Here is a 72,089-nt window from a genome sequence, read left to right as displayed (position 1 = left end):
AGAATCTGCCTGCAATTCAGGAGACACAGGAGATGTGCGTTCAATCCCTGGGTCAGGAAGATCCCCTGGAGAAGGAAATGGCAACTCACTCCAGTATTCTTGCCTGAAAAATATCATGGATAGAGGAGCCTGGCAGGCTACAGTCCATGGGGTTGCAAAGAGTCTGACGTGACGGAGAGACAACAATTTCACTTCACTATGTGCAGACCAGCTGATAAGAAATGAGTTCGAACTGGGATGGTGGGGGGTAAGAGGTGCGGGTGGTGTCACTTGCCAAAATCTTCTGAGCTGGCTTAGACCTACCAACAGGAGAGAGGCTATCCTTCATTAAGCACTTTTTTTTTACCTCATTCAAGAGTAATATAGCCATAACCCCCCACCTCAGCACACCCTTAGATCTCCAGAGCTAGACACATTTCTCAACTGATTCTCAGAGGCAGCACCAATAGCCTAATTTCGCCCCTTCAATGAAGTGCTCTGCTATATCACACACTATCTATACCATATAAATTATCTAGGACCCATCTGCTCCCAAATGCTTTGACCTCAAATTATTTGAATACTTCATGTCAAAATGTGGTTTGGATCTGAATTACCTAAATAATTAAGTTGTGCTTGGTTTTCAGAGCATGTGTCTGTAATAAAAAGAGCCTGTTTCTTTAAGCAGCTTTTACAAAGGCTTTCTAAAGCCCTCTCCTGTTTTGTTGATTTATTTTTTTAAAGAGAGAAAGACATGTTGATGAATGAGCTGGACTTCTGCAGGATCCCAGGGGAGGACAGGAGGAGGAGGGGAGGGGCTGGGGGAGAGTGAGAGGTGGGCGGCTTTTTCTTCTGCTTTGCAAAAGCTCCAGGGCCCCCAGTCTTCTCTGATTACTCTCCAAGATGCTACACTCACTGTCTGGATTGACTGGATGCCAAGAAAACCCTCCTTTCAGGCCTTGGAGAGTTCCATGCTGTGGAATTAAAAAGTAAATGAGAATAGAAAGGGATCAAGGATAGAGAGTGAAAGGAAAAGAAAGCTGAGGAAATGAGTCTATTTGCAAGCTGGGAAATTTCTGTATCTCCTGGCTTGCTAGGCTCCAGTGATCCTTAGAAACAAAGGGACAGCACTAATATAAAAATGCTCCAATGTAGAAAGGATTAGGCTTTTGCACAAGAGGTGTCCAAGGAGTCTCTCTGCCTCTGGTCTGGAAATGGCAGGCCCTCTATAAGAGAACAAGTGCATGAATTTGTTCTGAAAATCAGCTGGAGACTATAGCACTCACAAGTTGCTTCATAGGGACTTGTGGGTCTCATAGAAGCCTTTCTCATGACAGAACAATCAAAATTGTTCATTCATGTGAGTAGCAAGGACAAATAACCTACTCTATGTCACCAATGGGTGTCCCTGGTGGCTCAGTGGTAAAGAATGCACCTGTTAATGTAGGAGATGCGGGTTCAATCCCTGGGTCAGGAAGATCCCCTGGAGAAGGAAATGACAACCCACTCTAGTATCCTTGCCTGGAAAATTCCATGAACAGAGGAGCCTGGCAGACTATAGTCGATAGGGTCACAAAAGTGCTGGACATGATTTAGCAACTAAGCAACAACAAACATAACCCAACAACAGGTTAGAGGGAGCATCAAGGTACCAGACAGGAACATACCAAAAAAAAAAAAAGCTTCTGACAGAATGTAATATATTTGCCACTTAAAAAAAATAATCAGATTTGGACACTAGAATAGTTTCTTATATTTATGTAACAGTTTCATGGACTTCACATGTCAGCCATTGCTACATCTGACGAGCCATCCATAACTCAGTGAGTTAAAACATCAGTGATGGATAAGTCAGCACGGCACTGTCTCCCCTAGGCTGCGCTCAGCTAGTCAGGCAGGTCAGCCTCAGGCCAGAGTGGCTGGCACAGCTCTGCTTCTCAGAGTAGGGTCGGGAAAGCTGGGTGGCTCTGCTGGACTTGTCTCTCCTCTTCCGTGCACCACCAGGCTAGCTCGGACATGTTCTCCTCTTGGCACTGACAGGAGCACGGGAGGGGGCAGTCCCAGCCTGCTCGAATCTTGCCTACTAACATCTCATTAGACAAATGAAGTCCAAGAGCCAAGCCCAAATTCAAGGGATAGGAAAGCACGCACTGCTTCTTGAGAGAGACTCTATAAAGTTATGTGGGAAAGGGTATTGATATAGGGAAAGGTGATGTGTCGGGGCCAGTGGTTCCACCTATCCTGAAGAACCATTATCTCTTCAGTTTTAGGGCCTCTAAAGATCTTCTCTAAGCATCACTGGTTCTTCCCAAGTTAGTAGCTAGTGTTGGGGATCTTTTAGGACTCAGTTTCCTGATCCATAAAATAAAGATAATATTTTCTCTGCCTATCTCACAGGGCTGGTGTTGAGGCCAAATAAGATGGATGTAAAAGTTCTTAGAAAGCTCTAAGGTGTTACACACAACTGTTACCACAATTATATACTACCAGAACACAATACCCTTTGTACGTATTGGGCTTATAGACCATAGGTTCTCTGTGAAACTGTTCATCTCTGTCATTTAGCATGAAGGCAGCTAGGGACAATACGCAAATAATGAGTATGGCTCTGTCGCAATAAACTTTATATACAAAAAAGGCAGCTGATCGAGGGTAATCATATGCTGGCCATGGTATATATTCATAAACTTTAGGAACAGATGTTAAGATCAATTTCATTTGTCTGACATGCTTGCGCAAGGACTCCTTCAAAAGACTCCCTCCCTCTGTCATTAACTCATCTTAGGGTTAACAACAATGCATCATATATATGTATATAAATAACTGATTCACTTTGCTGTACAGCTGTAAATCAACTATATGCCAATAAAAATTAATTTTTAAAATGATACATCATAATATGTCGATTATACCCCAATAAAAATAATTTTTTTAAAAGATGCATCATATTAGTGAAGCTCCTCCTTTTGCACTTTAAACCAATGTTATTTAGTTCTGTATGGAGGTGGAGTCTATTTGTTATAGACCAGGTACTTTGTACACTCTAGGCATTCCATAAAGTCAAGTTATTTGGGGATTTTTGAAATTTGAGAAAATACGGAAAACATTTTCCATTTCCTCTGAAACATGAGAAGATTCCAGGCTTCCTCTTTCCCCACCATGAGCTCCCGTGTGATCCTCTCTTGCAGAAACAGGAGGCAGAGTGTAAGCATGGATCTTGGGACCTATTTGCCAGTCTCTGTTAAGGGGACAGTCCCTTCATTTCCGCTGAAGAAATAACTGCTGCCACTAAGAACTCTCTACAACCACTTTGTTGTTTTCAGAAACGTCTTTGCATTTTCCCTCCCTGTCAGCCGGAGGGGTGATACTCCATTACAATCAGGTACAAGCCTAGCTCCAGCCAGCACCCTTGGGAGATGAGTGAAGAGAGAAGACTTCTCTCTTCTAAGCTCTGGAAAGTCAGTTGGCCTACTTTAAAGGATTTGAAAATAAACAGAAAAACAAGCTGGAGGAAATCAAGAAGAGTCACACAACCCCATGGTTTCTTACCTGAACTCTTCATTAGGCATTCTGAATGATCCACTTTGGAAGCGAAAACAGCTGGTGCAAAGACTACAAAGGCTGGTGCGGGGGACTTGCTTTTATGAGAAGGCAAACAACCCAGAACTTTCCACAGGAGGCAGGTTGCATCAGGTGCTCCAAAGGAGCCCACTGCAAAATATTTCATTGTCCTGGAATGATCTTCTGTACCTGAAATGAGGGTTTCAACAATAAGTAAATTACCTGACACTGCCTAGAGTGAGTGCCGGTAATGAGGACATTTGGGGTCACGAAGCTTGTATCTCCCCATTTGGTACACAGTTTAGAAAGCAGGCAGGATCCCATACTGATTTCATGCCATCCCATCCACGGAGCTGGAGAGGCTCTCAGGGTACATTAAACTCAGTGCAGGCATCACAGGGATAACCTCTGCAGGAACCTGGAGCTTTTTAAGGTCTGAGCTCCATTTACGGTTGGCAGATACCCAGTTTTCCCAGGCTGCTCTGAGAATCAATACCTTGTAGCACAGATCAGGCTCAAAGAACTCCTGTTCAAAGGGAAGATTCCCTTTCTTTGTGCTCATCTGAGAGTGGAGATGTGCTAAGGGCGTACCTCCCAGGGAGCTGGAGCCCTGGGTGAGGCATTCTTTCTGCATGGGTTAAAACCAAGTCTGGCTGCCATTCGTGGCACACAGATTGCATGTCTAACCAGCCTGGCTCACTAATGCTCTGGCTTTGTATCCTTCTCTCTGTTTTCCTTCCAATCATGACTTTCAACTAAATGCTGCCTCCATGCTGCCAGCCTCTCCTTTCCTACAAACCTACCTCATGTCCTAGCCCTCTCCTTAACTTTTCTATATCTTCACTTTATTTAGTCACAGTCCTGTTTCTCTAAACATATATTCTTTACTTGTGAGGCTGCGCCATGACAGGCAGCCTAGATTAGGAGTAGGCCTGGTTTTCCAGGGTAACATGATTATCAGGCCACCTGGAGCCAGCCAATCAATATGCGCCCAGTAAGGAAAAGGGAACCTATCAGGGGAAAGCTGAAAAGCTCGTGAAAGCCCAAGTTTGAAAAAAGCCCGCGAAGGTTTGAGCCAATAAGATTACTTTGCAAACATGTAACCAATTCACTTAAGCCAGCTACCAACTGCTTATGCACGCCTTATAAATTGGGTAACAGCTCGGGCTCAGCGCTTTCTGACCCTGCACCGCTGCGTTGGTTGCGGCAGTAAGCCCTGACTCGAGCCAGCAATAAACTTCCCTTTTTTTTTTTGCTAGTTGCATTGTCTTGGAAGCCTTCTCTCTTCCCGCTCGGGGATTCAGACATCGGGCATAACATACTGACCCATCTGTTTCAGCAAACAAGATTATTCATCGTTCCCCAAACTCATCTTGCTTTCTGCCATCATCTTCTTGCCTCACACCATCTTCTCAGCCTGGAATGTTCTACCCCATTTCTACCCATGCAAATCCTCCAAACCCTAATTTATACTGTTTCTCCTAGAAAATAAATCAAAAGTGACATGATTAAGAGACTCTGGTTCTATTCCTGGGTCACGAAGATCCTCTGGAGAAGGAAATGACAACCCACTTCAGTATTCTTGCCTGGGAAATTCCATGGACAAAGGAGCCTGGCGGGCTACAGTCCATGCAGTTGCAAGAGTCAGACACAACTTAGCGACTAAACCACCACCACAAAGTCCCTTAAACTCTGGACTTAAGTTGAATTTATCTTATGATGTTAATTATGTTCTCGCTCATATTATAATGAAATCTTTCAGATTGCTTAGTTAACACTTGTCAACAAATCTGTCAACTGCAAAACTAACAGCTTGAAAGATTTCGTTTGTCTTCTTAAGTACTTAAAGAATAACCAGGAAATGTTACCCCTATTGTGTATATAACTTGTTCTGTCCCTTGAAGAAGTAGAAAAGGCATTTTACAGGAGTTTTACTAGGGTGTTTACCAAGTTGCTTACTGAATCATATTCTCTAAACCTAAGAGAAATAAGTTAAATCTTATTTTTCCCATAAGAGCAATCTTATAAAATTGGTTTCTGTTCTTATCCAAGACCTGGTGCCCAACTTCTTCATATGAATGGTCACAAGCAGGATATTTAATCAATTTTAAAATGTTACACCTGTTACACTACAGTGCATAAAGCTTTCTACAGTGTATATAAATCAATTAAACAAGGCTACACAGCAGCCTATAAAATAAAATTTTACATTAAGTAAAATATAGGTCATAAAGGTCCACTGTACAAAGTTTTCATCCTCTTTAAAATCCCTTTTAAAATAAATCAGCCAGTGAAGATACTCCATGGATAGGGTCATGGTTTCAGAAAGATTTCTTTGAGGAAATTTTGTAAAGCCTCTTAGGAAAACTGTGTAAGGGATTAAAAACAGCAGTGACTTTTGGAGAAATGAATACAGGAATGTAGGTTTGGCTGCCCCTATTTCTCCCTGATAACTTCCCTACAGTGAGTATAGATATTAGCCAGTGAGTATAGATAAAGCTAGAATTTCAATATAGAGGCAGAAAGTTCACTGCCTTTTATGTAGTCTTCTCATCAGCACTAGCTAATTTTCCCTGCTACATGACAACATACTCAGCCAAGAAATCTGCCCTGACATTAAAATGAATGCATTCATTTACTCCCACATAATGATGGTCTTATTTTTTTCATCTGATAAAAAAACTCTACCTAGATTCCTTCCAGTTTGACAGACTAAACATCTACAAAGCTCACAGCCATCTCCACATTGCATTACCACAGTAAGAAGTCTCCAGGCTGCCTTTCACAACTAATGGTTGTATGACTCCACATGATCAATCTACCTCTGATTTATGAGAACAATACCAGGACTTTCTCCATGGTTATCAAATCTAAGCCAAAGGTGCGTAACCCTGACTACACATTAACATATCATTGCTATTTACTCAGAGGAGTTGAAAATCTATGTCCACACGAAAACCTACACAAAGATGTTTACAGCAGCCCAAACATAACTGTCCAAACATGAAAGCAACCAAGATGACTTTCAGTAGACAAATGGATTTAAAAAACTTTGGTGCTTCTAAAAAATGGGATATTATACAGTGCTAAAAAGAATCAGACTATCAAGTCATGAAAAGACATAGAGAAAGCTTAAATACATATTACTCAGTGAAATAAGACAATCTGAAAAGTTTACATGCTATATGAGTCCCATTATGTGGCATTCTCAAAAAGGCAAAACTACACACAATGAAAAGATCGATGATCGTCATGATTAGCAGGGAGGGAAGAATGAATAAGTATAGCACAAGATTGTTATGACAATGAAACTACTTTGATATGATAATGGTGTATACATGTCAATATACATTTGTCCACATGTAAATTGTACAACACCAAGGGTGAACACTAATGTAAAGTATAGACTTTGGGTACTAATGATGTGTCAATGTAGGTTCATTAATTGTATCAAATGTACCACTCTGTTGCAGGATTTGACAATGGAGAAGGCTGTGCATGAGTGGGGTCAGAAGGTATATGGGAAATCTCTACCTTCTCAATTTTTCTGTGAGCCTAAAACTGCTCTTAAAAATAAAGGCTATTTTTTAAAGTTTTACAATACATAAAAGTCCTCTCCCACCAAAATATTTACACACACACATACACACACACAAACACACATACACACACACACACACACATATGTCTGGGTGCTCTTCTCAGACCCAAAGCCAATTAAATCAGAAAATAGGAATCTCTGTGAGTGAAAACCAAGTTTCAGTATTTTTTAAAGCTCCCTAGGTGATTTCAATGTGCCAGCAAAGTGAGAATCACTGACCCATACAAATAAAAACCAGCCTGCTCACTCATTTGAAACTTAAAGCAAATAACCACCTAAGAGAATTCTTGGGTTCTAGACTCAATGTGAAAATAATATTCAGATGCATAACTTTGAATAGATTATAATCCCCTCTCAAAGTCTTAATTCCCTCAAGTATAGTATGAGCAGAGTGTCCCCCATACTAAAACAGTCCAATTCCTCAACAGACACTAGCAAATAAAATTCAATAGTACATTGAAAGGATTATACAATACAACTAGTAAAATTTATTCCTGCAATGCAAGGATGGTCCAATATACAAAAGTCATTCTCTATAATATACCAGATAGATAGAAGGAAGGAAAATAACCACATGATCGTTTCAATTGATGCAGAAAGGCATTTCCACAAAATTTAACACATCTTCATGATAAATTAGGAATATGTCAGACAATTTAGGAATAGAAGGAAACTGTATGCATGCATGCTAAATCACTTCAGTCATGTCCAACTCTTTGCAACCTATGGACCATAGTCCACCAGGCTTCTCTGTTCATGGAATTCTCCAGGCAAGAATACTGCAGGGGGTTGCCATGCCCTCCTCCAGCAAAGAAGGAAATTACCTCAACATAATAAAACCCATACATGAAAAGCCCACAGAAAACATATTCAACAAGGAAAGACTGATAATCTGCACTAGAGTTCTACATTTGTTACAAGCAATGAACCAACAATGACACCTTATTATCACCCAAAGTCTATAGTTTACATCAGGGTTCACTCTTGTACATTCTGTGAGTTTTGACAAATTGTATAATGATGTGAATCCACCATTATAGTAACATACAAAGTATTTTTGTTGCTCTAAAAATCCTCTGTGTTCCACCTATTCATATCAACCTTTTCAGATTGACTTCTCTCACTTAGTAATATACATTTATGTTTTCTCCATGTCTTTTCATGGCTTGATTTCTTATGAGAAATCACTGTACTTGCTGCTTAATTTTGCAGTAAACCTAAAACTGCTCTAAAAAAAGGTATTTTTTAAAGAAATGAAATGTTGTTATTCATATTTAAAAAAACAGGGTGAATTAAAAGAAAGTAGAAGAGACAAAGATTTATGCAGTACCTATTATCTGCCATTATTCTACTGGGTGCTGAGATACAGTGATGAGCAAAACAGACATGGTTCCCATCATCTTAGACCTTTCCATGTAATACAGGAATCTGATTCAAGCAAATCACACAAATATAAAAGTATAATGTTCAGTGACAGCATATTCAGGCATACCTCATTTTATTATGCTTTATTGTGTTTTGCAAGCACTGCACCTCTCCTTTTGAAACAAACTGAAGGTTTGTGACAGCTCTGCATTGAGCATATCTGTTGGTGCCATTTTCCAATAGCATTTGCTCACTTCATGTCTCTGGGTCACATTTTGGTAATTCTCAAAATATTTCAAAATTTTTCATTATCATTATATTTATTACAGTGATCTGTGATCAGTGATCTTTGATATTACTACTGTAAATGCTTAACAATTAGTATTTTTATCAATAAAGACATTCTTAATTTTAAAAAAGATGAAAGACTGAAAGCTTTTCTTCCGAGATCAGAAACAAGTCAAGGATACTCACTTTCATCACCTCTATTCAACATAATACTGGAAGTCCTATTTACAGAAATTAGGTAAGAAAAATAAATAAAAGTCATCCAAATTAGAAAGGAAGAAATCAAATCATCTCTGTTCACAGATGACATAATCTTAGGTGGAAAAAATCCTAAAGATTTCATTAAAAACTTAGAATTATTAAATAAATTCAGTAAAACTTTAGGATACAAAATCAGCATGCAAAAATCAGTTGTGGTTCTACACACTAATAATGAACAACACAAAAAGGATTTTTTTAATATATTTATAAAATCATCAAAAAATAAAGTATTTAGGGATAAATTTAAACAAGGAGGAAAAAACCATATACACTGAAAATTTCAAAATATTAATGAAAGAAGTTCAATATACAGATAAATAAAAGACATTTATGTTCATAGATTAGAATATTTAATATTGTGAAAGTACCAAAACTATTCAAAGTGATCTGTAAATTCAACACAATCCCTATTAAAATACCAATAATATTTTTACAGAAATATAAAACTTCATTCACATGGAATTTCAGGGGACACCAAACAACCAAAATATGCTGAAAAAGAAAAACAAAGTTGGGGGTCTCACATTTCCCAATTTCAAAACTTACTGAAAAGTCACAATAATCAAAACAGAACAGTACTGAAAGGCACACATACATAGACCAACAGAATAGAACAGGGAGGCTAAATAAATCCTAGTACATAACGGCTAAATGATTGTTGGCAAGTGTACTAAGACCATTCTATGAGGAAAGGACAGTCATAACAAATGGTGTTGGGAGAACTGGATACCTACACACATAAGAATAAAGTTGAATCTTTACCTTACACTGTATACAAAACTCAATTTAAAAGGCATCAAACATCTAAATGTAACAGCTAAATCTATAAAACTCTGAAATAGAAACAGAGGAGAAAATCTTCATGACTTTAGATTTAATAATGATTTCTTGGACATGACATCAAAAACATAGGCAGCAAAAGAACTGAAAGCAAGAACTCAGAGAGATTTACCTACTAGTGTAAATTATTATTTCCAGTATCCAAAAAGTAGAAGGAATGCACTTATCCATTGAAAATTGGATGGATGAACAAAATGTGGTATATGCATACAATAAAATATTATTCAGCCTTAAAAAGGACAGAAACTCTGACACATGCTACAACATGGATAAATGTGTCAAGGGCCCAGATTCAATCTTGGTCAGGAACTAAAATCCCACAAGCTGTGTGGTCAAAAAAAGAAAAAACAAAAAACAAATAGTGGTGATGGTAGCACAAAATATGAATGCACTTAAATGCCACCAAATTGTACCTTAAGAATAGTTAAGATGGTAAATTTTATGTTATGTGTATTTTACAATTTAAAAAAAAGTATGATGGATGAATTCTATTCAAAGGCAACAGTTATTCAATAGTTAGTGAACACATGGGTAACTACTATGGACAGCTGTTTTAATACAACCACCTCCATTCTGATGATAATGAACCAGCAAAGTAAGATTGTATAGTTGACTGATGTTAGGGAAGACAAAAGTTACCTTGCTGAATTTCAAGCCAATTATTTTATGTATCATTGAAATACAACCATTAGCTGAGATTTCTGTCTGCTGGTTCTTGCAGACAGAAGAAGAGTTTCTTGCAGAACCCTCTGTGATCTCACATGAAGATGCTAATGCATGAGTGGTTTATATATACTAAAAATGTGCATGCATGTTCATCCTTTTGAGGGTGGAATAAAGCTTTTTTTAAACTGCATTTGACATATAGAATCTTCTAAATTGATGATATTAACCTAAAATAAATATTATATTAATATTTTTTATTTAAAATGACACACTATTACTTCACCACAAAAGAGGAAATTTCTGTCTTTTGAATGTACATAGCTGAGCAATATTTAGACCTAATCAGACACTAAATATGAATATAATCAACTTGAACTCTTCCCCACAGCCACTCCTGCCACGATCTAGTTGGTAACCACAGTAATAAAGTGGCACATTATAAACAACATTTTTAGTCACTCAGTCGTGTCTCTTTTGTGACCCCCCCAGACTATAGCCTGCCAGGCTCCTCTATCCATGGGATTTCCCAGGCAAGAATTACAGTGAGTTGCCACTTCCCTCCAAGAGATCTTCCCTATCCAGAGATCAAAGCAGCGTCTCCTGCATTGGCAGGCAGATTCTTTACCAGAGTCACCTGGGAAGTCCATGAACAACATAGGACAGTTAAAAGTTAATTCTTACAGTTATTAAATATTATATCTTTAAAAATAGATTATATCTATTTCAAACATCTCTACAAATTGGCACACACAAAACAATAGTAGAAAATTCCAAATCAAATCCCACACATACATATAATGTTGGCATCTGGGCATCACAAGGATGAGACTCTGTTTTGCTCTCTTCAGTACCTCCTGTGTCTAGAATAGCACAAAGTGGGAACACAATAAGTACTCACTGAATGAGAAAATAATGTGTATAGTTTCACTGAGGTCTCTGGTCAGACGCCCTGAGCAGCACATGGGTGGGGTCACGCCAGTGGATCAGATGAGCCAAAAGGAGGGAAACAGACCCAACTCTTTCTTCCAGACCTGAGGAAAATATCCCCTGTAAAGCATGTTTCCAGACTGCAGCAATTTCCTGTCAGAGCTGAAGCAGCAGACAATAGGCCCCAATATGAGGGGTATAGAGATTCCAATATAAAATGGGAAGGACATGATAAGGAATTTAGGGTGGGCTATGTGAAGAAGCCCAGACAGGAAAGTGACCACTAAAATGTAGGAGAATCCCAGTCACTGGATTCTTGGAAGAAAGTCTCATCCCAGGAAGGCATTTCAGAAATCAAGGTCAAAGCTCCAATTCAGGGAGCTGGGAAGATGGAGAACTAGGTTAAAATCAACAAGCCAGAAATTTCCATTCCCTAAATGGAGGCAAATCACAAGGGTTAGATTAGCAAGATGGTTAGCACCTCATACTTAGTCCTAATGTGTGGGGCTGAGGACACGGACACATCTCCTAGAACTGGGCTAAGTAAGCCTAGTGTGTTTACGTAAACTGGTTACAGAGAAGAAAGGAATTCAGAAATCCCTCAGCACCACAAGTCACCTGGGTACTGCCACCTTGGAATTTACAGGATAGCTCTTCAGCTCAATCCCTGATTCAGGAAATAATGCTGGGAGGAAAGGAAGAAGAGAGGAGACCAGGCATCCACAGACAGAATACGCAATGAGAAGGCTTTCCACTACAAAGAGAATTACACTGAAAGGACGCTGGGAAGACATGAACTGGATGCACAGAAATATTCCTGCCATGAAAAGGAGTCTACAAATTCTTTTCCCCTTACTTATGGCAGTAATGTGATTTCTCTAGTCTGTGATAAACAGCCTCACTGTTCATTCTCAATTGGCACTTTCTCTGACTCCATCTAATTAATGTGTTGTAAGAGACTCCACTCCTTGTCAAGTATAGATGGAAGGTAATAATAACATTGTTTGTAGTATCATTATTTTATAAGTATGCTATGTATTGTAAAGCTGTGTTAACATCTGTAAGAAAGGATATGAATCTTTTAAAAGAGGTCATACTAGATCAGAGATCATGCTCAGAAACTATAAGTTTGTCAAAGGAGGTCAACTGTATGGTTGAAACCAGTCCTAGCAGCTGGATAACAAAACATAAGGGAGTTTTTGAGAACTTACTCTTTCAACTGTCACATGACCTTATAGTGTAAATATTCTCATTTTATTGATGGCCAAACTGAGGCAGAGAGGCAAAAAGTAATCTGTCCAAGGTCACATCCCTAGTAATCAGGGATTCAGATAATTCAAACACACTTCCTGTCCAGATAGCCCTTGCTATAAACCACTCGGTACACCAAGATATTCTCACTGACCCCCTCTGATAAACCTGTAGTTTAAGAGCACAATCTCTGATCTAGCATGACCTCTTTTAAAAGACTCATATCCTTTCTTACAGATGTTAACTCAATGGAGCTTTACTTAGCACACTTAGGAAACAATGATCGAACCTGATCTATGCATCCGTGCAGCCATAGTAGAGGGTGATGGTTTCCTGTCATTTCATTCAAAACCCTCTCTCTGTGTGAAGAAAAGCACTTTTCAATCATTTTCAGAGAAAACTCTTTAGGGGTTGGACAAATAACCAGCTAGCTAGACATCTTTCAGGGCCTTTGAATACCAAGCTTTCTTCAAGACCCGAAGCACACAGACATCGTGTAACCTGTGCCAGTTCAGGGAGATTTCCTTCTAATTAACGTGCCCTGGAAAAAATTAGAATTAGATTATGCAGGGATTCATTACATATGCAGTGTCCTGAGAGATACTGCACCGTATCTAAATATTAGATGTTCTTTAAATCGTACTCTGAATTTATGTACCCCGATTAACACACTACATTTGTTTTTATAAATTATTTGTTTGTATTTAATTCGTTACCTTCATCTATCAGTAGTGGGAGAGAGCAAATCAGCAAAGGCATCAGACTACATGGTTGAAATCAGTTCTAACAGCTGGGTAAGAACTGAGAAGGAGAAATACAGTAATCCTAAAGCAGAAAGGAACTGAAAGAGCGAGAAGTACATTTTATAATGAATCAAAGACCAGAAGTGAAAAATGGGCCCTTCAAGAAGTAGGCCTTCCTATTAGGGAGTTCATCAACCAATAAGCATATATACAAGTGCATTCTCCACCTTAGGGGCTCAGGGTTACAGAGACGACTGCCCACTCCTTGCTCTTGAAGAATTTTACATCTAGAACTGAAATATCCAATAGAACTTCCTGCAATGATGAAAATATTCTCTATATGTGCTATCCAATATAGCACAAATAACAAAAACTACATGAGGCTATTTAAATTTAAATAAGTTGAAAACTCAGTTCTTTAGTCACACGAGCCATATTTCAACTGCTAAATAGCCAAACATGGCTACTTAAATTTAAATTAATATTTTGAAAAATTCATAATTTAGTTTATCAGAAATAAAGGTCACATGTCAAGAGCTTAGTAGCCATTCATGGCTTGTGGCTACTGTGCTGGACAATGCAAACATGGAGCATTTCTTTCATCACAGGAAGTTCTACTGGACAGAAATGCTTTCAAAAATGTCAGAAGAGGAGGAAAATACAATGCCCTTATTTTTAAGAAGCATTAATTGTACAGTCTTCTTTAAATGAAATCAATCATAAGATAATTCCAAGGAGAACTTGTGCACAAAAGGCTCACAGGTTCCTGACACAAAAGCTTCTCTGTGTCCCCTATTTCTCTTTTTTCTTCCTATGACATAATTTTTTAAATTTATTTATTTTTTATTTGAAGGATAATTGCTTTACATAATATTGTCATTTTCTGCCAATTACCAACATGAATCAGCCACAGGTATACCCCATTTCTTGAATACAGGAAACAGGCTTCATTCAGCCTCCTAGAACTTCCCTGAGTTCCAAGCGTAAGTTCAAACAGATGCTAATTAGAGAAGGGAGGAAATGCAGAGATAATGGAAGAACAGTCAAGAGAAACAGTAGTGAAGTCTTGGGGGCAAGGTCTTGGATCCCCCTCAAGTGATACGCATAACAATATCTTTGAACTGTTTGCAGATACAGAAATGCCCACCAGGTCTGAGGAAAAATTAATGATATGCTGCCCACAAGTACGAAGACCCCAGACTGGTTGGAACCCAAAGGTTGATGATGCTGACTCTCACTTACCTCACCACCAACCAGTCAGAAGAATGTCCACGAGCTGATCACGCCCTCTTTGAACCATTACTATAAAACTTTTCACTAACCCCTCTAGGTTGGGACACACAGTTTTGAGGGCATTAGCTCTCTGTGCACCCCGCTGCCTGACAAAGCAATAAAGCTATTCTTTTCTACTTCATTGAAAACTATTTTCAAGAATTAATTCAGTGTCAGAGCACAAAGGCCAGAGTCAGTTTCAAAGGCATGATGCAAAGTAAAAATAATGGACAAGACTCTAAGAAATCTTATCAACTGAAGGCAACCTATCTTAAATTGGCTTTGAATTCACACATGATCCTAACACTGCTAAGGAATGTCCTTAACAATTGAGGGTAAAGCGTTTGGCACAAAAAGTTTCCACTTGAGAAGTTTTCTATGAAAAAAGTTAAATCCATTCAAGTCTTAACTGTGTAGTCAAAGATGATCAATGTGTGTTGATGTAGCTATCAGGCAAAGAACAAAATTTAGGATAACAGAGATACCATTGAGGTGAATTATTTTGCTCCAGCAAACCTCATGCTGAGATTTATTTCTTCTCCTTGGTAATGCATAACAAAGAAAGTCAAGTGTGGGCTTGTGTCAGTGGGACTATTTAAGCTGATGCATTACAAGACTAGTAGTAGCTTTCACCTCATTCAAGCTATGGGCCTATCGATGTTCTCATTAAGAACTAATATTCTCAATGACTTGAAACTTATCATAAATATTTAAGTGGAGTTGCTTCTAAAATGGGGGCTTCCCAGGTGGCTCAGCAATAAAGAATCCACCTGCCAATGCAAAAGACAGAGGTTTGATCCTTGGGTCAGGAAGATCCCCTGAAGAAGGAGATGGCAACCCACTGCAGTATTCTTGCCTGGGAAGTCCCATAGACAGAGGAGTCTGGCAGGCTACAGTCCACGGGGCCACTGAAGAGTCAGACACGATTTGGCTACTGAACAACAAGAGCAGCTTCTAAAATGAGAGCTTCCTCCCTGACCTTCATTCATGAAAGGGCCCCAACCCATTCGTGACTGTGTTTCCAAGGAGGAGCATAAGAGGTGTGCCCACAGTGACAGGCCCTCCATAGTCATGCAGACTCTGACACTCATGCCTTGAAAATGGAACCCAGTAGTTAAGCAGAGTAGAGTACATGGGTCTTTCATCATCTTGTTTACGTACCTGGATCTTGGGGTGGCCTTTTCATTACCATCTTCAGAACTCTGGTCTTCGATGAATTTGGCATAGAAAATATCCCATAAGACAATTTGATTTCTGAAAATCGGCTTGTTCACACATGAAACAATTTAATTTAAATAACAATAATAGTAATCTTGTTCATTCAAGGAAGGAAATTCACTGAGTGAAGCCACATTAATGCCTAGCATCATTTAATCTGTTTAGGATCTCTGAATTTAGCAGGCCGAGCCCTGCCCACCTTCAGGAAAAAGATCTCTGCCCTTGTCCTGGAGGTTAGCCAACAACACCTGGTGACAAGCAGGTTGCCGTCCCTTTCCCACTTTCTGCATTCCAAACTTTCATTTTTCCCTGGTGTGGTTCTATCCCTTTTTCGTTTTTAAATAAAAAAATTATATAACTTAAAGCAGTCCTTTTAAAAATAGACTTTTATGCTTTCCTCCATTCGGTGATCCATAGAAACCTTCAGAATAAACCCCCAAACCCAAGCTCCAGTAATAATCTAACCATGATCATTGTTGTTATTACAGCCATCAGGCATTCATCCACTCCTGCTTTTATCCTTACTGTTCTCACTATACTGGTTAAATAAAACTCTCCCACCAGCATGGAAGCTCTGGGGTACCACCTTACCACCTCCTCTGGGAAATGACTGCTGTGAAACACTCCCACATACTTGCTCCTTTTAGTTGTGCCTGACTGGATTAAGAAGGGACATCTGAATTAAGAGGAACTTGTCAAATTGTTTCTTCCTAAAAAATTAGAATTAAGATTTTAATCAGTCTGACCTGGTTTTTGCAATTGCAAACTTGAGAGATCTGATTTGGCTACATTCTGCCTTGCATATAGCAAAGGAAAGCGGGGGAGGAGCCAATTTACAGGGGGGAAAAAAAATAAACTTCTGGCAGCTTTTCAAGTTCCTATCTCCCCAGCCCCAACTCTTCACATCCCTCACGGATATACACAAATAACCACAATCCTCCTTCAAAGAAGATTACTGCCTCTCTGACATAATCATCTCTATCACTTCTCCTTTTTACTTTTAAATGACTGTGTTCATATACCCTCTTCTTCCTTCCTATGTCAAGTACAGAGATTCCCTTCTCCTTTTTAAGACTGACCCTCCATCTTGCCTTGGCCCTATTCTTTTCCATCTCCCAAGTAACCCTCAACAGCTATTCTTCAATTATCTGATTTTGCATCTACCTTGTTATCTCCCATTTCTCTTTCTCCAGGAATTCTCTTTAACCTTCAGGCATGCTTCTGTTTTCCTTCACTTTGTCACCAAACTCCTTAAGAAAGAGATGTGTACTTTCTAAACAAGTACTGAGCTCTGGCTATCCCAAAGTACCAATAACCCCAGAGCTCTGCCTACTGTGCGTCTGCTTCCACCTCCTGTCTACCCTCACGCTGCATCAAGCCCAGCAAACTGTCTTCTGCCATCCTCACTCCATGGAAGCACTTATCCCAAAGGGCACCTCAGACTTCCAATCACCAAGTCCTAAGTTCTCTTCTTATTTTTCTATTTGGCTTTTGCATCACATAAAAGAAACAGTTTATTCTTGGTGATGGACAGAATAATGTGCTGTGTGCTTAGTCACTCAGTCGTATCCAACTCTTTGCAACGCTATCAACTGTGGCCTACCAAGCTCTTCTGTCCATAGGGATTTTTCAGGCAAGAATACTAGAATGGGTTTCCATGCCATCCTCCAAGGGGTCTTTCCAACCCAGGGATTGAACTCAGGTCTCCCCCATTGCAGATAGATTCTTTACTGTCTGAGCCACCAGGGAAGACAAGACAGAATAATGATCCCCCCAAAATGCCCAATCCCTGGATCCTGTGAATATGTTGCATTATATGGCAAAGGGGAACTGGCAATGTGATCAAGGTTACCAACCTGGAGATAGGGAGAGATTCATAGATTATTCATGTGGGAAAAATCTAATCATATAAGCCAAGAGTCAGTCAGAGAAATGTGGTGAAAAAAGCAATAGGAGAGCTTTGAAGCATGAGATAGACTTAATCACTATTGCTGAAAATGGAGGAAGACAGCCTCCAGCATCTGGGGAGGTCCTCAGGCAACACCCAGCAAGGAAATGGGACCTCAGTCCTACAACCATTAGAAAGTGAATTATGCCAACAATCATAAGGATCAGGTAAACAGATTAACCCTTAAAACCTCCAGGAAAAAATGTAGTCCTGTGACATCTTCATTTTAGACAGGTGAGAACCTTGCCGGGATGGTGATTTACAGAACTGAAGATAATTTTCTTTAGCCACTAAGACATTCAGTTTGTGGTAATTGTTATAGCAGCTATAGAGAACTAAAATCCCCCCTTCTTTCTGAAATTTTCTCCTTGGTTTCCATAGCAATGCCTTTTGTGGTTCTGTCCCCTCTCCTGGAGCCCTTCTTGTGCTCTTCTTTCCTCCCATTCTCCCCATACACAGGTAATCACATTTTTGTTTTCATTCCTATTCTCTTCCTAGCCATATTATAAAATTTCATAATCTCAACAACCACTTCCACTCATATGGCACCAAAAGCTAAACTCCTGCCTCTGACCTTTCCTCCAACTGCCTGCTGGTCATTATCATCTAAATAACCCACCACTCAAACATTTAGTATGTCCCAAACTGAATTCATCATCTTTTTTCCCAAGGGTTGCTTCCCCTCATTATTGTTCTATTTTTTTACTCACATTACCATTCTCAGTTACCCTAATTCAGAAACCCCAAGTGACTGTGGAAATCTATTGACATTCTAAAATACCCACTTCTACAATTCTTTTCAAAATCCTATGTATCATCTTTCTATGTGTTTCCCTTTCTCTACTCCCACTGGCCTGCTGTATCAGCCAGGATTGGACCACAAAGATATGTGCTATGCTGTGCTAAGTCACTCAGCTGTGTCCAACTACTCGAGACCCTGTGGACTACAGCCTGCTGTTATCCTATGTCCATGGGATTCTCCAGGCAAGAATACTAGAGTGGGTTCCCATGGCCTTTCCAGGGGATCTTCCTGATCCTGGGATCAAACCTGTGTCTCTTATGTCTCCTGCATTGGCAGGCATGTTCTTTACCACTAGTGCCACCTGGGAAGGCCCATGAAGGTATAAAACTACACTAATTATTTTAAATATACTTAATACAGAATTTTAGTTCTACAGGTGCTAGAAACAATAAGAAGCTAAACAAGGGATAATAAAGCAATCCAGAAATGAGCACAATGGTAAATTGCTACTCTCTCTACCTTGGAGAGGCAAAAATGGAAGACAGAATTACCAAAGCTAAAGCCACTGCTGCCAGAGAAGTTACCACTGCTGTCAAAGTGCCACCTGAAACAGACAAGAATCTGGAAACAGAAGAGAGATCTACTCCTCTTTCCCTCCGTTCTCCCACCAGAGTGCCTCATTTGCCAAACCAGTAGGAAGCCAGCTGACACCTAGTGTGAAGTCTGGGAAACACAGGCTGTAGGAGTCAGCTCCCTTGCAATCAGAAAGTGAAGGTGTTCCTCATTCAGTCATGTCCTACTGTGCAACCCCATGGATTGTAGCCCGCCAGGCTCCTCTGTCCATGGAATTCTCCAGGTAAGAATACTGAAGTGGGTTGCCATTCCCTGCTCCAGGGGATCTTCCTGACCCAGGGATCCAACTCACATCTCCTGCATTGCAGGCAGATTCTTTATCATCTGAGCCACCAAACAGAGGAAATGAGACATTTAGATCTGAAAGCATATAAGAAGTTTTCTGATATATATGCTAGCTCTACCCCTTGTTTCCTCTCACCTTGACCATTTATAAAAGTCTGTTAATTGGACTTCCTACCTCATGTGCCTGTACCTCATTGTCAGACTCATCTTTCTAAAACAATAATCTCATTGTGGTACTTTCCTCTGCAAATTTTTCAATAGCTCCCTCTTACCCACTGAAAAAATTCCTAATCCCTTTGCCTGGTGCAGCAGATGGTTACTCTGAAGGCCCTAATGAAGTACACCTCTCAGTACCCTTGCCTTTGTGTTTCTTCTCCTACATGGACTCTAGGCTTGAGACCAATGGGCCACTTGCAAGCATGAGGCTTAATATGCATTTCAATACTGAGGCATATCCTACTGGAGTATGAGTTCTTAGGATCCAGCCACTATGTAAAGCATCCAAACTAGCCACATGGAAAGGCTATGTGGAGAGAGAGATGAGTCACAGGCTCTCAGCCATCCCTGCTAAACACCAGACACAGTAGTAAAGCCATCTTGAACATTCCTACCTAGCCCCATAAGAGATCCCAATGAGAACAGCAAGAAGCCACTCAGCTGAGCCACAGGGAACCTACAGAATCATAAGCAGGTAACATGACTGTTTTTTTAGACCACTAAGTTTTGCAGTGATTTATTATATAATCAAAGAGTAGACAGACCTTTGTTGACAAAGTAATGTCCCTGCTTTTTAATAAGCTGTCTAGGTTGGTCATAACTTTCCTTCCAAAGAGTAAGTGTCTTTTAATTTCATGCCTGCAATCACTATCTGCAGTGATTTTGGAGTCCAGAAAAATAGTCAGCTACTGTTTCCACTGTTTCCCCATCTATTTGCCATGAAGTGATGGGACCGGATGCCATGATCTTAGTTTTCTGAATGTTGAGCGTTAAGCCAACTTTTTCACTCTCTTCTTTCACTTTCATCAAGAGGCTCTTTAGTTCTTCTTCACTTTCTGCCATAACGGTGGTGTCATCTGCATATCTGAGATTATTGATATTTCTCCCGGCAGTCTTGATTCCAGTGCTTCATCCAGTCCAGTGTTTCTCATGATATACTCAGCATATAAGTTAAATAAGCAGGGTGACAATATACAGCCTTGACATACTCCTTTTCCTATTTGGAACCAGTCTGTTGTTCCATGTCCAGTTCTAACTGTTGCTTCCTGACCTGTATACAGATTTCTCAAGAGGCAGGTCAGGTAGTCTGGTATTCCCATCTCTTGAAGAATTGTCCACAATTTGTTGTGATCCACACAGTCAACGGCTTTGTCATAGTCAATAAAGCAGAAATAGATATTTTTCTGGAGCTCTCTTGCTTTTTCAATGATCCAGCAAATGTTGGCAATTTGATCTCTGGTTCCTCTGCCTTTTCTAAAACCAGCTTGAACATCTGGAAGTTCACAGTTCCTGTATTGCTGAAGCCTGGCTTGGAGAATTTTGCCTATAACTTTACCAGCGTGTGAGATGAGTGCAATTGCGCGGTAGTTTGAGCATTCTTTGGCATTGCCTTTCTTTGGAATTGGAATGAAAACTGACCTTTTCCAGTACTGTGGCCACTGCTGAGTTTTCCAAATTTGCTGACATATTGAGTGTAGCAGTTTCACAGCATCATCTTTCAGGATTTGAAATAGCTCAACTGGAATTCCATCACCTCCACTAGCTTTGTTCATAGTGATGCTTCCTAAGGCCCACTTGACTTCGCATTCCAGGATGCCTGGATCTAGGTGAGTGATCACACCATCGTGGTTATCTGGGTCGTGAAGATCTTTTTTGTACAGCTCTTCTGTGTATCCTTGCCACCTCTTCTTAATATCTTCTGATTCTGTTAGGTCCATACCATTTCTGTCCTTTATTGAGCCCATTTTTGCATGAAATGTTCCCTTGGTATCTCTACTTTTCTTGGTATCTCTAGTCTTTCCCATTCTATTGTTTTCCTCTGTTTCTTTGCATTGATCACTGAGGAAGGCTTTCTTATCTCTCCTTGCTATTCTTTGGAACTCTGCATTCAAATAGGTATATCTTTTCTTTTCTCCTTTGCTTTTGGCTTCTCTTCTTTTCACAGCTATTTGTAAGGCCTCCTTAGACAGCCATTTTGTTTTTTTGCATTTTTTTTCCCCTTGGGGATCATCTTGACTCCTGTCTCCTGTACAATGTCACGTACCTCTGTCCATAGTTCATCAGGCACTCTGTCTATCAGATCTAGTCCCTTAAATCTGTTTCTCACTTTCACTGTATAGTCATAAGGGATTTGATTTAAGTCATACTGGAATGGTCTAGTGGTTTTCCCCACTTTCTTCAAATATTTGTAATAATTTTGCTTCTCTGAGCAAATCCTGATGGCTATATCTAGCATTGAAAGCTCTCTGCAATCTATCCCCTGCCAGTCTTCCCTCATTCACCTCTGACTACTGTTTTCAATCACCTTTATTCCAGCCAGTCATATCATAGGTTCTTATGTGTGGCCTCTACTCTCTAGTTCCATATCCTTCTCATCCAAAATGCAGCCTCCTGCTAGTATCCACAGAAGTAAACACCAGTTTAATATCACCGCCTGCAGGAAGCATTAGCACATCTCCACAAATAATCATCTCTCTCTCCTCTGTAACACTCATATGTTATGTTGGTAAAGGTACCTCCCTTACATTAGTGCTATTCAGTCCCTGTGCAGCGCTGGTAGCTCTCAGAGGACAGTTAAAATCCTTAGCGCGTCTTTTTCTCTCATCAGCACCCAGAATAGTATCTTATCCATAGGGTATGCTCCTTAAATGTTTGTGGACTAACTGACTGACTCAATTAAATACCAGTTAATCTTGGGTGACCAGCAAGTTAAAGAAAATAAGTGATGCATGGCTACTGCTAGAATGAAAACCGCTGGACACTGACAAGAGACGCAGAAAACACTTGTAAGTGGAATACATACTCATGTGATACGTTATATGAACCTTCTATTTCAGGGTCATCTTCGTTAAATACTGTGTAGTTCCCAATATGTTTGAAACATTTAAAGTTACAATTACAATCTCCCCTTCTTTTCCTACAACTCATTTTCTCCTTCATCTTTTTGTATTACTTTCTCTCCCCAGGCCATACGTCCTTCTCTTACCCAAGGGCAGGGAGCCTTTTTTCAGGCAGGCTGCGTGCTGCCCAAAACCCCATGCCTAGGTCCACGGAGAGGCAGGGGTCACCACAATTATATTACTCTGACCTCTTTCTTTCCGAGTAGATTTATTTCCTGTGCTTGGAACCAACAAAATGGTATGTTTTCAGAGCCCTAATCCTTTGAGGGTAAATTTTAATTTTATCATTTTAAAATGATAAGAACAACCAAGTCCTTGGTTAGCACAAAACATCTAGGGGATTGTTGCAAATATTTGGTAATATTCACTAAAGAGGGAGGGAAGCATGTTAAACCAAATTGGTTATAAAAGCAAAGCAATTTTCATGGAAAATTAAAAACTAGAGCCTGAAAATGAACTGGTACCCCATAACATGCTAATTTCTAGGAGTGTCATTTAAAAGAATCTACCTACTAGTATGCCTTCTTTTCTCTTTTTCTTTTTTTTTTTAAGAATAAAAATGGGGCTTGTGCAAAATCCTAAATTATAAACCAGATTCATACTTCACATAACAAAATGAAAAGAGTAAGGGCTTTGAATCAAGACATGATCTGAGTCCCAGTTCTGCACAGCATTTGCTGGGCACTTTACTTCAACTCTATCGCCCTCCAAGCTTCCCTGACTGCAAAACAGGGATAACAATCCTTACCCCACAGAGCTGCCATGAGAGCAATTTGTATGAGCACAGGAAAAACACCCTACCTGGCACGCTGCAGGTGCTCGATGCTCAAGAACTGGCCAAGTTTGGGACGCTTAATGAATCTTTTTCTCCCACCTGCACTTAGACAGGATCTTGTACATAGCGTGTATCCTACACCCAGCCCCTCTCCAGAGGAGATGGAGGCCATTTCCATGTTCACTTTCTTTCACTAAACCCTTTATGCAGTATTTTCTTACTCGTGTGTATGTTTAGCCGCTCAGTCATGTCCGACTCTTACTTACAGAACAATGAGACATAGGCCTTAAAATTTGAGGATCATTAGTCCCTTTCAGACTCAGCAAGCCCTCACAGCAATGCAAGCTCAGATTGGCAGGCTGGTGGCAAGCCCCTTCCAAGTTCTTCCCTGTCCTTGGAACTCTGAGGAATACACGAGACCCAGGGTTCCCAATGACTAGGAATTTACCATCTGCGGACACAGCACACACACCTATGAAACAACAACAAATCCACAACACGTTTTATAGCATATTTATAATATTTTGTGTTCTTTCCTAGGAAATGCTCCATTCAGTCTTCTCTAAAGCTCCAGGTGCTTCTGAAGTAGGCAGGACAGGTATCATTAGCATTCCAACCATGGGTCAGATGAACCCGACACTCAGAAAGGCTGAGCAAGGTGACAGGGCCACATAGGTGCTCAGTAGCAGAACCCACACAAGCCCTGGGTCCCCAGATACCCTGCCCAGTGGTCTTCCCAGGAGACACTCCTTTTTCTGGGCTTCCCTCCCTTGCCCTCTGAGTTGTGTGTGACTTTACCCAAAAGAAAGAGATTTTCAGATCTCTTATTCTTTCAAAGGCATTTCCTGAACTCCTTCTTTGTGTAAGACTCTGTGCTGGATGTATTATGAGATACACAGATTACAAGAGCCACAAGACCTTGAGAGAGAGGCAGCATCACAGGAGAGGAAGTGGAGAGTGTGTCCATTCATGAGAGCCCAGGAAGCATTCCAAAGGACAGGGCTCTCGGTTCCCCCGTGAAGACTGGACATAACAGCAGATAAGTCAGCTGAGGCCACTGAAATGCAGCTTCATTTCTCCTGTGAGCTTTCTCTGCGCAAAGAGGCAGTAGCCTGTTTTCTGTAAGTTAGTATAATGTTCCATTCAAGGTATGATGGCTACATTTACATGGCAGCTTGACAGGGCCATGGAGTGCCCAGATATTCAGTTAAACATTTGCCCAGTTATTCAGCTAAACATTATTCTGAGTGTGTCTGGAAGGATGTTTCTGGGTGGGATTAACATTTGAATCAGTGTACTGAATAAAGCAGATAGACCTCGCCAATGTGGGTGGACTGCATCCATTCTGTTTAAGGTCTGAACTGAATGAAAGGCTGAATAAGAAAGAATTCCATCTCTCTGCCTGACTGTCTTTGAGCAGGGACATCAGTCTGCTTCAGACTCAAACTGCAACTTCCACCATCAGTTCTCCCAGGTGTCAGAACTTGGCCTCTGCCATCGACTCCCCTGGGTCTCTAGCCTGCCTCCTGCAGAATGTGGACAATGAGTCTCCAGACTTGTGTGGAGGTCCTCATAGTTAATCTCCTCTAAACATAAAAATATCTTATCTGCTCGGTTTCTCTGGAGAAACCCACCTAAGACACAGGGTCTTCTCTCACCCCTCACTGACAGTCCCAATAAATGCTTCTTGCCTTCTGCCCCACCTATTTTGCAGTTTTCCAAAAGGACACTATCTGCTTCATGAAGTGTTGAAGTTTGAATCACCTAATTTGTTTTATTTATCATTTTTAACACTAACTAGCCAGCATCAGTACTCAGATGAAGACCCAGGGGCTGACATGAGTCAGGTGAGAGGCAGAGAGAAGCCTGGTCTGGTCCATTTGGCAGAGGAAGAGTCAGGACATTCCCCCAGGGGAGGGAGGTTAATGTAGCAGGGTACACAGAGCAATACAGGGCTTCTCAGATGGTGCAGTTGGTAAAGAATCCACCTGCCAATCCAGGAGAAGCAAAAGATACAGGTTCGAGCCCTGGGTTGGGAAGATCCCCTGGACTAGGAAATGGCAATCCACTCCAGGATACTTGTCTAGAAAATTACACGAACAGAGGAACCTGGCAGGCTACAGTCCATGGGGTCCCGAAGAGTTGGACTGAGCACGCACACACGTGATTTTGAGCAATACATGATTTTGAGAGAAAGGCCATTCACAGAGGCATCTCTGGATGGTACCTGGGAGAGGGCAAGCAGGGTCCTAGGGAAGACGCAGCCTCCAACAGGAACCAGGCAAGTCTGGGGTACCAGGCCAGGTGGGATGTGTGGAAGCCAGTACTATCTTAGATCCACCCTGGCATATGATAGAGCTATGCATGGCAACCTACAAGCCTGCCCACGGTTGGTGCCTCAAACAGAAAGCAGGTCTGACTAGTAGTCTGCCTCAATCTCAGACACCACTGGTTCAAGAAGAGGGGCAGTCCTGGGCTTGGGGCTCTGAGGAACTGGAATACTCTATGAGAAGAGTTGCATAGCATGGAGGCAGGAGAGTACAACAGGCAGGAGTCAAATTCCACAGGAATGTGAGCTGTATGAGGGCAGTACCTTCTTTTTCTATTTAGTTCACAGCTATATCCTATGCATTTAAAGCAGTTCCTGGCACATCGTGTGCCCTCATTAAATGTCTGTGGAAAGAATGTATGAAATCACAGTTCTGCCTTTTGCCAGATGTGTAAGCCTATTCAAGATATTTAGTTTTAGTTCTTAGATTCAGGTTTTTTTAGAAAACATGCATCGTCATAGGCAGAATTTTGACCCCATAACCTTCACCTCCAGGTGTTGCCATGAATCTGTTACGTGATACAGCACAAAGACTGTCTATAGATGGAGTTAACGTTACTAATCAGTTGATCTTAAGATAGGAAAATTATCCTGGAATGTGAGTATACATAATCTAATCATGCAAACTCTTAAAAGCAGAGATCTTTCTCCAGCTGGTAGCAGAGAGAGAATTTAAAGATCCATGGCATAATAAGAATTTGATATGCCATTACTGTAGTGAAGATTAAGGGGGCCACATGTCAAGGAAATGGGAATCTCAGTCTTATCACAAAGAAATGAATTCCATAAGCAACTTGAATGAGCTTGGAAGTATTACCTTCCCCAAAGCCCACCCAACCCCCTGACTTCTGCCTTGCAAATCTGAGCAGAAGAACTTCTGACATGCAGAACTACAGGATAATAAATAGTTGTGTTTTAAGCCACCACATGTGTGGAAATTTGCTATGGCATGAGTAAAAAATTCATATATATAAATATGTTTATAAACTATTTTTCAAATTGAAATATGATTAATTTACAATGTTGTATTAGTTTCAGGTATACAGCAAAGTGATCCAGTTATATATATATACATGTTTTCTTTTCTATTATGCAAGATATTGAATATGGTTCCCTAGGCTATAGAGTAGGTCTTTGTTGCTCATTTATTTTATATACAGTAGAGTGAATATGTTAATCCCAAAGTCCCGATTATCTATATATACACACACAGAGTTAACCCTTGAACAAAGTGAGGATTAGAAGAACTGACCCCTGTTTATTCAAAAATCTATGTATAACTTTTGACCCTTCCCCCCCAAAAAAACTTTAACTTAATATCCTAACAAAAAGAGTTAGTTAATATGTATTTTGCATCTCATATGTATTATACACTATATTCTTACAACAAAGTAAGTTGGAGAAAGTACAATATTATTAAGAAAATCATAAGGAAAATACATCACTGCACTGCACTACATTTATTAATATCCTAAGTGTACATCATCTGTTTACAAGATGAATCAATTGTCTGTCAGTACAAATATCAATATTGCCTTATATGATACAAAACTCTGTAGATGTTATATGTATTAGTAGCACTAGACATTATAAAAATGGAAAGATAACAGGAAAAAGAAATTCAACCTTATTTACAGGTGTCACAATTCATGCACTGAGACCAAAGCAGCAGCAATGCGACTGCTCTATAGTAGCCTCGTGTAACCGGTGCAGTCGCCTCAAGGGAGCCTGGCCCACACGCTGACAAATGAATCTGAATTGTTACTACTTTTTATGGCATAGAGTATTACAGTTATATCCATAATATACCACTGGAAACATCATTATGTTAAAAAAGCAGCTCTTACCTGTGACAATAGGCTGACATATAGTTTCTCCAATTATGAGACTGAGAAGTACTATAGAGTAACATAATTCCTTGAAGGCAAAGTTACAAAACAGTGAGAAAACTAATTATGAATTTTATATTAAATATCACTTACCCTGTGCCTATATAAAAATACACTAATATCTGCATATATTTTATTCATTCATAACATACCTTTTTCTTAATCATTTCAATATATCTTCAGCTACACAGTCTGTAAATTTTGTCAAATTGTCACAAATCTCAAAATATTTCCAAAATAGTTATTGAAAAAAATCTGTATATAAGTGGACTTGCACAGCTCCAACTCATGTTGTTCAAGGGTCAGCTATAATTCAAAATACATATATTCATATGTATATTCATATATAGATAGATATAGCCTGGCACATTCGAACAACTAATACTGTTAACTAGAGCTGGCAATCTTCATAGATTACATCTGAATTTCTAGGTTTCTTCTCAACCTTTTCTTGGTGAGCACCTCCTAGCCCTAATCACTTCATTAATTTTGCAGTGCAAGGCTCCCTATGGACCAAATTTTGAAATAACTTTTTAGGCCAGCTTCCCTTGTTGAGAATGGAATCAACACTGAAGGATCGTTTGTATAAGAAAAGCCTTATTCTACCAAAGTAGCCTGTCTCTAGTGTGTATCAGAAGGGTTGAGAAGAAAGGCAAAGGAAAGTGACAAGTAAGCCTGAATAAATGGCTCTGCAGGCTTCCATATAAGAGAACAAGGTTGTTGCATTCCTGGGCACAAGTGCCTCATCACAGATAACCTTAAATAAATGAAGCCCTCCTTCAATGAAGCTTTCTTCATGTTGCTGGTGCCCGAGCCTGACAGTTGTCAATCACAACAAAGGTTGAATAGCTCACTATTAAGAGTACAATTCTACCATGTCAGAGATGCCTGGGAGTTTCAGAGGTCATTCCAATCACCAGGGTTCATAGAACAGAATTCGCTCTAGCTAGTTGGAGCAACACGAGATTATTGCACTGTATATCGAGTTGAATAGGGTCCCTCCAAATTCATGTCCACCAAAACCTCAGAATATCATGTTATTTGGATTAGAGCCTTTGCAGATGTGATCACTAAAGTTAAAAAGAGGCCATACTGGATCAGAGTGGGCCTTAAATCTAGTGTCTTGTGTCCTTATATGAAAATCATGTGAAGACACAGAGACACATACAGGGAAGAAGGTCATGTGTAAATAGAGGCAAAAATAGGAATGATGTATCCACAAGCCAAAGAATGCCAAAAAATGTTGGTAATCACCACCAAAAACTTGGAAGAGACCAAAAACATGCTTACTAGAGCTTTCAGAGGGAAAGCTCTGGTGACCCCTTGATTTGAACTTCCTGCTTCCAGAACCCTGAAAGAGCAGTTTTTTGCTGTTTTAAACTTTGTTTTGTTATGGCAACCGAAGAAAATGAATACACAGTGCATTAATGGCTCAGAGTATTACTGTGGGGAAAGGCTGCTGAAGAAACAGATCACAGATTTAGCTTCTGGGAATAATCCCAAAGCTGTACTATGGAATCCGTTAGCCAAATGAAATCTGATTCCAATAGTAGGCTACCACATCTACCAGCTCTAGAACCACACTGTCTCTGCTATGAGGGGAGTTAGTAAGATAGGATGTCTGATGCCCTACCTCTCTCCCTTCATAATTTAGTTCTGAATTTAAGTTTCTAGCAAGGGTTTCAGATCAGTGAAAGTGACTCACAAAACTAAGTGCAAGAGAGTCTGGAAATGTCAGTTTTAGCCTCTGCAGCCAGGAGACACAATCAAAAAGGTTTGAATCCATATACATCACACTAGACATCCAAGTGTCTACTCCTAATTCCTCATATAGATCTAGATTCCACTAACCTTTACTGAAATCTTTACATGGCCCAGGCTTACAGTTAATGACCCCTCCTATGTTATGTCATTCATATTCTCAACAACCTTTCAAGGCACCTATTATTGTCCTCATTCTATACATAAAGAAATTTAAGTTCAAAATGATTTTGAATCTCACTGACCACCTCGCAACAATTTAACATCCAACAGGTATTGATCAAACACCTACTATGTGCCAGGCTTGCTGGAAATAACCAGGAAAGACTTCACCCCTAATTCCTAATGCTTAAAGTCTAATGCCACTGTTTTAAACTCTGGTGAGCCTAAGAGTTGTCTGAAGCCCTAGGCTTTGAGTATTAATAGATTGCCAAGGCTCCATTACTAGAAGTCTGAGAAGAGAAACACAGTCTAAGGGGTGATTTTTACCAAAGTGATGATCTGAATCCAAGTCCTTGATTTCAGGTCCAGTTGCTCCATTGATACCCTGAAAAGTCTTCCAGGTGCCAGGCAGGTAAAATAAATATGTGGGGAAGGAGACACAAGTCAATAGGTATTAAGAAAATTATTTCTAACTGAACCTAGCCTGGTGAAACTAACACATTCTCAGATTACTCAGGGCCCTTGAGTACCCCCCAGGGGGCTTCCCTGATAGCTCAGTTGACAAAGAATCTGCCTGCAATGCAGGAGACCCTGGTTCAACTCCTGGGTCAGGAAGATCCGCTAGAGAAGGGATAGGCTATCCACTCCCGCATTCTTGGGCTTCCCTTGTGGCACAGCCGGTAAAAGAATCTGCCTGCAGTGCGGGAGACCTGGGTTCGATCCCTGGGTTGGGAAGATCCCCTGGAGAAGGGAAAGGCTGCCCACTCCAGTATTCTGGCCTGGAAAAGTCCGTGACTGTATAGTCCATGGGGTCATAAAGAGCTGGACATTACTGAGTGACTTTTACTTCACTTTGAGTACCCATGAACTTCCATAGGGTGGGAACAATGGAAGAAATGTCTCCAATGCTGATCCTATTTGAGAACCGAGGCTCTGATCTACTTCTGCTGGACCTGTCTAGAATGAAGCTTCTCTGGTTGATGGTGGTATGCAAAGAAGGTGGATGCCTCCCTCTTATCCATCATTCAATACAATCTAGATCAGAGTCAACATAAATGGTGTCCTTTAGGCTCCCGCATCCACCTCCTCCTATGTAAACTGCACAATTACACAGAGCTGGCAGGAGGCAGTGTTGAAACCAGGGTGGTGTTTGCCATGTTTAACAGCCTTTGGGATGCCACAAGGTGGGTGTGGCCAGGAGTGAGAGAGATCAAGAGAAAGAGAACAACTGAGATTGTAACAAATTACCTAGATGGCTCAGTGGTATAAGAATCCGCTTGCTAAAGCAGGAGACATGGGTTCGACTCCTGGATCAGGAAGATCCCCTGGAGAAGGAAATGGTAACTCACTCCAGTATTCTTGCCTGGGAAAGCCCACGGACAGAGGAGCCTGGAGCGCTACAGTACATGGGGCTGCAAAAGAGTCAGACACAGCTTAAGTGATTAAAAAAATAATAACCCTAACTGAAACTTATCTAGAAAAATATCAGTTAATGCCACTGGGAAGCTAACTATCCTTCTTCATACCTGCACCCAAGCCTGTGGGTTGATAAGCAATAGTCACCAGTACTTTGCTGGCTTCCATGAAATCTGGAGAGATGCACCTCAAGGGACATCAGAGTGTTTTTCAGGAAATACATTAATAGGAGCTGTTCTCACCCCTTCCTCTACTCCAATCCAAGAAAGGTAGAAGTAGCTTACTAACCAGTTGGATTTTCGAGTCTATCAACCAGACAAAGGATGTACCTAAGTTAGTAGTAAATATCCCTGTTGTCTGCTTGAATATGAGGGAAGAAAGGAGTCAGAGAAGAGAAAAAGGAACTGCTTGCATTCAAGGAACAAGTTTTCTGCTTAAGTAGAGGGGGAGACTCAAACTGAACATTTAATAAGCAGCATAAATATGCCTGTTTCTTCATCAGTAAGTGAAATGGAACCAGAATCTGGATGATTAATTCAGTAAGCCACAATTCTTTTGATTTTAGTGTTTGGTATTTTTTTTTATGTTCTATATTACATGGGGCAGAACTTTGGGGTCTCAAGCAAGCAGTTACTTAGATCCAAAACTCTTTTCTGAAAAATAATACTGTCTGTAGCTGCAAGTGAGGGAGAAGGGTGGTTTTCTCTCAAATGAAAGGACAAGTGTAGTTCCTAAACTTGGATAATGTAGAAGCACTGCGGGTTCCTCCAGGAAGTGGACAAGAAGGCGTATACTCATCCAGCATTTCTCAGGTCTCACTCCTAGTCTTGGGAGTGACTACAACATTAACTCCTAATGTGGTTACTTTTATCATTCTCAATATATTCTGTCTAAGTAAAAAGATGGACTGAACTGTGTCTCCCTAAAATTCATGTATTGAGGTTTAACCTTCAATGTGATCTTATTTGGAGAGAGATCAAAGGATCTCCAAAGGTAAGGAATTAAGGTTAAATGAGGTCAGAAGAAAATTTTTCAGCGCCTTGATCATGGACTTCTACCCTCCAGAGCTGTGACAACATAAATTTCTGTTTTGTAAGCCACTCAGCATATGGTAGCCTATTATGGCAGCCCTACACACACACACACACACACACACACACACACACACACTCTTCTCCCCCCTTTTTTTCACACACTGAAGCATGCATACACCTGCACCTTGATTTTTCTGATTACCAATGTCTTTGAGCCTTCCATATCAGAATATAAAAACTGTTTCATTTTTTTTTATAAACACCAGCTTAATATTCTATTGAATGGATGCCCCATGATTATTTCACTGGTACCCTTTTAATGAATGTTTAGGCTGTTTCCAAACTTGGCAGCACAAATAACTCCGCAATGAATAATGGTGTATATATATAAATACATATATGCATAGTAAATACATATGTGATTTTTGCACATCACACTAAGGATTTTTTAAACATATGAATTAGTTGCCAATATGGAAAACTAAGAGGATTTCGTGTATAACCTGGATTTGTTACTTTCCTTGAAAGATCAGGAGATCAGATGACCCCGGTCCACACTTTCTCATAGCGTCCGCCAGCAGGAGCTGAGAATTTGCTGCCCTATCAGTGGGCCACATTCTCTCCTGCTTGCCACCACCTCCACTCAGACTAGCTCACTCACCAGTATTTCTCATCAGACTCCCAGAGAAGCAGGAGTTTGTGACCCCAAAGATTCTCTGGTTACATGGAAGCTTAAGATAAGTTATCAGCAAGTGGAGTAACCATGTACTAGCTTAGCTCATTTTCATTGCCTTCTCAAAAATAGGGGGAAAAAAGCTCTTACCAAGTTAGAATTTAATGTTATGCCTCCTGCCTCTATAGAAAGTTGAAATAACAATTGTCTATTTGAGGATTCTAGTGTCTTTTACAGGGCTGTCAGTGAAGATACTGTCCACTGTGTTACTCAAAGTTCTTTAAATACATTCTCATTCCATAAATGTCTGCTTCAGTTTGATTCCAGAATAATAAAAAGGTCTCTTTGGGTGAATGCATCTACTTTCTCTTGTCAGGAAACGAAATTGGAATAATGCACAAACTTCTTCCTTTGCATTAGGAAACAAAAGAAACTTTTACCCAGATTCAGTGTCCCTTGAGAGTTACCAGCTGGTCTCTGATGCCTTGGAAGGTTCTATCTCTTACATTTTATTTAAATCAACAATGAGTGATTCCCATCCCTCAGTTATAGGCAGTCCATCTAGGTTCAAGTTCCCACCTTTTAGTCAATTTCAGGATGAACTCAGTCCCTAAATTAACATTTTAATGGCTAAAACTCAGTGCCATTTATTTCAGTGACATTGCCATGCTTAATAATACAGATAATCTAAGTCATAAAAATATACGTTTCCCCTGAGGGACCTAATAAACCTATTTTCATTTTGAATGAAATAAAAATTACACATAAATATGTATATTTGTCCTGCATTAGTTCTCACAGAAAAAAGAAAGTTGCTGACTTAGGTGAACTTTTCTTTTTTTTACTCTCCGAATATCTTCTTGAATCCTGTGTTTCAATAGGAATCTGCATCTTGGTAGTAGGTAGGGTAAAATTATTGAGTAGTGAAAAGAATACTGTTTTTTATTTTTAAATTTCCTTTTTTTTTTACTATGTAATGAAAAAAAATAAAATCTAGTTTAAAACTTAATTCCATATATTTAATGACTTAATGATGCTCTAAGTCCACTTAAAAACTCTGATCACAAATCCAAAGTCTTAGTTCTTAACTAAGCAATCAGTCTGCCAAGATCACTTGTTAAATAGGTTGGCTGTGATTTGAGCCTTCAGCCCTTTTCCCAGTTTCAGGGTCTAAAGGAACCATGTGTGTGTGCTCGGTTGCTCAGTCATGTCCAATTCTGTGTGACCCTTGGACTGTAGCCCACCAGGCTCCTCTGTCCATGGGATTTTCCAGGCGAGAATACTGGAATGGGCTGCCATTTCCTTCTCCAGGACATCTTCCCCCCCCAGGAATCAAACCCAAGTTTCCTGCATCTCCTGATGCATTAGCGGTGGACTCTTTATCGCTGAGCCACGTTCCCAGGTGAGTCATCTGGGAAGCCTGTAAGGGAACCACAGTCACAGTGCTGACGCGTTAGCTGTGTGAACTCGAGGATGTGACCGCAGCCATCAGTTTCCGTCCCTGTGAAATGCACCTGCTCCCACCCAAGGGTGCTGTGAAGACAGTCAAATGAAAGGTGGCATGTAAATATCCTTGGAAGAGATTCAAATGACATAGTGGTTATAATAATAAAAGCTAATATGGACATCCGGTCCCATCACTTCATGGCAAATAGATGGGGAAACAATGGAAACAGTAACAGACTTTACTTAGGAGGGGCTCCAAAATCACTGCAGATGGTGACTGCAGCCATGGGATTAATAAATGCTTGCTCCTTGAAAAAAAGCTTTGACCAACCTAGAAAACATATTAAAAAGCAGAGGCATTACTTTGCCAACAAAGGTCCATCTAGTCAAGGCTATGGTTTTTCCAGTAGTCATGTATGGATGTGAGAGTTGGACCACAAAGAAAGCTGAGCGCCAAAGAATGATGCTTTTGAACTGTGGTGTTGGAGAAGACTCTGGAGAGTTTCTTGGTCTGCAAGGAGATCAAACCAGTCAAACCTAAAGGAAAGAAGTCCTGAATATTCATTGGAGGGACTGATGCTGAAGATGAAGTTCCAATACTTTGGCCACTGGAGGCAAAGAACTGACTCATTTGAAAAGACCCTGATGATGGGCAAGATTGAAGGCAGGAGGAGAAGGGGACGACAGAGGATGAGATGGTTGGATGGCATCACCAACTCGATAGACATGAGTTTGAGCAAGCTCCAAGAGTTAGTGATGGACAGGGAAGCCTGGCGTGCTGCCGTCCATGGGGTAGCAAAGATACAGACATGACTGAGTGACTGAACTAAATATGGACTAGACTGCCGTCTAAGTCACTTACATATATTAATTCACCTAATTCTTATAAAAACTCTATACAGGCTATTATTATCATCTTCATATTTTATAGATAGAAAAGCTGAGGCAAGGAGGGGTCATAAGACTTGCTAAGGGTCATAAGACTTGCTAAAGTTCATACAAGAGCCAGGATTTGAGCCAGGATGTCTGGTTCCAAGGCCCATGTCTTTAACTATTTTGCAGCCTCCCAAATGTAAGGAAGTATTAAAATCACTTGGCTTCCCAGGTGGCTCAGTGATAAAAGAATCTGCTTGCCAATGCAAGACACATGAGATTTGGGTTCGATCCCAGGGTTGGAAAGATCCCCTGGAGGAGGAAATGGCAACCCACTCCAGTATTCTTGCCTGGGAAATCCCATAGACAGAGGGGCCTGGCAGGCTACAGTCCATGATGTTGCAAAGAGTTGGACACAGCTTAGTGCCTAAAACAGCAACAAATTAAAATTACTAAGTTCCCACAGAGCCCCAAAGGTAGACAAATTTCTTCCAAATACGTCTCTCCTATTTTCATCCCAGACAGTAGTTCATGCCCAAGAAAGGAAAAAAGCAAATTTTCCTTTGTATCCTTCCTATAAAGGGCTGCTTCCTACTAAACAGAAATGGGTAGACAACTGATCATTCTCTAAGTTGCTATAATACATTTGCTCAGCGTGTCAAAATATGCAATGTGCTTTCCCACCCACTGTCAAACCTGAACTTCACCAAGGCAAAGTGAAAACAAATATTCATCACTATTTGCTTATGACAGAGAAGAAAAAGTTAAAGTGGGACAATAATGCAAATAGCTGAGGTCTCATAGCCAGTAAAAGACAAAGTTAGTACTGGAATTCATTTTTTCTGAATCTAAACCCTAGGCTCCACCTACAAACCCATCCATGTGTTCACCAAGCTCTAAGATGTAGGATGGAAGGGGTACCGTGCAGTTCTTAGTCACTCAGCTGTGTCAGACTCCTTGAAACCCCATGGACTGTAGCCCGCAGGGTTCCTCTGTCCATGCAGATTTTCCAAGCAAGAATCCTGGAGTGGGTTGCCATGCCCTCCTCCAGGGGATCTTTCCAACCCAGGGATCGAACCCAGGTGTCCTGCATTGCAGGTGGATTCTTTACCATCTGAGTCACCAGGAAGCACCATGTAAGGGGTGATATAATTGAAACCTTAGGTCCTATGTATATATATATATATATTCCTTCTGTGGGAGAGCAGAGAGCGTGGGAGGTCAGAAACTGTACTGATCTTCCCAGGGAACACTAACATAAAGATATGCTGCCTCCAGTCACTGTGTGTGTGGAGGGCGCATATGCTCATCAAGTCTAGGGGGCACCTACTCTGTGATTCCCAGAAATTATGCCTATAGATGAGGTTCCTTTTCTTTTCTCCTGTGCTCCCAAACCTGAAACAGAGGAGAGAAAAGTAAGGAATGCTGGGTTCCTTCTACAGGCTTTCCAATTTCGCCTGTAATTAATGGACTCTTGCCCACAGATGGTGGGATCTTGCCTTGGAGGCAGCATCAGGGGCAGCTGTTATCCATGTGCTTCATTTCTCAGTCACAGCAGAAGATGGCCAAGAAGTAGTGAGGTAGAGAGGACAGCAGAGGACACTAAAGAAAGTCAAAGAGAGGAAGGGCATGAGGGGTTACCTCTTGGAAGGAACAATGAAGAATCAATATGGAAGGGATAAGGAAGACCATGAATATTTGAGGAATATTTGAGGCTTAGAGGAAGGAAGTGATTTTTCTGGCAAACCCTTCATAGACCCACAAAGCTCTTCCAAGATATATGCCTTCAGTTCAGCTACAAGCTCCTCTCATCACTCATCTCTGTTGCTTCACAGGAAGCCCAATGCCACTGGCTTAGCCTCAAAGATAGAAGCAAATCAGTAGATGATGAGACAACTAAGAAAGTAGAATTATCCTAATTGAGATGAGTGAACCAGGGCCAGGATGCTGTTAGCCAGCACAGACATATTCACAGCAGGCAACTTGTCCCTGATATTGCCTCTACTCACCCAAAAAGTACACAGTTCCTCCGAGCACCCTACAAGTGCTTCCAAAATTCATCAAACCCATCACATGGGTTTCTGATATGTCTCTTAAAAATCACCATTCTCCATAATTTCAATGTGTTTACTTTAATTGTCATCATCTGATTTTCACAACGCCAGTCCAGTGTATCTGCTTCCCTCCACAGAGGGGTGGAGAGTTTTCGGGTGTAGTGGATCCATTTAGATGATCTACTCATTCCACCTGAATGGGTGGAGATCCTCCAGCAGAACCACACACCCCTCATCCTGTCATTCCAGTTGATAAAGTTCATGGCTGAAGGACTAGGGGCTGGTGGATAGCATGTGATATGGGGAAATGAACATGAGCCTGGACATCAGAATTGGGATCCTAGCCCACTCTATCCATTTTTGGCTGGGTGACCTCGGGTAAGTACCTAACTACTCTAGGTCCTAGATTTCTCCTCCACAAAATAGAAATAATGTCTTCTTCTGGGCTTCCCTGGTGACTCAGATGGTAAAGAATCTGCCTGCAATGTGGGATACCTGGGTTTGATTCCTAGGTTGGGAAGATCCCCTGGAGGAGGGCATGGCAACCCACTCCAGTATTCTTGCCTGGAGAATCCCCATGGGCAGAGGAGCCTGGCAGGCTATAGTCCATGAGGTCTCAAAGAGTCAGACATGACTGAGCAACTAAGCACAGGGGTTGATAGAAAAACTACATTAGGTAACGTGCATATGGTGCCAGAGACAGTGTCAAGCCCATGGTTAGAGGCTCAAGAAGTCATGGTAAATATAACTACTATCATCATTCTTGCTACTAGTACCAAAATAACGAACAAAAATTAGAAAGGCAGATACTAGAGATTTTTCATAGCAAATGAGGTATATAAACACATAGTCTTCAAAACACTCAAGCAATTCTACTTTCCTGCACCCCAAACCACTTGTACTATCTCTGCCTGAGAACTCTGCCTCTGAACTGCAGTGTGAGCTCTACAAAAACAGGAAAACTGTTTTCATCAAGAGTTTCTCTCACTGTCTAGAAAGAATAGGAATTAAGAAACTCTGAATGAACGCAAAGCTGTCAAAGCAAAAAGCAAAACAAAACAACAACAACAACAAAATTCCTCACAAGAAATTTATTCCACAAGTTGATTTGGAGATGTACTAGCAAATGAGTTTATAATGCTCCCCTAAATGTCACTAGGAGGTAGCCAACCTAAACTGTAATTAATTAAAAGTAATCTGTAAACTTGTCAAGTGTAAATGGTTACAAAAGGATGCTAAATGAGAAAGGGAAAGACTCATGCAACAACAAAGGCAGGTTACAGTGGTCATCAGAGAGGAAAGCTGAAGCCAGGGGGTCACCTGTCTCTTGCTCTGCTCAGCATGAGGGTGTTCAGACTGGAAATGTTCTGGCTCTTCTGACAGAAACCTCTCCTGGGACAAGAGACACAATTCATGAAGCTACCAAGGCTTGACAGGACTGCCCCTCAGGACATCAGCTTTGACTCTGTTTTCACCAAGAAACCTTCTGAACTGTCATGTGGTTTTCGGAGTGAACGCATCGTCTCAGGCCAGGTTTTCCCCAGCTTCATGTTAATAAAGCTGCATTCTAACTTACATATCAGAATTGGGGTGGAAGAAGGTATTGTCATGAGCCAATTACCTGCTGCCTAATTGTGCCAGGAGAAAACTAAATAGGATTAAATTGTTGGTGCTATAAAACTATGGACTGGACTTACAGGTTAGAAGGTCCAGGCCTGCTAGCTTTACCTGTCACATCACTTCAACAAGTACAGAGAAGATTACAGGAAAAGTTAAGGGCTGGGAGGAAGCCCCAACCTTCACTTGTTATTACTCTCCATTGAGTACTTCAGAGTTCAAAGAAGCATCATACAGACTAAAACAAAAACAATTTCCTTTGTCTCAGTAGACTCCAAACAAAAAATCAAAAGGCAATAGGTGTGGCCATGGCTAAAGAACTATTGGTTAACTTTATTAAAAAAAAAAAAAAACCTTTGATAGGGCAATTGATTTATTATAACAGAATTATTATAAAGCACAGCTTTATAAGGTATGCAATTATTGGTCTCTTAAAGTTTTTAACATTCAAACATATTCTCTTAGTCATTTCTAGACCCATGACTCTTCAAATGACACCAAAATAATTTGCTGATTCAATGCAAATAAATCAAACTAACCATTTTCTTATATATGCAAAATAACTACCTGGAAGACTTTTCTTTAACTTTACAACCAACTGGGATGGCATTGCATGGATAAGGTATGGATGATCTATGATCGTTGAGTCCAGAGAAATTCTCAATATAGTTCCATCTGGACAACATGAAAAGTATCAGGAGCTACTCACACTTCTTCTGCTTATACTTGCAACAATGCAACGTGGCTTTAAAAATCTTTATTTGTGGAATTTTCGATTGCTATAAAGTTAGAATATCTCTCTGAAATTCTTTCTTCTACTCTGTGTCTATATACAATAATCTCCAGCCACACCAGCGTATCTGGAACTTTCATTCTCCATGTATGAGTCTGACTCTATGTAATTCTCTTGCTCAGATGACCTACTCCGTTGCCTGATTCTTGTCTCTTCACATTCAATTTTCTTCTCATCCCCTGTTTATCTTTCTGTTTTCTATCCTACTGCTGTCCAGTAAAACTTTCTGAAATGTTGAAAATGTTCTATATACACACTTTCCAATACAGCACCCACTAGTGACAGGTAGCATTAAATGAAAGGAGCATTAAAATGTGGCTAATGCAATTGAAGAAGTAATTTTTAAAAAATTCTCATTCATTTAATTTTAATTTTAAATAGTTACATCTAGGTAGCAGTTACCATTCTGAACACTGCATAATTCTAATACATAGAAGTAATACTGGAGTTCATATTTTCTATCACTATAGTATATGTGTATATAATCTTCATCCCTTAGAAATAAGAAATTAAATTTATGTGGCTCTCAAATGATTTCTCCCTTTTAACATAACTGTGGTCCCTGATCATTTATTTAACTCCCTCAGCTTGAAATCTCTAAGGAGCTCAAGGAAGAAAAAGGAATAGTGAAACCAAGAAGCAAGAAAGAGAAATAATTTTTTTTCAGGCTATAAACTTGAGCAGCAATGTAAATCCATGAAACCATTCCCTCGAGTCGGCTTTGGCTCTGCCTATCAATAGAACATTAATGGCTGATTAGCAAATACTGAATATTTGTGGATTTGGCATGAGGAGATCTGTGCCGGGGCTCTTTGATGAGACCTCCCAGTGCAGAGATTTCACAGAGCTCCCGCACTCTGCCGGGCCAGAACCGTCTGTCAGCCCGGAAAGCTGCTGGCGCCTTGAACCTGCGGGTGACTCAATCTAGAGCAAAAGCTCCGCCTACAGGCCGCGGAAGTTAATGCAGTCTGGCTAACAGGGTCTTCATTCATCCTGACAAGTAGCCTATACAGTAGAAAATCTCATCTCCAAATCCTGCCACAAAATCACACGTTCATGGGGGTGTGAGGAGATGGATAAAGTGAAGCATTTGTCAATTCCATCTCACCAAAACACTACCTCCCCGATTCCACCAGAGCAAAGCACTTCATTTCAGAACAAATAGCAGTTCATCACCGACCTCCTTCCTAGGCATAGTTTAACTGGGCACCAGGGTCTTAAGTCCTTGTCACAGATCCCAATTCTCTGCAGAATGTTTGCGCCAGTGTACATCTCCTTCTTTCATTCGGAGAGTGAACAATGTAAATGATTTTACTGACAATGAAGTACTTATTAAGGAATTCAGAGAGAGAATTAGAGCCTCCTACTTTCTCTTCATTTAATGACAATGAAATAACTATTGTTACATTAAATGCATTAGAGATGAGGATAATAACCCTGCTATTTTTAGCACTTCACCACCACCTTTACTGGATTTACAGTATTTACAGGATTTACTTTATTAGAGGCTATACAGAACTGAGATTTTTAGGTTTCCTTTCTGACCCTGACTCCTTATGGCATTTTAATCCAGACTGCCCTAGACAAGGAGGTGGCCCTGAGACCATGGGGAGGCGAGTTTCCCTGGGGAGCCATCTGAGGTTGCGAACTGCTGGGAGTCTGAATTCCTGTGAAGGAAGACCACCTCAGGATTCAGGAACTGGAACCATTTGGAGTTTAATGGCATCATCAGCAGAACCTAGGCTTTCTGATCCTTAGAGGTGAGACTATGGAAGCATGGTTGGCCACCTTGCTATGACCTGTAAACTCTGCTGGATCTTTCATATCTGGGTTCCAGTTTCTATTTACCTCAATGGCAGGGAACTAGATGAAGTTGAGGTCATGGAATAGGGTCAGAGAACCATACCAGAATTCCAGAACTGAATATTCATTCATTCACTCATTCACGCCTTCATTTGCTCATGCAGTATTTATTCAACTCTAATAGGCAGACATTGGAGAAGGAAATGGCAACCCACTCCAGTGTTCTTGCCCGGAGAATCCCTGGGACAGAGGAGCCTGGTGGGCTGCTGTCTATGGGGTCGCACAGAGTCAGACACAACTGAAGCGACTTAGCAGCAGCAGCAGCAATAGGCAAACATGGTACCCAGACCAGAGAGAGACATGGTTGTGGCTTTGCAGAACTCATCTGACAAAATGTGTTAGGCCAAAGCTCATGTTTCTGCTGAGCTCAGATAGTCATTGCAGGAGAGTTATGCTAGGTATCATCTATGTTAGAAATATGGGAACAAAAATTCCAGTTGCAGCTAAGTTGTTTCTTTCATTCTCATGCTATTTGCAATCCTAGCAAATTAATTTTCATTTATTTTCCAATCAAACATTTAAGGACCCTCTACTATAGGGAAGGCATTATACTGGGCTTTTTATAGGTTCTGTGATCAACACAAAGGTCCTCAAGGAGTTCACAGGCAAAAAAAAAGGAAAATAAGACACATGAATAAATAACTATACTAAATTGAAAAATAGACAAAATTGCATAAGAAAAACCAAACAGATAAAATTATTAGGAGAATCATGGGATGCTGGGATTGATGGAAGGATCAAGGAAGCTGGAGGACGCAGAATCTGAACTTAATGAGAGTGTGATTGTGACAAGTGATTCAATGAAAATCAACACAGCACTAAAGAAACACCATTAAATCCATTAACCAGTTGAGCTTCACAGCAGCTCTGTGGGATCAAGTTACTTTTCTTTCTAAATGAGAACACTGAGCCTTGGATAATTTAAATGACTCATTAATACAGAGATCACTTAGAATTTTTGCCATAACCTAGCTACCTAACTTCAGAGCTCTGTACATAACAAGGCAAATTTACCACTCCAAACTCCAAATGACTCAGCAAATTTCTCCTTATTTGCTGAGTCATTTTGTCCCTTACAATCTTTTCAGCTTCACTCATATAGTTCATTCCAATTTATATGATCTCATATCCTTTCATCTCTTTTAAAAGTATCTTTATCATTTCCAAGGCAGGTGGAATGGAAGGATTCATGCCTGACAAAAGGATACAAGGGAGTAGTAGATTGCATTCCCCCCAAAAGATTACAACATTTCTAGTTCCACATGTTCATCTATAACAGGCATTCTCTCTCAAGAAGTACAGTCTGTGTCCCCTCATCTTGAAACCAGGAAGGCCTTTGTGACTACCTGGACTAGTAGAGTACAGCAGAAGTGATGCTATCTGACTCCTGAAACTAAGCCATAAAAGGTGACATAGCTTCTGCCAAGCACTCCCTCTCTCAGGTTCTTGTCTTGGATCCCAGTCAGTATGCTTTGAAAAATCCCAGGCCATGTGGAAAGTCCCAAAGGAGAGATTCAGAGACCCTGGCCCTCATCCGTAGCTGAGATCCCAGCTAGTGATATCCTCAGTTCACTTTAGTCACTCAGTCGTGTTCAACTCTTTGCTACCCCATAAACCATAGCACACCAGGCTTCCCTGTCCATCACCAACTCCCGGAGTTTACTCAAACTCATGTCCATTGAGTCAGTGATGCCATCCAACCAGCTCATCCTCTGTCATCCCCTTCTCCTCCCGCCTTCAATCTTTCCCAGCATCAGGGTCTTTTCCAATGAGTCAGTTCTTTACATCAGGTGACCAAAGTATTGGAGTTTCAGCTTTAGCATCAGTCCTTCTAATGAATATTCAGGACTGATTTCCTTTAGGATGGACTGGTTGGATCTCCTTGCTGTCCAAAGGACTCTCAAGAGTCTTCTCCAACACCACAATTCAAAAGCATCAATTCTTTGGCGCTCTGCTTTTTTTATAGTCCAACTCTCACATCCATACATGACTACTGGAAAAACCATAGCTTTGACTAGATGAACCTTTGTTGGCAAAGCAATATCTCTGCTTTTTAATATGCTGTCTAGGTTGGTCATAACTTTTCTTCCAAGGAGCAAGTGTCTTTCAATTTCATGGCTGCATTCACCATCTGCAGTGATTTTGGAGCCCCAAAAAATAAAGTCAGCCACTTTTTCCACTGTTTCCCCATCTATTTGCCATGAAGTGATGGGACCAGATGCCATTATCTTAGTTTTGTAAATGTTGAGTTTTAAGCCAACGTTTTCACTCTCCTCTTTCACTTTCATCAAGACGCTCTTTAGTTTTCTTCGCTTTCTGCCATACGGGTGGTGTCACTGCATATCTGAGGTTATTGATATTTCTCCCAGCAATCTTGATTCCAGCTTGTGCATTATCCAGCCTGACATTTCGCATGATGTACTCTGCATAGAAGTTAAATAAGCAGGGTGACAATATACAGCCTTGACATACTCCTTTCCCAATTTGGAACCAGTCTGTTGTTCCATGTCCGGTTCTAATGGTTGCTCCCTGACCTGCATACAGACTTCTCAAGACGCAGGTCAGGTGGTCTGGTATTCCCATCTCTTGAAGAATTGTCCACAGTTTGTTGTGATCCACACAGTCAAAGGCTTTGGCGTAGTCAATAAAGCAGATGTTTTTCTGAAACTCTCTTGCTTTTTTGATGATCCAACGGATGTTGGAAATTTGATCTCTGGTTCTTATTAAGAATTAGGAATGTCTGGTTCCTAGTGATATCCTATTAAACAATAAATCACTGACCCTGGAGATGAGTGGGAGCTCTGATATGCAGTATTTGCCAACTGCCATGGTATGAACAGTGCCATTACCGCTAATTTCATACTATCAACATGAAGTCATTGAAAGTGGACTTGAGAAATAGATGTACACAACTGGCTTTGTAAATCATTGCAACGGGTGCCAGCCCAGCACTGCTCACACCAATAGTCTATAAAGACTTAGCCCCCAAGTGAGTGACCCACATCTGAAGCAAATGCTCTAGCCCTCAGTCCAGCTGCCCCAAGTGATGCCAGGTGGAGCAGACACGGACTCCCCTCCAAAGACCTGCCCAAATTTCAGGTTTATGAGTGATTGCTGGTTTTTGATAAGCTTTTACGCTACATACCAAGTGTTAGAATGGCTGTTATAAAGCATGAAGTAACCAAAACAAATGAAAAAATGTGAAGGAGACAAAGACTCCAACATGACCTGCAGGTTGTAACACCAAAAGGTTGACAAGTCAATTTTATGCTTGAAGCTAAGGAATCTACAGTTAAAATTTGTAAGTTTGAAAACTGCAATCAAATAGAAAACAGAGCAACTGATACTGGCTAGACATTAGGTGATTATCTGATAACACTAAGATATTACTGGAGCCCAGCTTAGCCTCTAAGGGAATTTGTGCATTTTAAGAGAAACGGCCAATAGAACAAATTAGAAGTCCTCAAGTGGGCTTTCCAGGTGGCTCAGTCATAAAGAATCCTCCTGCCAACGCAGAAAACATGGGTTCAATCCCTGGGTTGGGATGATCCCCTGGAGAAGGAAATGGCAAGCCAATCCAGTATTCTTGCCTGGAAAATCCCATGGCATCCCATCCCAGAGGAGCCTCATGGGCTACAGACAGTTGGGCATGACTGAGTGACTAAACAACAACAAATAGTTCTCAAAGCCATGTTAGTCAGAGGTATTCTATGACTAAAGTCAATTAATGCAGTTGCTTGTATGTGAATTCACAAGAAAAAGACAATTCAATGAATACAGTTTGCTCAACTTAAAATGTCGTCTCATTAGGAAATCAGATTTCCTTAAATCTTTTTTGACTGTTACAGATCTGCTGTTGGTGGATCCTAGCAAATGATGAGACAAATTATTAAGTACTGCATTAATGTTACCAGACAAATTTAGAAGTATCCCTGGTTCTTTGGTATATGTGATTATGGGAGTGATTTCACATTGCAGCATACCATATAGCCATGTTTTCTGCTGGCTAAATGTTCTTAGTTTGTAAATGACATTAAGCACATCAATATTTCATGGAGTTCTTCTCAGAAGATGACTTGCTCTATAGGTGTTTCACCAACTTAACAAGATTGAGAACCACTAACTTAAATGAATCTGTCATTAGTTAAAATGTAAGGAAGCTATTTTTTCACAGGTTGGAAAGACTCTGTATACTATCTCTGCTCCAAACAACTGTCAGGCCTTCACCACATGACAAAGAGAATGGTAATCAGCAAGCTGACATCTTACTTCTGAATGGCTTACTACTCTAGCCTTAAAGAAGCAGAAAGAAGCCAGCCGTTTTCTGAAGGCAAATTTGGCCTGAAGACACAGAACCACATGGTGGTCCAAAGAGACATGTGATTATAAGATTAGACTGTATAGATATAAAATGAAAATTGTAATCAAGCTCTAGGGATGAAACCAAGGTGATTCAAAGTGAGAAAGGGAAAGGGAAGTCACTCAGTCATGTCCAACTCTTTGCGACCCCATGGATAGTAGCCTGCACCAAGCTCCTCCATCCGTGGGATTTTCTGGGCAAGAATACTGGAGTGGGTTGCCATTTCCTTCTCCAGGGAATCTTCCTGACCCAGGGACTGAACCCAGGTCTCCCGCATTGTAGACAGACACTTTACCATCTGAGCCACCAGGGAAGTCCTTGAAAGTGAGAAAGGGACCCAATATTAGAAATTCTAGTTCTACCATGCTTAGTTACTTTGAGAAAGTGTGTGTGTTGCACTAAAGTTTTAAGAACTGTTTCTCAAGCAAGACTATATAATCAAAGAATCTATCACCAATAGACTAAAAAAGCCAGTCAATTCCAGAAAAAAAAATTCCCCAAATTTATACTTTTTATACAAAAAGTATAAAATATAAACAAAAGGCATAACACACTGGATAGTGTTATAGACCTCAATATAATCACAGATACCCAAAGCTGATGGTTGAATTTTCCAATATTTGGACCTCCTAATAAAAATGCTAGTTAGCCAGAGGATTCTGAGTTTATATAAAATACAATGATAATTACTTATTGACATGCTTTGTGGTTTATATTTCACTAATTTCAAAACGTATTTGAAACAGCATTCTTTTTTAGATCAAAGTTGACTCTTAAATTCTCTCCTTCTCTCTCTCATAACAAGATTATTAAGTCTTGATAGCTTCTTTTCTTTATTGTCATTTGACACTTCTTAATAATTTTAAATATTGAGGAAACAAAACTCCTCTGAGTTTCTTAATCAGTCTCATTGTAGCACATATTCTTGCTAGAGCAGTCTTCTTTCTAACACCGGCTGGGGTAGAGAAGTGCTGAGTTGGGAGGGGAGGTACCACTGCCTTCAAAGGACGTGCCAGTCAAAAAGACTTTAAAGCAAAACAAAATCTTTTGCTAGCAAGGGTGTGATAAATTCATGTGCTCATATGACTATTGGTCTACATGGGACAGAGCTTCAAAACTGCTCTTATCCTTTGACCCAAGAAGTCAAGGAATTCAATCTGAAAAATTTTTCAAAAAACATTTTAAAAATTAAAGTAAAAGCACATTCATCTTATTGCAAGATAGAGCAGAATTTTAAAGGAACATAAATGCCAAGAAGTTTAAATATATTCTAGTATATATCTATAGAGAATAATAATTTATAGCACTCACATACAATATGATTTCATTTGTGTATACATCTGTGTGTGTTTCTGTTTGAGTGTATGTGTACCTGGAACAAGAAGGAAACACATGTAAATCCTAACAACAGTTATTTCTAGTCTAAGCATTGTGATATTTCTGTTTTCTTCCTTACATTTTTCTATCCTTTCTAAATGTTCTGCAGAATGGATAATATTTTAAGAATAATAAAAAAGAATGATACTATAAGTTTCCCTTTCATGTCCTTGAAAAAGAAACAGTCAGACCATCCAATTCTTTGATTTTTCCAGAAAGTCTGATGCTGGGTTAACTTATTTACGCCTTTATCGGTTGTGCTCTGCCAGGACCACTTTAGCTTGGTTCTCCCTTCATCACACCTTCCTGAGTGCTGTCCATTCCAGAGGCCTGCAGCTCTCTGTGTACCAAGCAGGTCAAAGGTGTATGGCTTTATCTCTCCTACCCACACTTGCTGCTCTCGACTTTCTGCTTTCACTCCAGCTTTATAAGCCAGGAACTTGCTTGTCACTTCTGAATGGCTTACTACTCTACTTTCTTTTCCTCTCCAATTGTCCAAGTCTTACGCGAGCAAGTGTACTGACTTCAGTAATGTTCTTTCTTTTTTTCTCACCATCATGAAACATCTAACTGATAGGGTCCACATGGCAATGGGGTCTCACTGATAAGGTGGCTCATTATGTCAACCTCCCAAATAAAGAATAAATCACAGTGATCCTTGAGACTGACCAAGTTGCCCAAATGGCATCCTTTTATCTCACTCGTGTCTATCTTCCCAAAGCTGTGAGACCACCAGATTCCAGACCTCTGGCTACGTGACCATCCCTTCAGAGAGTTTTTCATCAGTGGGGTATAAGAAGGACTCGTCAGAAAGGGAAGACACTGGTTCTCCTTCAGAGCCAGTCACCCTCTCTTTTCCCTCCAGTAAATTTCCCTTTCCTTGTCTGACTGCCCAGCTCACTCTCTTTTTCTCTGCACTCACCTTTCACTAACAGCCAGTTTTCTTTCTGGGTTCACATGCATGTATAAATTGTGAGCCCCCACAATTACATAATTAAGAAAGAAATCTGTCATAACTCTGAACTGTAGTTCCAATTATTTCTTGTGTTTGTCTTTGACACTTTTATACAAAGATCTGCAGGAAAACACTAGTCCTTTGAAGTTTCTGGGCCCCTCATGTATATCAAGAGGCCAAGAATATTTATACTCTTTAACCCAATATTTCATTTCTGGGAGTATAGGCCCCCCCTATCCAAAATCCAAAACTCAAGGAGGGAATATGCTATGAGATAGTCACTGTAGTATATTTTGTAAAATAAAATATTAGACATAACCCAAGTGACCAAAATTGAGAAATCCTTAAATAAGTTAAGACACATCCATAATATAATATTTTTTTTGTTATAGCCATTAATGTTACTGGCTAAGACCAGGTAGCTATGGGCAAACATTTAAATATTATTTTAATTTTTAAAGGGGAAGGCATGGCAACCCACTCCAGTATTCTTGCTTGGAGAATCCCCATGGACAGAGGAGCCTAGTGGGCCATAGTCCATGGGGTCACAAGGAGTTGGACATGACTGAATGACTAAGTTCTTAATTTTTAAAAAAGCAGTGCTTCAATAAATTATAATCTCAGCCAAACGGTACCAGAAAATCTGGAAGGACAAACAGAGATAACAAGAAAAAAGCCTCATCTCCCCCCTCCAGTTAGTTCCTTTCATTAGTTTGGAATACATTCAAACCCCAGGAAAAAGGTGCGTATTAACAGGTCTAAAAGTCCCAATATTGTGGGATCTCATTACCCGCCTTCAGACTCAAGTGCAGTTTCCTTGCTTCCCACTTACCCATCACAACAGGCCAGTTCAGTTCAGCTGCTCAGTCTTGTCTGACTCTTTGCGACCCCAAGGACTGCACAGCATACCAGGCCTCCCTGTCCATCACCAACTCCCAGAGTTTATTCAAACTCATGCCCATTGAGTCAGTGGTGCCATCCAACCATCTCATCCTCTGTCCCCTCTCACCCCCTTCTCCTCCTGCCTTCCATTTTTCCCAGCATCCGGGTCTTTTCAAATGAGTCAGCTCTTTGCATCAGGTGGCCAAAGTATTGGAGTTTCAGCTTCAACATCAGTCCTTCCAATGAATATTCAGGACTGATTTCCTTTAGGATGGACTGGTTAGATCTCCTTGCAGTCCAAGGGACTCTCAAGAGTCTTCTCCAACACTGCAGTTCAAAAGCATCAATTCTTCGGTGCTCAGCTTTCTTTATAGTCCAACTGCCATCCATACAAGGCTATTGGAAAAAGCATAGCCTTGACTAGATGGACCCTTGTTGGCAAAGTAGCAGGGCAGTAGTGACCTTCTAGAGAAGGCAAAGTTCTGTGCCATAAACCTGGTGAAGAATTTCACTTTGCTCTCACCCAAAGGCCTCTGCTTGGAAAAAAATCAAACTGAAGACCAAGGCTTCCCACTGTCCCACCAATCATCTGGGACTCAGCATCTCTCCCAGGATCTGCTGGTGCCCCAGGCACTCTTCCTACCAAGGCTCTGACTCATACAATGGATTTTAGCAATTCTGCAGGAAGGGACCTCTAAGGACCAACCAGGCAGTCTCTTAGAAAGAGATTTCCCTCTTAAAAAGCCTGTCTCTGGACTGCCTGAGACCATTCCCCGGGGTGGGAGCTGCTCTCACCTTGACCTCTGCTAGAACTTAATCCCTCCTATGACTACATCACTCCTGCCAGACATACTGACACCACTGTTCTCTATTTGCTCCTTAGCTTGCTTTGCAGCTCTCTTCTGCCTTCTACTAGAATGTTCTTTTAACACTTCTCATTAAGTCAGCTGACCCTTTTTCTGTTTCTCAAGATGGCTGTACTTGAGGCTTCCCCCCACCACCCTGATCAGTGTTTCAGGAGAGGTAGTTCACTTATCTGGACAAAACTCAGAACCCATTGAGGCTCCGGTAGTTCTCTCCCCCTCCATTCTGTCAGTGCTTCCGGGGAACATAGACGACCCAGGTAGGAGCAGGTCCAGATTTACACTTCGACTACCAAATCTACGTGCATCATCACAAGGTCGATTTCAAAGCTGCACAAATTCCCTGGACTTCCAGCAAGAGGAAAACCCCTCATTAATGAGAGTGTCTTAAACTCCCAGGAGAACATGTAGAGACTATACTGAAGGCATTCACTTGTGAGCTCAATTGCCTTTATCCCACCCCTCCTTCAGCCCAAGATACAATTTTTCTAAAGTCCTAAATTCTGGGTTCCTAGGTTCCTTCAATGCACATTTTTGTCTTGAACTTTAGGAAACTACATGTACATTGAAAAAATGAGCTGGGAGAGACGTATCCAGGTTATCAATACAAATATTAATGTAGTAGAATTATAGACGAAATTTCTCAAGATCCTTATTTTCCAAATTTCTATATCACATTTCACAAGACTATCTCAAGATCCTCACCATTAATCAAACTCCCAACAAAACCAACCAGAGTATTTCTTTAATTTGGTCTTTGTTTTGCTTTCCCCAACTTCTATTCTCCTCTCTAGTGTTAATACCTAATTGTGATCTCAGCCATCCATCCACCCATCTATGCATCCACCCATCCCTTTTCCATCCCTATCTTAGCACAACCAAGTAAGGAAGCCATGAGCTGCTTTTAAAAAGAGAAAGCAAGAAACACTCAGTGGCAGCCACAGGCACTAATGTGAGAAGCTGGAGAAGGTGTCATTTTTCACTCAAACTGACATTTAAGCTGTTTCATAAATATGAAATCAAACTTGAGGGTCCAGATGGGCTGCCGCCCTCTCTGCCTTTTGCTGGAATGACATGCTATTTACCAGCCTCAGAAAAGGGGACTAAGGAGTGAAACTTTCAGAAGATGAGTCACTGAGGGAAATGATTGATGAGTGATGAATGAACTGGAGATTTTTTCATACAATAATCAGGAGACATTCACTGCAAGATGGACAGTGATCTCCAGCGTGTACTACAGCCACAGTCGGACTGTGACAAGGAGCAAGGTGGTCACATTTTCCAGGAGCTGCACAGAGAACAAGTCAAGCTTATCTCCAAGGTACATGGGGGCATTTCCAAGGGGATAGGGTCACATTTTGTGGATGATGCCATAGCAGCAGCTGTTCAATATCATCCATGCCTCATAATAAGAGTATCACATGAATCACCTATAAAATTTGAGTTTCAAGGACATAGGAGTCTGCTAGGATCTTCAAATCACAAAGTCCAACAGTACTACCCCACTAAGTGCTTCCTAGAGAGATGTTTTGGAGGTGAGCATTGCAGAGCTTTGTCTGCACACCCAGAGCCCTGTAGAGCAGAATGCAGGGAGGAAGGCAGGATCTTCCAGAGCAATACTTCATCCTACTGCTAGGCTGCAAAGCTACAATATGCTCCCAGCCAGGGAGATAGAATGTGGTTCTCATCAACCTGGAGGACTCCAAGAGTTCCCTGGCCTTCATCTCTGATTCCTCCTCATAACTCTAAGGAATCTTAATTTCCTGAGATACAGAGAAAGAGACACCTTTGTTTGCTTTATAGCTGTTGATTATAAGAATGATGGAAATCTTTTTAAAAATTGTATTTCAATGACAGAAGTGAAATTTTAATGATAGCCATAAGCTTGAATTTTGTTCGTCATTTAAGAGGCAAGACCTTGAGGTTGTGTAGGGCACTTTCTTCATTGAAAATGTGGTGGTGATATGTAGACAGAAACTGTGAACTTGAGCCACACACCTTCCTCTGAATGGCAGAACAGAGCTTTCAAAACAGGGCAGATTCCAGCTGCACTGGTCAAATTCTTTGGAAATACCAGCTTTGTATGTATATTAGCACTGAATCAAAGAGTCTTGTTATATATCAATAGTTCAGCTCTACTTACTTCTTCCAAGCACTCTTCTGCAAAATAAAGTCCTCCAGAAGGGGCTTTAACATTAACACAAGGTTAAGGTAGGAAAAATTCTCTCCCTCTGCTCCTCCCCAGGTCAACAGCACCATAATATAATCCTTGCCAAAGCAGTAACAATGTCTCCACCCTGCTCCAACTCTGAATTGCACACACACACACATACACACACACACACACACACACACACAGGTTAACTCAGAAGATATTTATTGTTTAGATTGATTTGATATGGTTTATACAACTTTCAAATTGTTGTAAAGAAAGATTTCCCTTGAATGGGCCGTTGACTTTCTAGCCTGCCAGGATTACTAACTCCAGACACATCATCTTATGCTCACATGCAGATATCTGTGGCAGGGGTCCCATTATGGCTATCTGAGAGAATCACTCAGGCATGTTTGGACTAGAATATCGGTAGTTTCCATTACAAACATGGGAAAATGTGCACCGATTCAGGGCATATAGAACCCAAATGTAAAGCTGGTATAAAGAAAATGTACCATTTAAAGAGAACTAGTCTCTTCTCTGCTATTTAGGATCCTAATCGTTTTATTGATATCCTGGGCCATATGCTGGCAACTTCCACACTGGAAGAAATTCAAAGGTTTAGCAAAAGAAAGTTCTATCTCAATCTCATTGGTAAATATTAAAATCTACATTCAATTTAATTCAGAAAGCATATCTTATTTGAATACTATGTGCTTAATCCTGTGCTAGACATTGAATTGGATTTTTTTTTAAACATTGGGCTTTTTCCTACATCTAATGGCATATATACTTACTATGAAAAATTAAATAATAGCAGAAAGCAGTAAAGAAAGTACTCAGCTAGTTCGTAATGTAGACAAATCTTGTTTTGTTTTCATAGTGACTGTATGATCTCCTATGAAGGACAATGGAAGTAAAGTGGGGGTTGGTGGGTACGAGGTCAAAGTTGTTATCATAACACAAAACAAAATGACTAGAAATAGTCTCGTCAGATACACCCCAAATAGCAGGACTAACTACAATGGAGAAAAAGCTACAATTAAGTACTTCCCCAGGGGAATATCAAGCATCCACAGAAGAAGCAATAACAGACAACAGGTGGGAGCAGGGACAAGTAAATTGTCTCAGAGCCCTGCAATTTCAAATAAAACAGTGGGACAGAGGTGGCAGTCCTAAGATAAGGCAGAATGAAGAGAAACCAACTGGCATCATCAGGAAGATCTGAAAGCTGGAGGCAGAACCTCAGCCACAGAGCTAGTGTACAAGTTCTCTGGGGCAGACAGGAAAAACTGAGGTCTTAACCATAAGAAATTGGGCATGACAGATCTTCAATACAAGGTGTAAGATTTGAAAAAACACAATAAGAATGCAGCCACCAACCTAGAGGCAGGAAGTGGTCTCTGGAACCAAAGGACACAGGATTAGAGCCAGGCAGGCAAGAACACTAACTAACCAATTTATACACTGCATGGAACAGTTTCAGAGTATTTTCACTTTCAGTATCACATTGTGCATGTCCCCAGGTCATCCATTTAATAAATTCATCTACCATGTACCATGTGCCCAGACCCATAGTAGGAATGGAGCACCTAGAAATGAAGAATTTAGGATGAAGAAGGCATGACCCTAAGGCTTCCGGAATATGGTCAAGTGTGATTCGTGGCTCAAAAGGAGAAAGAAGGGATCCCGTCCTTTGTTCTTTGCTTTAGTCATTGTAACTAATTGAAAAGTTCACAGTGACAGCCTTAGATCTAATGGTAATGACTTAGCAACATTACACAGACCAAACAACTAGAACTTAAATTTCCATACAAGTGAACATTTAATTTCTGTCCCACAGGGCTACACTTAGAGCAAGGGATCCTTTTAAAATTCCATAGAATAGGCCCTGCCATGCAGATCACCAGAGAGCCTGGAGGTGGATAGGCTCTAATGAGCTGCCACGTGACTTGGGTAATGTGCAACTCTGAGGAAAGGCCTCTTACAAATTCTGGATGATGAATTTAAGGAAAAAACATGGAACCCTCAGCTTCAGTGAATGAGGGAAAATTAAGACAATGAATGCATGGGGTTCAGGCCTGGGAGTATCCTAGGATCTGGGGAACTTTAAGTAATTTGAACCCAGTTTTCCTCTTCCTCCGGTTCTCCACCCAAATGTTCTGTTGCTAGGACAACAGGATGCTAGCAGGCACATGGATGTGTCTGCTCTACGCATGCTGTTGCCTAGCAACAGGACTCCGCAAAGCCTGGGCTCATGCTCTTTATACCTACCCTGCTCCATCCATTGCCTTGACTTGCCGGTTGCTTTCCCAACCCCCAAGGCAAAGAAACAAGAAGCAGGAGAGTGCTAAAGGCTCGGGATGTGATCCTCTCATCAACAGCCTAGTATCAATACCAGGAGAAAACCCAAACCTGGGTTTCACCCACCTTAACCCCTACATCATGAAGTCATCAAATGTAAACTGACAATTACAGCTGAATGAAATCAAAGGATGATTTGACAATCTTCAGATTTGAAGTCCAGTTATGGAATCCTAGTCTGTAATCACCACAAGGATGCTGTGATAAGAAAAATACTAAATCACTAGGGCAAAATTAACAGAATTTTTATACCTAGAATGAGACAGGAGAAAATGGGAGATTAAAAAAAAAAAGGAGAGAGAAAGGGGGAAAAGAAGCAAAGGAACAAGAAATAAAGGGTGGAAAGGAGGAGCAAGAAAGAAATGTGGGGCTTCTAACTCACAACAAATAATATTCATTTGGAATATGACAGTGTAAGCTGGAAAAAATCTACAGCACTATGCCGAGTAGGATATGATGTCTAAATGAATAACAATAGAATTTACTGGGCTTCTTTTTAATACCAAGCATTACATTAATACTTTACATAGATTACTTACCTCTTCATAATAACCCTGCAAGATGGATGTCAGGAAAATAATTTTGCAGCTAGGAGTCAGAACAGTTCAGTGACTTGACCAAGGCCACACAGCTAATAAAAATGGCAAAGCTAATAAAAATAGAGAATATTCAAACCAAAAGTAGTATGTGCTTTCTCAACATGTACTAAAGTGTGTGCAAAGCTTGGGAAATCATACAAATTTGTTTAATTGGGAACCTTCCAAAGGAACTATAAATATGCTTTTCTAACACTAAAGGATCATTTTTTCATCAAAGTTTTAATGAAATAATTTGTGAAAAGAAAATCATCTCACCAAATCGGAAAGGAAAAGCTGATCCTTTAACAGAGTGTTCAGTAAAAAAAATATCTAGAGTCTTTTGGATGAAATTGGAGACAGGAAACTCCTGGGTTTACTCCCATTGAAAAGGGAGTTCAAATTTTGGAAATACCATGGAACTATGGGAAACTTTTTGAAAATCAACCGGGATATATGGAAAACCAACTGCTAATGGAAAGTCAAATATAAACAAAAAGTAAGGTTCCACTGAAACCTTATTGACCTCTATTATGTATCTCCTCTCTAGTAGCAATACAACAACCTTGGTGAGAAAACATAGAACAATGCCCTGACAGCAGGGATGGACACACACAGATTCCTTTTCTTAGGCCTTCAAGGCTTCATGATAATAGAAGGCATATGGTGCGTTGGTCCCACAGTCTGGTAGCTGTGCCCAGCTTGCCTGGCCTAGGCTTAAGCAAGTACCCATGCCAAGAACATCTATTTCTCATTCTGAGGGGTGAGTTCAAGCATGCTCAGAAAATTCTTTTGTTTTAATCATTAGTTCCCATAGTAAGGAACCTTTACATATTAACAGGGACCAGGTCAACCCCACCATGCTATTACTGTCAAGATCCTGGCATCCTATCAGTTCAGTTCAGTCGCTCAGAGGTGTCTGACTCTGCAACCCTATGGACTGCAGCACACCAGCCTTCCCTGTCCATCACCAATTCCTGGAGCTTGCTAAAACTCATGTCCATCGAGTTGGTGATGCCATTCAGCTAACCTGGTATATGAAGTGCACAAAATCAGGTTCACAAGTAAACAGCCCCATACCTCTCCCATGTAAAGTGTTATTATTATTATTTTATCATGTATGACAACTATTTTCCAGAAATAACTTGGCTTTTCTAGAAGATCAGGGTCAAACATGTAACAGGCTTTCCTGCTTTTATACATGGAGCTGTATGAGGTAACTACATGAAAGAACTCTTTAAAGTAATAGAGTATGTAATTGGTAAAAAACCAAATGCTTATAAGGGTTATAACACAAGGTGTAGAGACTAATATATGTCCCACAATACCCATTCTGTCTGTCTTTCAACCTGGGTCTTCTGCATTGCAAGCAGATTCTTTACCATCTGAGCCAACAGGGAAGCCCATCTTCCTTTCATAGCCACAGGAATTTTAGCTCAGCATACAGCCACTCAGGCCAAAGTCTGGCCAATAGGATATAAGTGCACTTGTTGTGTTTTGAAACTTTAAAGAACAACTATTGCACAAACTCTGCCCCTCATCTCTTCTGTTCTTTCCCCTCTCCACCTTCTGGAATGTGTAAGAGAGTCACATGAGTAGTAGCAGAGTAGGAGCTAAAAGCAGCTTAGGTCCCTAGGGACAGAGTGGAACAAAGCCACTGCTGTACCTCGGGACTCACCCCACCATGTTTTATACAGGAGAAAGGATGTAAGCTACTATTTTTTAAAGCCTCTATTTGTTGGGTTTTATTATTTCCTTCAACCAAATCCAATCTTAAGTACTATACAGAGATTACAGCATAACTCTTATAGCCTAATTGGCTATCTAGGCAGGTAATAATTTGAATGACCTATAGCAGAAAAGAGATCCTGAATAGAAATGAGGATCTGAACTGTCTCAAGGTGAGACTCTCTCACCCTTCACTGGTAATCCAAGGAATTCTTAGTGTCTTTGTTAAGGAGATAATTTTTTTTGTAGAACGCAAAATAGGATGCTCTCTTTAAAAGAAAAAAAAAAAAAGATTTTATTCACAGGCAAAAGCCTGTCTTTTAAAATTTCCATGCCACTCCCTCGAGGAAGGAGATCCTCATCAAATCCTCCTGAGCACACACCCACGATGCACACCCGGAGGTGCTGTGTCTCCAGACATTTACAGGAAGTGACATCCCAGAGGCCTGTCACCAGAGCCCTTGTACTGATAAGAAAGCTAACTCTGGGAATAATTATGAAACTTATCCAGCAAGATAGATGAATATTAAATACGACAAGATCTTTTCAATGTTTAAAGACAATCTGTGCACTGAAAACGTGCAGGACTCACATCAGTCCTGTCCAACAGAAATACAACGCCTACCAGAAATGAGAGCCACATATGCGATCTTACAGCTTCCAGTGACTACATGGGAAAAACGCACAATAAGTGATTGAAAAGTTGAACAGTATCTTTTATTTAGCCCAATATGTCAAAAATATTATAAACATATTATAATCCATATTAAATAAAACAATATATTTGACATTCCTCTTTTTTAACAAAGTTTTCAAAACCCAGTGCATATTTTATACCTAGAATACATTTCAGTTTGGGCTAGCCACATTTCACAATGCTCAGCAACCACTGTGCAGTGGCTACCGTATTTGAATAGATCTAGAGTATGCCATTCACTGATTAGTAGAAATAATAACATCACTGAAGTGACTTGGGCCTCTACAGTTTTCCAGTGCCAACCAAGACCCCTGTCTTCCAGTCATAATTTCATGTAACCATAGAAAACGAAGGTGACATTTTGTAAACAGCTACTGAAATGGTGATGCTATTACTGCCTCTCACAACCATTTATCCAAATCTTACTGATTGTGAGGTTTTCCTTCTATGCTAATCTTATGTCTACTGTTACACTTAACCTCATTCTTCTGATTCTGTCTTCCACAGAGATAATGACTGAAATCATTGACATAAGAATCTTCCACGTTAGGAGGCAGAAAACCCCGGACATTCTCAACTTACCAAGATACTAAGGTCGTGGCGATGTAGAAGGGCCACATCCAAATTCCAAAGCATTCAGTCTCAGAGTTTCTTTCTGACCACTCTGTTACAGCTACCTCTGTTCTACAGGCTGGTCTATGACCAGAGACGCTCCAAACGCTTTCCTTTCGTCACAGCACAATACTGAGCTAGTTTTTTATTCCAGAGTCTACTCAGACCAGAGAAAAAGAGGAACAGTAGAAGGAAGAAAAAGAAGAAAAGGGCACAGAAGAAGCAGCAGAAATGAGGAAAGCAAAGAAATAGGCTATGCCCATTCACATGATTTGAGGGCTGACACTGGAACAGGAATCTAAGAAGAATATCTGCCTTCCTGACTTGCATATTGGAAATTCAAGCATCAGTAATTTCTTTCTTTGAGCTAATCCAGGAGTCCATGAGTACCCAGTTAAAATGCAAATAACCCCAGAAGGTAAAATACCAAACCTTCAGGTCTTACTACAATTTAATTCATCAAATACAAGCAATTTGGTCAACCAAGCAAGCCCTGGGGAGGCAGGCATGAGTCTGCCTGGGGAGACATATGGGGTGGGAAAGAGCCAGAAAATGGAGCCAAGCCTCTGGGGCCTTAATGTGACAACCTGGGAGACCTGAGGTGAGGGGCCCCAGCAGCAGCAGAGGAGGCTGATGAAAGGACCGAAGGTATCAAACCCTGACCCTTCCCATCATCCACAGCCAGCCCTGCACAGGACATCTATTACTTGGCTCATCAGTAAAAGCAACAACCATTCTCCATTATTTTTCCAAACTCCTCTCTGCTCCTTCTTCACTATACTATGAAGTGGCTGCTTTGGGTGATGTGTATACACTTCTTGAAGATATAAAGAATGCAACATGTCACTGTCACTTCACTTCTCATGTTTTATTAAGAGCAGTGTCCCCTCCTTGAGCCCAGTAAGCTTCCCGTCTTCCAGTTTCTTGACCCAATAATAATGAAATAAAACATGAGATCTTGGGACTTTTAAAATTCAACTGCACAATCACTCAAAAGCTAACACTTGACAACAGAGCTCAGAAATAGGAATACCTGGAAAGGCCCAACAGTTGAAAATTTTTAAAAAGGATGTTTATCACTTCATAGCTACAAGCAGTTATTCATTCAGTCACTCAACAATAATGACTGAGCAGCCACTATGTGTTTGGCAATGTGCTCAGAGAACATGAGTAAGTAACAGACAGGTTAATACACACCTGTGTTGGGTACCATCAGAGACGTTCCCATGGACAAAAGGGGAACATTTCCCTAGATGCTGGCTCAGGTAAAATGATTAGCCAAAGGCATGGGCCCTTCCACTCTCACAGGTCCAGTATATCTCTCCCCAGGCAGCCTTCTCAGGGCAACAGTGTTCACTAGCCATGAATATATAAACAGTAGTGCTTCCCTCTTAGAAAGCAAAGAATGAGGATGGAGAGCAAAAAAGAAGACAAGGGAAGAACCAGAGTCAAATCTCCTTCCAAGTCTTCTTTTCCAGTTATTCTCAAGCAGCAAGCATCGTGGAGGTAAAATTAGTTCAGATCAGCTTTTTGGTTTCATGTCTTGCCAGTCTTCTTCAAGCAAGTACAATGGAATAAACTGGACTGGTCTGAAAGGCAGGCATCCCATCCATTGTCACTACCAACTTAGCATCATCCTCAAGTGTCCCTAGAGCCCTGGGCTCTGGCAGTAGCCTCTGAACTAACAGAAAGATACTAGGATAGGATGGGTCTCAAATGTACCCAGAGGAACAGGTCCTTTGTATGCTGGCCCTGGATCTAATCAGACTTAAGTGATTTCCACCTTCATTTCCAACACATGTTCTTGACAGAAATAAGGAAAGGGGATAAGAAGCTCCAATGCATTACAAAAATCACATTCGAGAATCCTAATACCCACTTCAAGGTGAGTTCCTCTTTGGTAAACATGTCGTCTGTTTGCATTTAATTCTTCTACACAAGCCCTGCAAGAAAGTTAGTCAAATTGATAATCGATTCACATGATCTTTGCTCACTCACTTATTAAAATACACCAAACAGTTAATTCCCTTCTCTGCTGGGAGCTCTCACTGGCTCCACGCAGTCTGAATGTTAAACAGCCACTCAGGGCTCCAGGAATACAGCAGAGTCATTAGGTGGTGGCTGTTTCAAACCACTCAAAGCAAGTCTCTGAAATAGAGGGGCTCGCTGTCTCTTCTGAATCTTTATTGAACTGATAACCAACAGAAGAAAAAGAAGACCTAAAGATCTCAAAAGGACCTGATTTAGTTGAACAATCCACCTTCCCTGTCTCACTCCCTCTGTGTGAATAAGGGGAGAGAAGAGTTTTTGAACACGCTTCACTCCACCAGCTACAACATGAGACCGCTAGACACAGGGGTTAGTACCTTACAGTACCCTGCCGAGAGCCTTTCTCCATCATTCCCCTCTTTATCCTGGTCCAGAAGCTGATATCATATCAGAAAGTGTGAGTACACTGCAATGCTAGAAGAAAGCCAACAGACTGCATATGCTGAGTTGCTCGGTCGTGTCTGACTCTTTGCAACCCCATTAGACTGTAGCTCACCAGACTCCTCTGCCCATGGGGTTTTTTCAGGCAAGAATGCTGGAGTGGGTTGCCATTTCCTTTTCCAGAGGATCTTCCCTACCCAGGGATCAAACCTGCAACTCGTGTGTCTCCTGCATTGACAGGTGGATTCTTCACCTGAGCCATTGGGGAAGCCCAGCTTATAGTGTACAGATTAGGCAAATAGTGTTCAGGCAAATCCCTTCTCTTTACGAAGGATAAACCTCTGGGCCCCAGCAGTGACTTAGTGGCCAAGCTATGACTATTGGACAAGTTTCTCAAATTCCAGGGTAATACACTTCTCCCTCTAGCACTCCAGCCCCGATGCAGTAATGAAGATGTAACTTAGAGCCTTTCTGAGACACTTGGTTCAGTTTTCCTACCTCAGAGTTTGGTACAAATGTTCACGTTAAGCTTTTCTCTGACACTGCACTCATTCATTCACTGGACAGTCACTAAGGGACAACACACTGTGGTAAATCCTAGGGAATATCAAAAATGAATGAAAACTTTTTAGTATGTGGGGAATGGAGATATTAATTGATAATGAAATAAAGTTATAACTTAATAAGTGATAATGGAGATATTTACAGAACAATAAAAATGAATAGATATGATAACCAAACTAGACCACCCTAAAGCACATAGTAGGCATTCCACAATGCAAGTTCATCTCCTCTGCACAGTAGTTAACAAGGGCTGGCTTGTGAACCACCGGTCTCAGGATTTGCTAGGGAACTTTATTAATGTACTGGAGAATAGCTCTAGAATCTTTATTTTGAATTATTCCCTAGCATGTCCTAAAACACAGTAAGTTTTAGAACTACATGCTTATAGTGATAAAGGAGAAGAAAAAATTCCTGGGGAGTTTCAGAGAGACTTCACAGAGGAGTTGGTGCTTAAAGTTTTAAAAATAAGCAGGGGCTCCAGACAATTATTTGCAGGGTTATAAGATAAAAAGAAATTATAATTTTTCCATAGCTTTTCATATGGTAGAATTAGGACCACTGTATTAAAGTTAGTATTTAATTAGAATTTCTAGGGATCTGTTTGGAGAAGGAAATGGCAACCCACTCCAGTGTTCTTGCCTGGAGAATCCCAGGGACGGAGGAGCCTGGTGGGCTGCCATCTATGGGGTCGGACACGACTGAAGCGACTTAGCAGCAGCAGCAGCAGCAGAGATCTGTTTTAAAATATATGGCTCACTCAGTGAGGTAAAGAGCAGCTCATCACTGGAAACATTCAAGCCAGACTGGTTGACTAAAGTCCCCAGGTCTTTTCTATTTGGACAGATCTTCTCCATTGTCTACTGTGCCTGTTACATTATATGCTCAATTGACTTTGCCAGTAAGTGAATCATATAATTGAGTACATGAACAAATGAATAAATAAGTATAATTAATGTTTTCTTTTGTAATGTTGATGCCAGCCTGTATCCACTCCTATTATTTCTTAAGAAACTGACGCTAAGGACTGGGTCTTATGCATTTTTGCAAACTCATTCTCAACTACCCTTTCACATAGGATAGATTCAAAAAATGTATAAAATGTTGACTGAATCCCTATCAAATCCCATCTTGTTAGTCTTATCCATTGTTTCTAGATTTGGAGACTTTTTTTAGCTCAGTTCTGAAGTTTAGAGGAACTGAACTTCAAGATCTCTTCAAATGCTGAAACTGGTGATGCTATGAAAGGACAGCATTTCTATGAATTTATGAATTTATTAAAATCAAATTATCCCTACTGAGTACATTAATAGCTGTCTACTTATCCTCAGAGTGAAGCTTCAGGGAATGAAAGAGAAGCTGCCCTTCAAGGTACTGACCTCAACAACCAGGTACCAAGCATCTCTTCTGTGCCAAGAACGAAGAAGACTCACAGAGATAAGCAAGCACATCCTGCCTCGTTCACCAGTTTTGATTCTACAGCCACTATCTTCCATGAGAGATCTATACCTTTAGACAAACAAACACAGGTCCCATCTTCTGAAACTAAATAAAAGCCGATTCCATTTTTAATGTCTTTAAGTTATTAGGTGCCCAAAAGGTACAGAGAATAAACGAAATAAGCAAGTAAATATTTTCTATACAAGAGAATATTTTTTCAGTGCCTGCCAGATGCCTTAGTCCATCAATCCAAGACTTAACCAAAGCAAAAAGAGGGAGATGAAATAGAGACGACTGAGGAGCCTTTTCTATATAAGTTGTCATGGTAGACACGCAAGAAAGTGATCAGGGGATGGGGAGGGAAAGTACTAAGAGACTCGGGCTCTGCACTCCTGACACAGAAGCAGGTAGATGCAAACATAACCTGCACCCTCAACTGGCTATCCAAGTAGTGGCCATAGCGCCTCCTCCACTCCATCTCCCAACCTTAGGACCTGTGGCCCTGTGGGCCACCAAACACTTCTGCCAATCAGTGGCTTAACATAACTGGTATTTTTTCTACAAATGAAGAATACAAAGGCACTAGTCCTTTCCTTCTTCAGGTGTCTACCGCCTGCCTGAGCTCCAAAACGTATAACCTAAAATGAGACAATTTTGCACAAAATAGGAAAGACCAAGAAAAAGTTTCAAAGAACTGCCTTTTCTACTCAATGGGGAAGATGAGAATAATTTCTTTATGAAACAAAGTTAAATATTTTCCAAGCTTTTATCCTTTTCTTTTTAACCCCCTTCAGGTTCAAATCTAATTTTTTTTTAAGAGCGCCACCAAATTGATTCTAAGAGAATAATTGCTAAGGCGTGAAAGTACCACCCGTTTCCTGGAAACAGGCTGTGCCAAGAGTCGTTTCTTAATTTTCACCCTATTAGGGTAATTTCCTGCCACTGTAGGTTTTTTTTTTCCTGCAGCAGTTCCTACATGTGGGCTTCCTGGCTCCTTCGCAGCTGTTTTGTCAAAGCAGAAGGAAAGAAGACCATTAACATCTTTCGGAAAATAGATGCAACAAATGCCATTGTCCCATTAGCCTGCGACAGGGGAAGGACAGGGAAGGAACCAATACTGTGACAAGCAAGGGTTTGTCACCTTCAAGACCTTGGTGACTGTGGTTATTTGACCTGTAGTGACACAATTTACAAACCCACTGTTGTAAAAGAAAACAGATGATTCACAAAGTTAGAAAACACAATTTGCAAAAATGTTCACCCTTTCGAATTTAAGCAACAAAATCCAAGTTAAAAAAAAAAATCACAATACCATTTCTTAGTTTCTTTTTTTAATATTAAAATCAGATCCTGATAAGGGTCCAGAAAAATTGATATTTTCCCACAATACTGATAGCATTGTAAATTTAAATAGCCTTTCTGAAAAGCAGTTTAGCAATAAGTACTAATGACTATAAAAATATTCATGCCCTTTGATCCAGCAATTTTACTTACTGAAATTACTCCTAAGAAAAATATAAAAAAATAAACCTGCAAGTCCAAATATATTCATTGCACTTTTATTTATAATAGTGGGGAAAATTAGGGTAATATATCTATAGATAAATTATTGAGTAAATCATAGTCCAATGACTAAATAAACCATTGAAAGCATCCTAGATTAGCACCTAACATTTAGCAGGTACTCAATGCTGACTGTAGAAGTGTATAAAAATACTTATAAAATAAAATTAAGGGAAAAGTATCTCATACAAACAGGCATGCTTATTGTAACTCTGCCAAATATTTATAAAGAGAATAAAAGACATCTTTTAAAAAGTCAGTAGTGTGTTTTTTAATACTTACAAGGTAAAAGATTTAACGATAAATGAATCAACTGTCTTCCTTGATGTCGATAACCTGGGCATCCCATCAGGCTGGAAGGCAGAAGAATGCACTGCTACACACCTCTCTCATTCAAACTGACCTAAAAGTCACACAAAGAGAGGAAGATGGAGCACACAGCACTTATGACAGACATGGAAGACGATCAGTAGTCAGGCTTTGAATTGCAGGTGGACATGATGGACAAGCCAAGAATGGGTCTTCTCTGGAATCAAGCAGAACAGAACCTTCTGGTGAACCTTCCTGCTGTTTCAATTCCAGTTTTGCAGCTGAAACCCCAGTATAGATGCATAGACGTCTAGATGAGATGCCATTAGAGCTACAGACTGAATGTCAATAGGGGCCCTTCTTTCAGGAGCTTAGATCAGCTCTAGAAATAAGACACAGCTCTAGAAATAAGTCTGAAAAAGCCAAGCCATGAAAAAGTTCTTAGGCTAGGAGTCTAGAAACCTGAGTTGGACCTAATTCTGTACACCTTTGAGGAGTTCAGATCAATCATGTAACATCTGCTTGAATCTTACATATTGGTAAAATGAGCATGCCAATCCCTGCCCCTGGTTACCTCACAAGGCTGTTTTAAATATCAAAGGAGCTAGCAAAGCGGTGTGTGAGTGTGGACTATGATGTGCCATGTGCAGGGAAGCGATGCCACTCGTCAAGAAAAGAGACCTTGGAGTTGCCACCTGGCTGCTCATTGTGGAGCTGACAACTGGGGAGCTACACAATCAGAAATCAAAGAAACCTCCATGAATTCCCAACCTATGGATGGAAATCACAAGCCTTGTCCAGAATTCCTCTGGTTCCCTATGATTGCTACAGAGAAGAATGACATATCAGACAGTAAGACTGACGCAGAAAAGCCCCGGATATAGTGGTATTTACTAACAAGAGGTTTGGAAGCACAAGGCCCCATTTTTCTTCCTGCCCTCAAGTTCAGAAAACCATCAGTGCCACCAGAAAGCTATTCCTTTTACAAACGGATCTGAGGGTCAGGTGACAGTTACTCATAGACAATGGTCATGAGCAGGTAAATAGTGATGCCAGAGAAACTATGAAAAAGAGGAGTATCTGCTGTATCTGAGACATAGGAAGTTAAAAGAGTTAGTGATTTCCTCTTCAAGAGAACACTTCTCAAGTACCCCTTCCTGGAAGTGTGTCCTTCCGACCAAATACCAAGGTTGTTAACAAAACCATCCTATCACCACTTCCCAGTGCAGCTTGGAAACAGAGGACATAGGAGGCAGCAGCATTCTGGGTAATGAGCTGCATGCACACCTCTTGCAGACAGTGCACCAAAGGAGAACCAACGCCTATTTTTGTCAATAAGCATTTGCTGAGCACCTGCTAGGTGCTGGGAGAAAACTGAGGAGCTGACAGACAAGGTCTCTGTCATTGTGCCCCATGCACAGTAGCAAGTTAAGAACATAGAGACATAGGTTATGAAGTTTTACAAGTAAGGTCTATATTTGTGAGGATGAAAATTCTCAATAGAATAAAACTATGCATAGAAAGAGTTGTTCATGTAGAGACAGGATATAAATAACATGGAATAAAGAAGTGAATCGATGACTTGACTGTAGAACACACACTTGTCAGCATCTACCACCCTCAAGTAAAATGAAGTGAGAATCCCTTCGTTTGAGGCCACCCTCTCTGACCCCAGTCTGTGTATTTTCAGTGAAGCAACTATAACCCCAGACACTGGAGTGGAGCACATGACCTGGGTTAAGTCAATCAGCACACTCCATTCCCATAGCCACAGCGATTGGTTCAGGGATGGTCAAGTCCACAAAGGCCCAAAAGACTCAGTTAATTCTAAGATATTCATTTGGAAATATGAGAGAAATGTTCCTGGTCCATCTCTCTCTCCTCTCTCTCTCTCTCCCCCTGGAGATAACAGAGAGAGCTGCTCTAGTGAGCCTGAGAACATGTAGATTTCACTACAAAGTCAGGCTTTAGGAAGTGAGGCCAAAACAAGAAAAATCGCCTAAACCCCGATGACCTCACTTGAGCCCGGGGTCAAGCCACCCCTTATCCCTTTCTTGTAGGTGTTCAATCACATGAAGCAGAGACATGTGGACTAGCTATTCTGTCACCTGCAATGGAAAGCACTCGAGCTGAAATAATGACCATGTCAGAAGAAAACACAAGAAGCAGATAATCTGAGCAGGGGCTGGGCAGAAATATTTCCCTGACTTCCTGGCCAACTCTTTCTTCAGAACCTTAAAAGAGATGAATTGGATTTAGTACTAGAACAATCATGCATATTATCAGGGTTATACTTTTGGTCAATTTTCTAAAACACATATGGACTAGGGTAGGTTGAGCATAAGATAAAGACAAACAAGTAAGAGTGGTTTTAAAAAGCATAAAAGAAGTCCTAAGACCCCTTTCTGTGCCAAGTATCAATCCTACAGGTTGTGGTGTAGGTCCAGGAGACCCCAGAGCTGGAACTCTAGGAGCCAGATGAGGGGAGTAGTTAAGGGTTAAGCAACTCAAACCAATAAATATTTATCAAAAGCTACTAATTTGTCTCAGCAGTTTAACTATGTGCACAGTTACTTGAGTGCACACGGGGAAAAAAGTCAGTGCAGTGTATGTCCCCACCTTTCCCTGCCGCTAAGGTCTCCTGGACCCAATAAATAGCCAGGTAAATGCAGCACCACAGGTGCCACTGAAGAAAAGCATCAGCTGGATTATAGTAGCCGCTGATTTACTCTCTGTTGCATGACCTCCTGTCTCACACCCAGCAAGGAAAAGGAGGGGAAAAGAGGAAGAGAAAAAGATCGAGAAATTAGAAAGACAAGAGCAATTGACTGTTTTATTTTTATCTTAACAAGTCAACCAGAACATACCTCTTCCAATTCCAACAGGCTGCAATTACATGTAAGAATGAACTTAGTGAGATGGTGATAATGTCACTAGAGGACTTGCTTAAGCAGAAAAGTTTACGTTACATGGAAATGAAAGCAAAATTTACTATGAGTAAATCTCAGTGTGGATAATCAGTTCAGTCGCTCAGTCATGTTCAACTCTTTGCAGCCCCATGGACTGTCCATCACCAACTCCTGGAGCTTGCTCAAACTCATGTCCATCGAGTTCGTGATTCCATCCAACCATCTCATCTTCTGTTGTCCCCTTCACCTCCTGCCTTTAATCTTTGCCAGCATCAAGGTCTTTTTCAATGAGTCAGCTCTTTGCAACAAGTGGCCAAAGTATTGGAGCTTCAGCTTCAGCATCAGAACTGATTTCCTTTAGGATTGACTGGTTTGATCTCCTTGTAGTCAAAGGGACTCTCAAGAGTCTTCTCCAACACTACACTTGAAAAGCACGAGTTCTTCGGGCTCAGCTTTCTTTATGGCCCAACGTTTACATCCATACATGACTACAGGAAAAACCATAGCTGTGACTAGATGGTCCTTGGTCAGCAAAGTAACATCTCTGCCTTTTAAAATGCTGTCTAGGTTGGTCATAGCTTTTTTCCAAAGGAGCAAGCATCTTTTAGTTTCACAGCTGTAGTCACCATCTGCAGTGATTTTGGAGCCCCCCAAAATAAAGTCTGTCACTGTTTCCATTGTTTCCCCATCTATTTGACATGAAGTGATGGGGCCAGATGCCATGATTTTAGTTTTCTGAATGTTGAGTTTTAAACCAGCTTTTTCACTCTTCTCTTTCACTTTCATCAAGATGCTCTTTAGTTCCTCTTTTGTTTTCTGCCATAAGGGTGATATCATCTGCATATCTGAGGTTATTGATATTTCTCCCGGCAATCTTGATTCTAGCTTGTGCTTGTGCAGATAATCAGTCCTTACCAAATTAACAGTTGATTATATCATATTTATAGGATTGCAAAAATAAAGTATTAACAATAAATTCAGACACTGAAGGAGGATAAAGTAAATTCAAGCATACAGACTGCACCATCATTCTTCCTGATCTTGGAAAATTTAAATCGGCTTTTGTGCAATTATTTTTAATCTTAATAATACCTTCTAAGACAAGTGAAGGCTTTAGGCAGTAACATTCTAAAAGCACAAATAAAATTCTTTCTTATGAGATTTTAAGTCCAATATGCAGGCTAAGAAGTTTTTCCAATTGCACTGATCATTTGAACTCTAGCGCGTTGATCCTGGGGGCACATATCTTGCTCCTCATTAACCGTAAAAAGTTAAGGATGGTATAACACTTATTTTAAAAGCCATTTTCTAAAGATTGACTATGAAAAACATGGTCATTTTCCTTAATTTGAGTATGATTTCTTCTATTTGCATGTAATTTCACAAAATGATTATTTTTAGACTGGTTCTGCTTTTAGCCATAACCTTGTAAGGGGGGGGGGGTGAAGCAATGTGGGAGAGACTTTGAAAATGTTGTGTTTAACTGGACTCCAATGGAAAGTCACATTTGGATGTTGGAAACAACAGCATAAATAAGTCCCTTGATAGCCAATGTGAATCCATGGTAGATGTCTCTGGTAACAATCTATGTTGAACACCAGAATGGTTTTGTTTATAGAATATTTCCTATCTTTCATTTCTGTAACTGACAGGTTTCTGACAGGGTTGTTTTTTTCTTTTTTATGGTTTGGAGAAATGTATTCTTGTCCACAAGTGCCACTTTTTCTCTTTCAACCCTTATTCCCTATAAAATGCCAAGTATGAGGCAATGTATCAGATATTTAGAAATGAGTAAAACCCAGATTCTGCCCTCAGGTTGTTTACAACCTAGTCTTTCTTCCTCCTTATTCTGTACCCTTCCCAAGCCAGGTCTTTGTGCTAAGGACGAGTATCTTTTCCTCGTTCACTCCTGTCTTCTCTCCTTAGAGAAACCTCACTTCCTGCAGCCATACTAACATCACATTTTGTTTTCAGCTGTCCAAGCTGATCGCACAACTTACCCATGTTGGGCTGGGAAGGTTTTCTCTCCTGGAAAATGGGAAATGGCTCAAAACACTGAGTCTAGCTGGCCTGCCTGGTGCAAGAACCCGGACGAGTCAGGGTGTTGGCTACGTCACATCACAACAGAAAAGGCTGGGCTACAGACAGGGACTTAGAGAGGAATGCAATGACAGGATCCCAGGGGGTTCTGAAGTGATGAGGTAAGGTGCTCAGGACTACCTTTCCACTTCCTCAGGGGGCCACACTCGCTGTGGTGAAGCTCTGTGAGATGGATATCCCCATATTTCCCCAATATACGTCTTATCAGCTTACTTTATATTGAATGGGTTTCTGTTCCTTCCACCAAATGCTCCTTGTCTAACACACAGCTGGTGGATTTAAGATTTACCACAGAAAATAAATTCTAGCAGGAGATGACAAAAAGAGCACCAAGTGAGAAATGTGTAGACATCTGAATTTTATTTTGGGTTTTCCCACCAGCATGATAAGGATCAGATGATCCAGATTTTCTAGGAATGTCATGATGTTTAAAAATTTCTTTCCATTGTTAAAAGGGCAATCTTATAAAAATATATATAGGTGATGGTGTGTTGGTAAGTGGTAACAATTCTAAGCTCTCCATGCCCTTGTCTGTTGTCTTTGCCAATTTACATGATGTAAATGCTTTACTATGGCTGATTTCAAGCTACTAACATGATGTCACTGAACAACGATTTGGGAAAAGATGCTAAAAAATCAACTCCCAATAACCAGATGAACCCAATAGCTCTAGTACCTCCACTGTGCAGGAGACAGATTTTGGAATTAGAAAGACAGATTTACATGTTAGCTGTGCCCTATTTTTATTCATGAAGTGGATTTCTGTTTGAGCCTCTACTATTTGTAAAATTTGGGTTAAAAATAATAATCTACCCCATACAGGGTTGCTTGGAGGATCAAATAAGATGCAATGTACCTTGTACAATGCCTGGTGTTATAAATAATCAATTAACAGCAGTGATTATTGTTACTGTTGTTTCTTTGTTGCTGTTATTATGACTGTTATTGTCAGATTATGAGTCTCAGTGTTAGATAGGAAATATAGTTGTTGTAATATTATCAATTTCCTGAGGGATGGCAAATAAATACTACTTCACATTTATTGTCAATATCCTCACTTCTAAAATGAAGTTGTAAATTATCTCTACTTTTGCTTTCAAATTCTAAAATTCTGTAAGGATATAGAATGTAACTATGTGAGACTGGGGAAAAGGGAAGGAAAGCGATGGTTTCTGTTGGGTTGGGTCACCTCCCAAAGGCAGAAAGCACCTCAGGGTGAAGCCATTAAGTGTGATGTCCAAGGAGGGAAGTTACTCTCTGTCTCTTGCATTTTCAAGAGGATACAAATTAGGGCATTGCCCAAAGGCTTAGCCCATGCTTTTAAGACAGGGATCTCTGATTAGAAGCAAGAGGACAGACTAAAAAGAAAACAAAAGAGGTCAAAGAAGGGGATGAAAAGTTTTCCTCTTGCCATTTACCCCAAGAGCAAGTAAACATATTAGACTGACGAGGCCTTACAAATAGCTGAAAAAAGAAGAGAAGCTAAAAGCAAAGGAGAAAAGGAAAGATATACCCACCTGAATGCAGAGTTCCAAAGAACAGCACGGAGAGATAAGAAAGCCTTCCTCAGTGATCAATGCAAAGAAATAGAGGAAAACAACAGAATGGGAAAGACTAGAGATCTATTCAAGAAAATTAGAGATACCAAGGGAACATTTCATGCAAAGATGGGCACAATAAAGGACAGAAATGGTATGGACCTGACAGAAGCAGAAGATATTAAGAAGAGGTGGCAAGAATACACAGAAGAACTGTACAAAAAAGATCTTCACGACCCAGATAGCCACGATGGTGTGACCACTCACCTAGAGCCAGACATCCTGGAATGTGAAGTCAAGTGGGCCTTAGGAAACATCACTACAAACAAAGCTAGTGGAGGTTATGGAATTCCACTTGAGCTATTTCAAATCCTAAGAGATGATGCTATGAAAGTGCTGCACTCAATATGGCAGGAAATTTGGAAAACTCAGCAGCAGCCACAGGACTGGAAAAGGTCACTTTTCATTCCAATCCCAAAGAAAGGCAATGCCAAAGAATGCTCAAACTATCACACAATTGTACTCATCTCACACGTTAGCAAAGTAATGCTTAAAATTCTCCAAGCCAGGCTTCAACAGTACATGGACCATGAACTTCCAGATGTTCAAGCTGGATTTAGAAAAGGCAGAGGAACCAGAGACAAAATTGCCAATATCTGTTGGATCATTGAAAAAGCAAGAGAGTTCCAGAAAAACATCTATTTCTGCTTCACTGATTATGCCAAAGTCTTGACTGTGTAGATCACAAAAAAACTGTGGAAAATTCTTCAAGATATGGGAATACCAGACCACCTGACGTGCCTCCTGAGAAATCTGTATGCAGGTCAAGAAGCAACAGTTAGAACCAGACATGGAACAACATACTGGCTCCAAATTGGGAAAGGAGTACATCAAGGCTGTATATTGTCACCATACTTATTTAAATCCTATGCAGAGTACATCATTCGAAATGCCAGGCTGGATGAAGCACAAGCTGGAATCAAGATTGCCAGGAGAAATATCAATAACCCCAGATATGCAGATGACACCACACTTATGGCAGAAAGCGAAGAAGAACTAAAGAGCCACTTGATGAAAGTGAAAGAGGAGAGTGAAAAAATTGGCTTAAAACTCAACATTCAAAAAATGAAGATCATGGCATCTGGTCCCATCACTTCATGGCATACAGATTGGGAAATAATGGCAACAGTGACAGACTTTATTTTGGGGGGGCTCCAAAATCACTGCAAATGGTGACTACAGCCTTGAAATTAAAAGATGCTTGCTCCTTGGAAGGAAAGCTATGACCAA

General features: G+C 40.5%; 1 long non-coding RNA gene across 2 annotated transcripts; it reads left to right on the top strand.

Annotated features, from left to right (window-relative positions):
- The first annotated feature begins 43,182 nt into the window (after positions 1 to 43,182).
- LOC122675462 lies at positions 43,183 to 67,629 on the top strand. 2 transcript variants are annotated; one of them, XR_006335276.1, is made up of 3 exons: positions 43,183 to 43,268; positions 59,476 to 59,482; positions 67,555 to 67,623. It is a non-coding gene; the product is annotated as an uncharacterized LOC122675462 (long non-coding RNA). The 2 variants fall into 2 exon arrangements; XR_006335277.1 differs by lacking the exon at positions 43,183 to 43,268 and adding an exon at positions 49,185 to 49,250 and having other exon boundaries at positions 67,555 to 67,629.
- The last annotated feature ends 4,460 nt before the right edge of the window (positions 67,630 to 72,089 follow it).

Source organism: Cervus elaphus, chromosome 19, assembly GCF_910594005.1.
Source record: "Cervus elaphus chromosome 19, mCerEla1.1, whole genome shotgun sequence".
In the NCBI taxonomy this organism is placed as follows: Eukaryota; Metazoa; Chordata; class Mammalia; order Artiodactyla; family Cervidae; genus Cervus; species Cervus elaphus.
The sequence above is the reverse complement of the archived record's forward strand: the minus strand, read 5'-3'. Positions and strand labels throughout refer to the sequence as shown.